The sequence below is a fragment of the Ixodes scapularis genome, unplaced genomic scaffold (genome assembly GCF_016920785.2).
Source record: "Ixodes scapularis isolate PalLabHiFi unplaced genomic scaffold, ASM1692078v2 PGA_scaffold6__148_contigs__length_123643588, whole genome shotgun sequence".
Classification (NCBI taxonomy): Eukaryota; Metazoa; Arthropoda; class Arachnida; order Ixodida; family Ixodidae; genus Ixodes; species Ixodes scapularis.
Window position 1 is genome coordinate 49,993,657 of NW_024609881.1, and position 69,649 is coordinate 50,063,305.

At 45.7% G+C, this 69,649-nt stretch overlaps 4 protein-coding genes, 1 long non-coding RNA gene and 1 other non-coding gene across 11 annotated transcripts; 4 read left to right on the forward strand and 2 right to left on the reverse strand.

The window, feature by feature from the left end:
* Positions 1 to 10,795: 10,795 nt before the first annotated feature.
* LOC8050642 (GTP-binding protein Rhes) lies at positions 10,796 to 15,387 on the forward strand. Its single transcript, XM_029970629.4, has 3 exons — positions 10,796 to 10,984; positions 12,072 to 12,322; positions 13,879 to 15,387. The coding sequence occupies exons 1-3, from the start codon at positions 10,796 to 10,798 to the stop codon at positions 14,129 to 14,131; spliced, it is 693 nt and encodes a 230-aa protein (XP_029826489.1). The 3' UTR covers positions 14,132 to 15,387.
* Positions 15,388 to 31,753: 16,366 nt separating this feature from the next.
* On the forward strand, positions 31,754 to 35,396 carry LOC121832943 (tetra-peptide repeat homeobox protein 1-like). Its single transcript, XM_042294759.1, has 8 exons — positions 31,754 to 31,966; positions 33,082 to 33,182; positions 33,742 to 33,938; positions 34,745 to 34,822; positions 34,879 to 34,956; positions 35,013 to 35,090; positions 35,147 to 35,224; positions 35,281 to 35,396. The coding sequence occupies exons 2-8, from the start codon at positions 33,085 to 33,087 to the stop codon at positions 35,394 to 35,396; spliced, it is 723 nt and encodes a 240-aa protein (XP_042150693.1). The 5' UTR covers positions 31,754 to 31,966; positions 33,082 to 33,084.
* Positions 35,351 to 40,218, forward strand: LOC115311607. 5 transcript variants are annotated; one of them, XM_040500060.2, is made up of 8 exons: positions 35,580 to 35,623; positions 35,680 to 35,757; positions 35,815 to 35,892; positions 35,949 to 36,023; positions 36,080 to 36,157; positions 36,214 to 36,285; positions 36,355 to 36,444; positions 37,317 to 40,218. In XM_040500060.2, exons 2-8 carry the CDS (start codon positions 35,733 to 35,735, stop codon positions 39,470 to 39,472), a joined length of 2,574 nt encoding a protein of 857 aa, XP_040355994.2. In that variant the 5' UTR covers positions 35,580 to 35,623; positions 35,680 to 35,732; the 3' UTR covers positions 39,473 to 40,218. The 5 variants fall into 5 exon arrangements, with proteins under 5 accessions (XP_042150369.1, XP_042150370.1, XP_040355994.2 ...); XM_040500057.2 differs by having other exon boundaries at positions 35,588 to 35,623; positions 35,952 to 36,023; XM_040500058.2 differs by having other exon boundaries at positions 35,588 to 35,623; positions 35,680 to 35,754.
* A 9,598-nt stretch (positions 40,219 to 49,816) lies between these two features.
* Positions 49,817 to 50,831, reverse strand: LOC121046159. Of its 2 annotated transcripts, XM_040500055.1 has the most exons (3): positions 50,802 to 50,831; positions 50,402 to 50,709; positions 49,817 to 50,243 (listed from the first exon to the last, which is right to left on the reverse strand). In XM_040500055.1, the coding sequence occupies exons 2-3, from the start codon at positions 50,686 to 50,688 to the stop codon at positions 49,871 to 49,873; spliced, it is 660 nt and encodes a 219-aa protein (XP_040355989.1). In that variant the 5' UTR covers positions 50,689 to 50,709; positions 50,802 to 50,831; the 3' UTR covers positions 49,817 to 49,870. The 2 variants fall into 2 exon arrangements, with proteins under 2 accessions (XP_040355989.1, XP_040355987.1); XM_040500053.1 differs by lacking the exon at positions 50,802 to 50,831 and having other exon boundaries at positions 50,402 to 50,766.
* A 20-nt stretch (positions 50,832 to 50,851) lies between these two features.
* Positions 50,852 to 53,318, reverse strand: LOC120838081. The gene is made up of 3 exons (XR_005715032.1): positions 53,305 to 53,318; positions 53,092 to 53,221; positions 50,852 to 50,922 (listed from the first exon to the last, which is right to left on the reverse strand). It is a non-coding gene; the product is annotated as an uncharacterized LOC120838081 (long non-coding RNA).
* A 14,507-nt stretch (positions 53,319 to 67,825) lies between these two features.
* LOC115311794 lies at positions 67,826 to 67,932 on the forward strand. Its single transcript, XR_003917101.2, has one exon. It is a non-coding gene; the product is annotated as a small nucleolar RNA U13 (small nucleolar RNA).
* The last annotated feature ends 1,717 nt before the right edge of the window (positions 67,933 to 69,649 follow it).

The following is a 69,649-nucleotide window of genomic DNA, read 5'->3' on the forward strand; positions in this document are numbered from 1 at the left end:
TTGAATCTTGTCAGATTTCGAATAGAGTTCTCATTGTTTGGTAATGGCTCGCCCGCAGTTAGTTTGAGGCTATGCAAATTGGTGTTTTTTTATATTTGCCGGAAATGGGGAATTTCTACTATCCGGCGTATGCTTCGCACTGTTATTATACTCTTATGACTGGTAATGATAGCGATGTCTTATTCATTTTTGCACTTACTTCCCGTACCCGAGTCGGCGTGAAAGTGAATGTATCATACAGCATGTTCTCCGTGGAAAGGTTTTGTTAACTTGGTTCCGCTAAGAATCTATTACGAAGTGTACGAAATGCCGAAGTCCTTCATATTAATTTATTTTTGTGAGTATCGATCTCTTTCGTATAAAACATACAGAGCTTCTAATGTAAATCATGTATACATGAATATGCTCCAATAAAATGTGTTCGAACCACTTACTGTTGTTGACCCCAAAATGCTCCACCAGCCAGGAGTCAATGCGGCGATTGTGTAACTTCAATGCTTTACAATAGAAAAAGAACAAGAAATATATATACTTATGCTTTGTGAAGTAAGTTGAAATATTGTTTGACACATTTTGCACGGACTCTATCGTAAAAAATAAAGCAAAAGTGCGTCAGTATTAAAAAAAAAAAAAAAAAAAAACCGGCTTTGGGAGTCAAGGAGCTCCCGAGAGCCGAGCGAGGCGGGGAGGAAAGAGAGAGAGAAGGGTACCGTAGAAGCGGAGCAGAAACGCCCAAACCGAAACCAAAACTAACTTGACCGGAAACGGAATCAGATTATACTTAATACCGCCCGCTAGGAGCGCTAGCTCTTACTGGTCTATCTGGGCCGCTGGGGCCTATGGCAGTGTCCGCTCTTTACCTTGTGTATATTACTCTATGGAGCGTCCGTGGCGGCCGGCCGCCGATCCCGCCGAGGCAGCCTACGGAGAGGTCGCTCGGCCGGGCTCAGCGCGATTGCGCAGCTTGTACGAATATGCCGCGTATACGAATGCTTTCGCATTCCAACAAGTTAGCAGCCTTAAATGTCTTTTAGTTTTTTTGTTTTTTTTTTTTGGCGCGAAAGTTTTTATAGCCGTACTGCAACAAACTAAGGACATCGGGCGGTAACGCTAAGACTAAGGAGTGCTGGGTGAGACCAGTATTTTTGGTGTAAGTCGTCTACTGTTTTATAGGGAGACCACTCATTCTGATAAATAAAATAACCTAAATCAAAGAAATAAAAAAAACAAAAAACAACGATAGCAACATACTAAGTACGTTTACTACGCCCAGAGAGACACATGCGGAAAACAATTGGTATTGGTGGATCGCTCGTCATCAGGCCTTTGTAAGCCGAAAGCACAATGTTCAAACACCCATTTGAAGCACTTCAGTTTAATTATTGGAGGAGCACGATATTTTTTTTTAAGTATTTATTCCTGAAACGAGCGTAGTACAGATGGGAACGTTTCCCACTGAAAAAAACAAAAAAAAAACAAAAGAAAACAAACAAACAAAAAAACTAAAAACGCGTTTCCTCTAAACGTGTTGAATTGGGTCAGACAGCTGGCGATGTTTAGTGTTCCTTGATGATCTAGTATCTCTACCTTTTTATTGTGCTTTGTCAGGCTAATGTGTGTATTGTGGCCTTGGGTTTTTCTAGCGCGAGGTCTTTTAAGTCTGTCAAATCTGCGAAGGCTCCGTTGCTACTATCTACTTACAAAGGCCATGAACTATCCCCGTGGAGGACATAAAAGAGCGTGACCTTCGTAGGCAGGAAAAGAAAAAAAAAAAAAACACATAAACAACGAAAGGAAATAAAAATGAAAAGAAGAAAATGTTTTATACCGCATCAGCGTAATATATAATATATTTATAACATAACATAATATAAAAGAAAGCTGAGGGATGTGGCGCCCTCCGAGAGAATGATCATTCACCATATATTAAACCTTCTGATATTTTGATATCCGACAAGAGATAGTAAAGCTTGTGCATAGGCTTTTCTCTGCGCCATCTACCTTGACCGAGCGTGCAGTTAACGCTGACGCAGTCCTGTAACCGTAGACTCAGCTACACTATAACTCAGCTACAGCCGCCAGTGAATACCCTTTATAGGGGGCTGTAGACGCTTCCTATATGGAGTTATAAATACTCCCTGTAGGGAGTATTCATTACGACCATTGTTGTGTTCGCGACTGCTAAGTACGTGCTGACTGCGAGCTTCCTTGGATCTTTCGTACTGGGCATTCTACCCCATCCATACTGCCGGCCTCAGCAGCTTATTATTGTGAACTCGTTGAAAGCATGCGCTCTGAACAGCGCGCTCGAATATGGCGTCACTGACGTCACGTCAGCGGCCATTGTGTTGGCTTTTCTGCAGAACGCGTGCCTTCGAAAGCAAACATTTCTCACCCCCCAAAAAAATTTTTTTTTTATCGGCAAGAACAAATAGGAATAGTCACCAACATGATCAGATGACGATACGATTGCGAGCATTGTGGGCAAGCGTCTGTTCGGTAGCTTTTTCAAGGCGACGACACGAGCGGCCGCTAGCGGTGCAAGGATGACAGAAGCGCTAAGCATATAAGCTGCACCTCACAAATATCTTCAGTTAGGACTATAGGAGCACTAAACGAGCCGTGCTTCGGAGTGAGGACGCTTCAGATATTTCGATGCTTGAAATCATTGCTGCCTGCAGTACTTGACGCATTATTTGAAGTCCCAGGAAACGATTTTCCGTCCTCCTGCTGCTTAAAACGGTCCGCGTCAGAATAAAAACGACGTGCCCGAGCTTCCTAGCACCACATCTAGAGCTGAGGATGTCGCATTCTCGAACACACTATATATACTTCTAAAAGTCCCTGCATGGAACACTGCACGCGTTGCTTTACGCTACCTTTTTTGGCCATAGAGAGGACTGGCATGGTTTCAGTTTTGATCGCCCCGTTCACGAAGTATAGTGCGTTTCAGTACCGCATGAAGATATAGTCAGAGCTCGCTCGCAATGCCGCCCCCCCCCCCTCCCCCCCTTTCCTTTTCGTTAGAACACCCGTCCAAACGCTTTTTGCGTGCGGAGTGCTGCATCAGCACTCAGCGCTTATGCTGCATGCGCTGCATCACCGCTGTTTCTACCACTGATTTAGCGGTTATGTGTGAAATGGCGTTTAAACTTTTCTGAAAGCCGACACTCATGAGCGAATAACCAACCGAAATTCAGGCAAAATTTCAAGTGCGAGAAAAAGGTTTAAAGGAACTGTAAAATAATGTTTCAGCTTTTTCTTTCCTAGCTTTCATTTTGAAGTCAAAAGCGAAATGGGAAATCACGTGGTTGTTGTGACGTGCTTTGGCACCGGAGGTGATGACTCCAATCTTGCACCGTGCTTGCTAAGCCAGGGCCCGGTTGGATACGCTCCATCGCTTCTTCTCCTACGGCCTTTTCAGTCACGAAAAAAAAAGCTCCAACACGGGGGCTCTGCAAGCCAACTACAACACTCTCAAGAAAAAAGGGTGTAAAAGGGTGTATCGTTACACCCTTTTGTCCCATATAATACACCTCAAAACTTCAATTCGACGTACAGCGCCCTACAGTCAAACAGACGGCCCGAAATTTTACGAGGGGCTTGATAGCCGTGTGGTGAAACTGATTAAAATATCTAATGTACGTTTTACTGAGTACAAAAAAAAAAAAAAAATCGAAGTTTTCTTAGCCCTACTGTAAAAACTCGGTGTTTTTTTTATGTGGTCTTTGATACGTACTTTAGCTATTGAATAAGTTATATCACACCGTTATCAAGCCCCTCGTATAATTTGGGGCCGTCTGTTCGACGTACGTCGAAATGAAGTTTTGGGGTGTATTATATGGGACAAAGGGTGTAACGATACACCCTTTTACACCCTTTTTCCTTGAGAGTGAGGTTACTTCACGGTGCGTGCTCAGAGGGACTTGTTGCATCCCAGGTGCTTAGCAGCAAAGGGATCAGTTATGGCCGCCACCGAATACCAGCCGTAGTCGCAGTTCCATTTTCTCGCTCAACGGTTGCCTTGGCGATGACCTTCTGTTGTGTTCCGAACTGCCATTCAAACTCGGGGGAAGGCTCTTAGCGGGTCTTTTTTCCAGCTGCCAAGCGATGAATCTCCAAGCACCACGTGAATAAAAGGAGATACTAAGAAAAAACCTTGTTGTCAACAAATACCCATCTACGGTGTGTGCGTAAGGTCCCGTATTCCCTTACGGAAGCATTTAGCAACTTCTTGCTTTAACCGCGATCAAATGACTAAACGAGAAAATGCTCATACCGTGCAGTTTTTGCGCCGTGGCATATTACCTCGGGGAGAGTCAGCACTGAGGTCTTCGATTAGCGCTGTTATTATGCTTCTTCTAGCGATTCTCAGAGTTTCTATTCAGAATTAACGTTCACCGCCAGTCGCGGATAGTTTAGCAGCACTTTACTCGCATGTCGTATTTCCAGAACAACGCAAGAAATGGGGCATAGCAGGCTTCGCGATATAGTTTCCAAACGATTTTCGCGTTCGCTTTTTCTTCGTCGGCCTCTCCAGTTTGCTTTGACCAGAGTCTATACTCGTGAACAACTTTCTTTGGCATTTCCAAAGCGTGCGCAGCTTGGAACAGCGCTCAAGCTCGCGCTCCCACACCTCTGATTGCATGCATAGCTGCAGAAAGTTGTCTCCAAATATAGCACGGTGACACAACCTATGATGGTCGCGCCGTGGCACAGCTCCCGGCCGCCAAGTGAAGACTAGCACGTGTAAACTTTCGTACCAAGGCCGCTTCGCAAACATAGGTGTTGTCTACCGGACACAGCGAGCGCGTATCCAGTCCAACAAGAACGCGAATTCAAATATTTGGCGACGAATTGATTGTTGACGAGCGCATACGTCCGAGTGACGCAGTGCTCGGGTCGAATGCGCGAGCTGGGTTCGGCTGCTTAATTGGACACCGCAGATGCAGCACAGTGAAAAGGCGGTGAACTTCCAAAGGAAAAAAGAAGGTACGGAATGATCCGCTTTATATTCAGAATTTTGTACCGAAAAGCAGGCTTTAGGCTTGTTACGCTCGCCTACTAAAGTCCGTTGCAACCTAAGATCGGAGGGCGAGGGTAAGACTGGCCGGGGAGGAGGTAGCAGACGGAACGCTAAAGAGAGAAGGAGGTTCCCCCCTCTCCTCTCCAGCGTTCCGTCTGCTTCCTCCTCCCCGGCCCGTCTTACCCTCGCCCTCCGTTCTTAGGTGATTAGTAAAGTCCCCAATTTATCCCTACCGAGAATAAATTTCATGGTCCCTTTCGTGTCATTAAAAATCTACGTTGGTGTTTAGTGACACAAATTTCAAATAGGTTTTTGTTAGCGTCATTATTTATGTACGGTAAATGCCCACGCGTAGTTTGTTGCTCGAAGCATAGCGACGCTTTTGACCGCGCATGTCACCAATATAGCCCGCCGTATAGCCTCATTTGCACCCAAAAATTTAACGATCGCATCCATCGCCTGCCGTACGGTCCTGCTTGTATACTGCGATCGACAAAGCCTTCTCGACGCCGCATGCCGAGGTCGTAATCGAGTGCTGGGCATGCAAACGTTCGGGTATAGAAGAGCCCCCGGCGCGGTTCTCTTTCCTCCCAGACCGCGCGGTCGTTAGGGGGTACAGCTGGCGTTCCAACTCGAGTCCTGTACACGCACACCGCTCTCGCGCGCAGACAAAAGTCTGGAGAGCTGTTGTCGGAGCGCCGTATAATCGGGTGTCGGGCAAATGATGGCGGGACGTGCAGCTTTCTCACGCTCTCGCAAACTTCGTTAGGCCTACATTGCGCACTACCACTTTCGCTAATTTCCCGGTCCCCGCAATCGCAAAAACAAGCAAAAAAAAAAAAAAAAAAAAAGGGTTAATGCGTTGACGCGAAGTGGATTTGTCGGGTCACAAATAGACAAACCAACACTTAAAAGTTTTTTGCGCTTTGTCTCTTCTTTTACGGCGTTGTTGTTGACAAGGTATTGCCGCGGCAGTTCCCTCTTGCCCGTCCTGACTGTAAAACTTCTCAGTTAAGTGTAGAGATCACTGCGACGTACAGAGTGACGTCACTTGAGACTGTGACGTCACGTGACGCTATGACGTCACTCGACACTGTGACGTCACGGGTACTGTGCAGTGTGATTGCGGGCTGCGTCTCGGCTCTCGTCGCAGATTATTTTCTGAACATGGCACGGAAGCGAGGTTTTTTTAAAAGTATTTGTTTTAATTCTCAGCGAGGTTGTGGTCTAGGTTGAGGGAAGTTTAGGTCGCGCATGCGGAGCCCCGGGCATTCTGGGTTCAATACTAAACTCCGCCCATTTCGACTCGATGAGCATCGTATGTACCGGCGTGCGGTCGCGTATCACTAGCGCGTCGTGCACATTAAAGGCCTTGGACCATCGGTGGTACCGCGCAGCTGCTGTAAAGTTACATCTTTAATCGCGCTGCTCTGTTGGACATTTTCAAATGGCGCCATCGCATGTTTTTTTTTTCATTCCCCCGAACAAGTAATATGTACTGTGGCTCGGTCAGGTCATACCCACACGCGACGAAAAGTCAGACTGGTCGTGTAGTGTGCTAGAAGCGAGGCCGAACACGATCAGTCAGCGGTCAATCATTGCGTCGTGTGCATTTGCGTAAGGCCGCGATTGACCGGCGTCTGATAGGGTTCGGTTCTCACGCGTCGTACGACCAGGCTGCTGGTATACTTATCAGTTGTGCTATCACAGTGTTAGTTCACTGAATGTGCATACTCACCATTGTACGTGATGTGAGTAGTGACTTTAATATAATGACATTAATAACCATATTAAATATTCAACTAGTAAAGAAAAGGAAAATAGCAATTTGAAAGTGAAGAAACTGCATTGACTCGCTTCTTCCTGAGTGGTGCTATGCAGAGAAGCAATGACATTTCTTCTGGGAGCCGTTTTCGTGGATATTGTTCTAGCGACTGCGGCGAATTATTATTAGTTTTACCCATGCTTTTAGTAAGAGATATCGTCTAAGAACTACAAAAACACTGTTTTCCCTTTGACAGACTCTCGCGGAGAAGATCGAATACTTGAAACCTTAATAAGTGCAAAGGTGGTCACCGGCCAAATGATTACCTTCAATATGAAGGCTATATGAGGCTCTAGAGCAGTCAACAGTACTATAATTCAGGTGTTCAGTGTTTCATGGTGTTTTTGTTTGTGTTCGTTTCTAATGTGTAGTTTTGAGATGGAGGGGGGGGGCATTTAAATTAGTAGTTCTTCAAATACCACAGGGGCACCATTTACTAACAAAATCCAAATTAAAAAAAAATAAAATAATTTGTGTAGCCGGTTTTTAATACACAAACGGCATCTTGAGGGGGAAGGAATTATATTTTTAGTATATCTAAGATCTTTTCTGATTAATATTTATGATAAATTTTGAATACCTCACGCGCGTATTTTGAATGTGGACAGAATAATACAGAATGGATACAAAATGATCATGTTCAATATATTTCAACTTCGTTCCAAGTACGGCCTCTTTTTGCTAATCGACCCCTTCGGTGACGTAAAAAAATCCCGCTAGGACGCCATTGCTCAGTCGTTGAGAGCGCTAAAAGCAGCTTCCAGGCGTTGGTGAGAGGCACTCCCAGAAAGTGGTTGCATAGCTAGGCCTGGTGAGGCGATGACGCAGATTGTGCGAGAGATTTTGCAAGCAAGGGGCGTCTATCGAGAAAATGGACACAGACCAGACCACTAAAGGCCGGTTCTCACATGCAGCGAAGCGCTGATGTAGCGCTCCTCACGTGCCGTCAGCTACTTATCGTCTGCCATGAGCAACAGTTTTGACGGTGCGATACAAAGCTGGTGAATGCTCCCGTCAGCACGCGCTTAGCGCGAGGTAAGCGCTATGCTTGTACCGCTCCGCTGCATGTGTGAACAGGCCTTTAGTGAGCGGTTTCTGAAGCAAAAAACCAAATTGTAAGTCAATAGGGCACGCCCCATTTGCATTAGACACCGCGGCCAGAGTACCGAATCCTCCCCTGGCGGTGAAGATACGCCGCGTCAGAGAGAACGCACGCGCACCGCGCTCTCCTTGCTGAGGGACAGGGCGGCCGCCGGCGCACCGAGATACCGGGCCTGCGAAGACAGCAGAGACGTCTGTTTCGTCTGGCGCTCGAGAGTTTACAACGATAGATGGCGGCAGCTACCTCCCGCAAGTCAGAGGAGGGGGGCGGGGGGGGGGGGGGGGGGGGGATTGTTCCTGCGCAAAGGTTATTGCATTTGCACGGAGTGTGATGATTGCAAAGTACTTGGTATAACGGTCTCTCAGAAGATCTCTGGAGCATGTTGTTAGTTGTTTCGCTATATTTCGTGAACATTGTGCTGGATGATACCCGTTTTTTTTATGCGTTAGCATTAATGCCTTGGTACGTGCGCTGACCTTAGACTAGTTTGGAGCCCACGTATATAAAGTTCGCGACGTCGCCACGGGATGGCGCCGCAGCCTCTCTGGCTGTGGAAACTGGCTAGGAAACACCTTCTGCAAGCGCCGGCAGATGGCGACGGGGTGCATATCTCGAGAGGCTTGGCGATGGGACGCATGGCAACGGAGGCCGCAGCGGATTGGCTGGTTAAAGGAAGCGATGCCGCGACATAACACTTAGCAACGGAAGATCGCCGGCGACGACCCCCTTCGCCCATTTCGGCGCCGAGCAGTGGGAGACAGCGGGTGCATCACTGGGGCGTGCGTTAACCCACCCAGGCTTCCCCCGTACACGCTGCTTCGGGGCGACAGTCTGCGGATGGCACGTTAGAGATTATCAAGGCACCTTGGCCCGCCCCGACCCGCATCCCCACTGCACCTCGGTTGCTAGGTGTTACACCACGCCGTCGCTCTCTTTAACCAGCAAATCCTGTGCGGGCGCCGCCCTTCGTGCACGCGCTAAGTGACCTGACCCGCTTGTACCAGGGAGAAGAAGGATTTCGGGAATGTTCACCTCGTGACGAAAAGTGCTGAAAGACTGCATTCACCATGCTGTGTTTTATGTAACCGCTGTGCGAAATGCTAACGCCTTTCTTCGAGAATCTGCGTAGCGGAAGCAGCGATATCGGCCCATTTTTTTTCTTTTTTTCTGTACACCTGCATGCATACCTGTTGTTTGATGTTCGATACAAAGAAAAGTGACGCCTATTCGGTGTCAAAACGAAACAGCGATGATAATTTGTTTCGGTTGCTATGCGGTTTTTAGAGATATTTCGCGTTTCGGTTTATTACGGTAGATAATAGCATCATATTAGAATATTCGCCAGCGAAATTGTTTACAGATGGTATTTCGAAAATAGATGGACCATTACGGGCAAGTGCCACGGCAATCCGCCGCTTAAATATGTTTTTTTCCCTTTTAAATGCTGGGAAGCATCGCAGAATATCTCATTATGCTTCTCCCCCCCCCCCCCCCCCCAACCACCACCAAAAAAAAAAAAAAAATTTTTTTATGTTCACGTGAAATACTTGCTAGTCGTTTAACACGCGCTGTAGTAATTACACCGTTCTGTTTCGCTTTGGTGTATACCGGGGCAAGAACACGAAACAGGCGGCCGCAATCCAATCCATTATAATTTTGCGTTTTAGTCGGGAGTAATAAATAAGCATATATAGCAAATCATGTTCACAAATTACGATTGCGATGAAATTGGCCATACGAGTGAAATCTTTTGTATGATGAAGCGCTTAGTCAATTATCTGGAAACAATTACAACCAAAAAAATACTAAGTGCCAAATTTACGAAGATATCGAAGTACTAGGAAGCACTTTATTCCCTAGTGTGTACAAAAAATCGCAGCACTTAACGCTCACAACACGAAGCTGTAAACGTAAAATAGGGAAAAAAAAGTTTTCCACAGGCGCAATTAGTCCTTCATAAATGAAGACGCAAACTAGTTGATATATATATATATATATATATATATATATATATATATATATATATATATATATATATATATATATATATATAAACAAGCCTTATGATGGCGAATAACGTTTACGTCTAGCATCTGCAGCTGCCTTTTACTTGTCTAGCCAGGTGTTTTCGCTTGCTGCTTCAGCGGCGTGCGCCGATAATTTTGCGTGAACTGAGATACGTTCATGACACGGTCTCGCTTGTAAACTAGAGCTTCTCGCTGCCACTCCTTTGTAATAAAAAAGAAAGTATAGACACCGCTACCTACTTGGAACTGAGTGGAGCCGTCCTTTGTTGAGAGTTATACCTTGTGTAGCCTGGAAAACGTTCATCGGTTTCACGTATCGCACCTATAAACAGCGTATTGAATAATGCTGACACTTAATGATTAAATGGCTTCACCCTCTAGGGAGGGGAGGGGGAGGGAGAATGAGAACTGCAGTCTTAATCGTGACCCATAGTGGCGTAGCGCTGAATTTCGCAGGACGTTAGCCCGCTAAATTTAGTTAACGGCGGAACGGTATACGGCGGTGGGATCCGAGTCTCAAGTTGGCTTTTCGTGAAAGGCCGAAGACCGGACTCGAGATTCTGAGAGGCAGAAGGTCCTCCTCACCATCGGGGAGGAGGAAACAGGCAACGGTGGGCGGGGTAGAAGGGGGGAGTGGAGGAAGCGTGGGGAAACGTGGAAAGCGCGAACTGGTCGTCGGTCTTTAAAACAAATTCTCTTAACAAAAGAAAAAAATAGGCGCGTCATGCCGTCTCAGAAAATTACAGGCGTCCTCTTTGATTTCGTCCCCGCAGTGCCTCCCCGTTGCCCGTGAGCGGGGTCCCGCCCGCAGCGCCATGCCCAGCACGGGGGGCCAGGTGGCGCCGCTGTCGGCCATCGGTCCCCAGGAGGACCAGGCGGGCCAGACGGTCAAGGACCAGTACAAGCTGGTTGTGCTGGGCGGAGCACGCGTCGGCAAGACGGCCATCGTGCACCAGTTTCTGTACGACGAGTTCCCCGTGGACTACTTCGCCACCGTCGAGGAGGTGAGAACTCCAGAGATCCCGTGACGTCGATTTGCCCCGCTAAATTTAGCGCGGAAACTGGATTTGTGCCTGGTTTACGAGACGTGAATTTTCCCGTTAAACTTAGCGGGTATGTAAATAGGTGCCTATGTCACGTGAAGTCCATTTACCGCTAAATTTAGCGGCAAAACTGAATTGATGTTTTGGCCACGAGACGTGAATTTTCTTTAGAAAATTTGACCTGGCGTCAATTTTTCCAAGGTGTATAGGTCACGTGACGTTACGTGACTCCACTCTTTGCGCTAAACTTAGCAGAAAATGCACGTACAGACGAACGAACGGACGGACGAAAAACTTTTGTAATTAAGGGGTAACGTTAAAAAGTATTTCATGCTTTAAAAATATTTTTGGGGAATAATTAATTTTTGCGGGACAGGTTCGATATAAAGGGGATCTGAAACGGTTCTACGTTTGAATAAAAACACTTAAATTGTCTTCATTTTGCCTTAAAAATCACGAAAATCGAAATTATTATTATTATTTTTTTTTCATTTGGGGAACGGAGGCTGGAGAAAATCATTTTGAAAGTACATATGAAGCCGCTTCTTCCCGGAGCATTACGTAATAAAAGGAGTTTTCGGAATCTCCCCTCTTGCGTATCTTCAGCGCCAATCAAAGCTGTCCACTCTCGCTATTTTCAGAAAAGAACAGAAAAAGTCGTCCCCATCTGGTGCCGGAGCTTTCAATTACACGCGCTGCCCACACGCGCTATTTTCAAAAGGTCAGAAAAGATCTATTTTCAAAAGGCCAGAAAAAGAGAAAAAACCTCGGACTGGACGGAGGTTTTTCGTCTTTTCTCGCTTTCATCTTCGATGAAAACGAAAGTGATTTTTCAAATGCAAGGAATAAAACTACTCTAGAATTCGCATCCAACTAGTTTTTTTTTCTTCTTAAGACCCTCTTCAGCTTCCATTTAAATGATCGTAGTAAAACTGGTGTGATTTAAATCCCGGGTTAAATGATCTATACCTCTATTCTCCACCCCGGCACATAGGGGAGCGCGATTTCACGGTCCCTCTAATGGCGGCCCCTTCTGGCCCGTGCGCAGTTCCACACGGGCGAGTACGAGTTGAACGGGGCCTCGCTGACGCTGGACATCGTGGACACGAGCGGGAGCTACCCTTTTCCCGCCATGCGGAGGCTGGCCATCTCGACGGCCGACGCCTTCGTGCTCGTGTACGCCATCGACGACTCGGACTCGTTCGAGGAGGCGAGGTGCATCCACGACCAGATCGTCGAGCTCCGCTCCGCCCAGGCTCCGGTTGTCGTGGTCGGCAACAAGTGTGACCTTTCGGCCAGGTATGTGTCCGGCGTCATCGACGGATACGCCACACAAAAGACGCCCTGTTCTCCTGCGGTCATTATGACTGAGCTTAGCTGAGGGCACGTCTCGACTGTATGTTTGTGGCATGTTTTCTCCTGGTGTCAACGAAAAGCTTTTTTTTTTGTTGTTTGTATAACCAATGTGACAATTAAGGCCATCGTAAAAGGACAAAACAAGCCTCAAGACGGTGTCTGAAGACTGTTTTTTGTATGATGTATCTGTAGTGTGGCTGCGACTTAAGATATGAAAAGGCCGTGTTGGCTGGTTTTGAACGTCACCAAACATGAGCCCCAGCCTAACGATGACACAGCAGGTGTCCGATTTATGGCCCCTCGGTGTCCTTCGGTAGGTGACGTGGAGACTCCAGCACCACGGCCTAACTGGTATCCAGGAGGCGAGTCTGCGGTTGTGTAAAACTAAACATAATTTTTTTTTTTTTTAGCGCAGTATCTGAGTTTGTTTTGGACTTTCGCCGTGTTACGTTCGTCGTGAAGAAGCGCAAACTGCTAGAAGTTGGCGCGGAAGGCTTTGAGCTGCGTTTAGCGGGAAAAAAGACGGTATATTGTTCCGCCCTTATACATGTGTGTATGTGAGTTTCTGTGCGCACAACCCTAAAGCCGGGGTCACATTTCTTATACATCAGACAAAAAACAGTGTGCGACACATCAGTCACCGCGATATCCGCGCAGTTCGAATGCCGCGTGCCAAGCTTCTCCTCGAACTCGTTACCATGTGGCATTTGAAGCACGGATCTCGCGATGACTCGCGTTCGAATCTGTTTGCAGACTGTCTTTTGTAAGATGTATAAGCAGTTTGACCCCGGCTTTAAAGAAAACTAACGAGCATTAACACGCCTACTCACAAATCTACGGACTGAGCAAAAACACATTCTGCGTTATTATGACTTTGTGCGTGTAGCGCTAAGACGTTTATTACTACGGACCTGTGGGTTTCGCTGAAAACATTGAGTAAGGAATTAGCAATCGTGGAACACGACGTAAAATATGTCAAGATGCCGCAAAGGAATGCATTATTTTATTATTTCTACTTGGTACTTTCGCTTTGGAATCCTGGAAGCCGGTATCAGAAGATGACGAACCGGAGAGCGCAACTACGGCGGTGGCCTCGTGGTTCCCAGAAAACTCTGACGCGGCGGCGTTTTCAAGCTTTTATATCGGCGCTTGGAACGCACGTGTACCGCGCCACAGGTTTATGTGCGCACGTGTGCTGCTGTACACCAGCATTCTCTCTATGATCAAGTCTGCGTTTGCCCACACGGGGTGAGGCACTCTGATTGAGTAGAAACCAAACTGGAATGGAGTGAAGCGTCTTGCGCATGCGCCACACCGACATCAGTGCCATCGCAGTGGCATCACGTCAGAGCCGTGCGTTTGTGCATAGGCACTGTTATTTTCAGTTTGTGTTCAAAAATCTCATTTAGAAATAGCGTACTTGGACAAGCAACGTGAAAAGGGCAGGCACAGATTTTGTTTTTATAACATGTCCATAATACACGTTTTTGTTCTCGCAGGAGACGGGTTCGTCGTGAAGTTGCCGAAACCATGATCTCCATAGACTGGGAGCATGGCTTCGTGGAGGCGTCTGCCAAGGACAACGTGAACATCTTGTCTATATTCAAGGAGCTCTTGGTGCAAGCCAAGATCCCTTACGAACTGAACACGGCCGCAGTGAACAAGAGGAGGCGTTCCTTGCCCGTCTACCCAACCAGTCCTAGCATCAAGGACAAGACACTGCTCAAGAGAAACAGTTGCGCCGTGTCCTAGGCCTCGGCTCCGCCCTGAAAGCCAAGGCCAAGTATTCGTTCGAGAGCTTCGTCTTGCTGGCAACTCAGGGTGCTGCTCATTCGCCGTAGCATCAACAAGGACTACAAGAAGAGCTTCGAAACTGTGGACTCTAGGCGCGGGTCCACTGCGTTCGTACCCGCAATACGCCTGCTACCGAAGCTACAAGAGACAGATTATTCAACAGATGGGTTCGTGGTGTGCTGCACGTCACCTACATACAGTCTTCAAGGTTAGGCTTCATCAATGACTTGTCACACCATAAAAATCACTCCGATGCGGAAAATCTGCCTCTTTTGTCATCTTAGTTTCTACCGTAACTTTGAAACGAAGGTTCTTTGATGGAGTCATCGGAGAGAGCTTGGCGTCCGCAACAATTCCCCGAGAGTGAGAGATACAACTCGCACCAGGAATTCGACATGCACCAAGAAGACGTGATCAGACTTTCCGTATGCTTGCCAAGTAGACACTAAATTCTCAAGTGATCCGATCTCTGATGGAGTGGTCCAAAATATATTCGAGCTACCGTGACCGGCGACCTTAGGGCCAACCTTCATCAGTGCCCAAAATCAGGCTCCAACGCCATCTGGTCGTGAAGAGGGAAAACAGGAAGTCCCGAAGCCATCACCCTGCCAAGGTTTCCACAATGCTCTCACAAATGTGCCTCTTGCATGGCATCGCTAGATACGGTGTGTATGAATCCATGCTGTGTGCTACTTCATGCGTGCTTCCGTGGAACTTTGCGTCCGGCAGAGCGACTGCACGACCGATCGCAGGTTGGTCCGTCCAAGAGCGGCCCAAGTCTCAATGTCTCCCCGGTGTGCAAGGCGAATGTTCCCGCGACGGCTTCCAATCTGTCATCTACCTATGTCCGTCTCAACGAATACTACAACGATCTTGCGCAGAGCGGACTCCGTGGACTCGGTGAATAACAAATCTTGACTGATGTGCCAAGGTGACATCGCCTACACCGCTCGATTTAGAGCATTAATCTTTAGCGTCACCGGTGTGGGGCTTGGGCACTCCAAAAAAATCCGTTGGAAAAAGCTTTTTGGTGCTTTATATTTCGAGTCTCCTTACAAATCAAACATAGAGACTCCTTTGTTATTCCGGACAGGTCTTTCTAGGTTTCACAGAAGAACATTTTCGAGCCTATTGAATCTGCATCTCCCGCATGACTACGTTAATTTATTTCCACAATAAAACCAATGTGTCGTAAGACTTTATACACTCCAAAACTGGCCTGTAATCTAAGTAAACTGCAACACCAAAATTCTACGGGGAACACAAATACCGTTTTTCTAAAGAATCGCTCTCGAATTGTGGCAAGTCCGGAAAAGCAGCGAACATCGAAACAGGAGAGCCAAATACCTTCACCAATAGTGTTTGCCTGCGCAAAAGGAAAACGCTGACAGAGACAATTTCGTGCACATAAGCTTCGTGTCACTTGTCGTCTGGTTTTTCACGTGACACTTAATTGATGTAGATTGTTTTCAGTTTTTCGGCGTTCATTTTGTTTTACACCGATCGGCGTCATAAATAGGCGGACATTTAACTACGAGGAACAAAACTAGTAGAAAAAACTGTGATAAGAAACGAGCAGTGGTGTGCGAAATTTAGAGAAATAGCAGCACTACATTACACACTAAAATAACTACCTCCTACGTTGATTCGCCAGGAGTAAAATCAAAATAAACGCCGAACACTCCAGTCAAACTTTCGGTGCCTATTTGGTTCTACGTCTACACCAAGAAATAATAGAACGTCTTAGCATAGCTCTATCGTAGTACGGTCATCTGGATCTCTCTGCCGGAGCCAGATGTAAACGTCTTAGTCCAACGTCAACTTATACTTTGCTGCTGAAACAGAAATAGGATAGGGAAGGTGGCAGTTATGAGGGAGTCTTAGGGAACCGTTTCTTTCCCATTCGATACAGAGCGACGGGCCCTCCGGTACGGACTGCGCCTACTGCAGAAGTCTCGCACATGTGCAGTTTGTACGATTGCCCATCGTACTGCATCGGATGTGGAACAAGGGTTTCCTAAAACTCTCTATTGGTGTCACATTTCGTTTACGATTCAACACCGGTCCGAGTACGGTGGTAACGGTAGCGGTACTACGTCAACGCCAAGCTAAAACGTTCTATTCGGTGTACGTTTAGCGCTACACCTTTTAAGCGTGCACATTCAACTGGAAACTCCGTTTATATGTACATGATAAAGAGCTTCGTCTTTGCGGACCGCTTCAGCTGTCCACTTCCCTCTTATGCAAACCACGAACCAAACAATGTACAGTTACTCATATATGTGTAAATAAGGTGTAGAGCGATGCGATGTCGTTATAAACTCGATGTGCTTTACACGTGGCGTGGCTAATACACGTGTGCAGAATGGACAATAATGACGCGTAGGTAGCAGTCCTCACGCGCCTCGTATGAGAATGGCATGTAGTGTTCTGCAAAAAGGGACGCAATGCAAATAACCTTTCGGGTGAACACCGAGTGTGATTTGTTTCTGCACGTAATTATTTATAAGTCAATCCTGTTGATTTCTGTCGTACTTGTATTCTGGTATGTGTTCGATTTGTACGTGTATTTTGCTATGGCACGCGAAGAGGGAGAGGGGTTGTCAAAATGATTTGCTGCTGGTTTTATGCTTCGTGTTCTTGCCTTTCCGAGCAGGGTGCACACTAAATACCATAGACTGGGATGAAAGCAACGGATATGATGACACGTTCTTGTGTGTGTGGACACCATCAGGGCCGGTTTACTTTGGATTGTAGGCAAGAAGGGTTCTGTAATCACGTCGCCTGCTTCTTGGAGAGGAAGTACCTGGCGTTCCAGCCGATTCCGTTTAGCAGACGCAACCGTGCCTGTCGTTTTCTTTAATTTTCGCTAAAACCAATTTTTCCACAAAGAAAAAAAACAAACAAAAAAACTCTTCATACCGGTTTTAAAGTACACAAATACGATTACCAGAGTACCTTTGGTTTTCTAGTCCCCGCAGAGCCGGTCACGTGACTTCTAAATTCTACTTGCGGCTTTTAAAACCAGCGGAAACGATACACCTATTTACCAGCAAACCGGCCCAGACCTCGAGAAAACGACTGGGTATTTCTATATCAATCTTACAGGCGTCTGCAGTGAAGGCAGAGGCATGGGCACGAGCGCGTGGCTTTAGAAAGTGCCTCTTATGCACGAGCCCTCTTACAAACAAAAGCACACTGCTGAGCTAGGCTCACGTAGGGTAGGCTCACGCATATATGATTTTGCCTTTACTGCGGCAGTCTGTGGGGCGGAGAAAGTCTGTTTACCAGACGTGATCCTATGGAGACGAGGCCACCAGAAGAGAACTCGCAGTGGTCGTAGAGTTTTGTAGAGTTGCTCTACTGGGGCTGGGTATCGTTTGGGTGACTCTAGAAGTCACCGTGTCACAGAACTGCGGCCCAGAGTTTCGGTGCAATCTCCTTAGTCTATGGTATTCGTGTGTATAGGTGCCACGTCCTGGCCTCCATGGCTGGGTCCGCTGCTGCTAAGTGCGTGCTGGAGTCACTCAGCAAAATACGTTTCTGAGTGACGTCACTCGCGCCATCTTGGTGCTTAAAATTATTGTTGCCAGCTTTAGTAACCTTTTATTGAAAATCGCAAGGAAGTCTTTTTGTCTTCCAAAAATATTAGAAGAGTCCGCGGCGGAGCGAAGCAATATTTCCCGAGCTTTCTGGTACAGTGTGCGAATACCAAAATAGCGTCGCGCAGAACAAGATCAGAGAATAAAGCGCCGATCCTGTAAGCGTCCGTTAGTGGTTCTAGTGCGTGCCGAAAATGACGTGCCACAGCACTTTGCTGTGTACATTCCGAAACCGCCAAGATTGGCAGACGATAACTTGGAGCACGTTCTGAGCAAGCGCTGGTCAAAATTCGCTCCAGGATGGAGTCCAGTGAGTACCACCTGTACTGCCTGAGGGAGGCTCTTTCTTCCATCGTTGTCCACGTTTGTGTTCATTTAATTGTTTTTGTTTTGATTTCACCGAAGCACGTTTATCGTCTCCACAAGTAAGCGGAGCAAGTGAGTGTGTCGCAGAAGTTGGTCGAGGGGGGAGGGGATTCCCCGGCCATGTTCGCGAGGCCTCCGCCAAGGAGGCAGGTCTTCGCTCGTGCCATGCAACCTCTCTCCACACCCGCAAGTTTCTCTTGCCCCGTTATAACGATGTTCTTCTCGTCCATACGCTGTGATTTTCGACTGTCTTTATGGGCCTGTTTTCTTTTTTTAAATGTGAATAAAGCCACTTTTTGGTGCCAAGAGGCAACTGACCGGATTCACTCGTTCAACGAAGGACGCACCACACTGGCCTCTGCGGTCATGGGGAGGGTAAGGACAGCAAAGCGTTGCTTATGGCACATGGCTTGCACCTTACGACATTGCAACATGGTCGTGGCAACTTTGACTTAATTCTTGAAGGGAAACGCCATGACCCAAAAAGTACGTTGCAGAAGGTAAGCGCTCAGCACCAAGGCCATCACAATTAAAGCTGATGTGGCGCCAATGCAAGCCAGGTGTGGTGACGGTGTACGTTAACTCGTCTACAGAGAAAATAATAAACTTATAGGAAGTAGCTCAGAACACGACATTTTTCAACTAGCAACGAACAAGAATGAAACAGAACCGCCCGCTCAAAGACGTCCGCAAATCTTGGAAGGAGAGAAAAAGTTATTGAAGAAAAGGGAAATGTCAGAAAGGAAGAGAGATGCAAATAAGGTATGTAAAATTCATGTTTGGAAAATACGATTAAAGGCTAATTTTCAAACATACAATTAATGCATTTCCAAACATATAATTTGTGCATTTCATTTCCCTCTCTTTTCTCTTCGGAGATTTTCATTTCCTTCAACCATTTTCCTTCTCCTTCAAATATTCTTTTACGGCTTTCTTTTTTCGAGAGGGGGGTTCCATTCTTGCTCGTTTTTAACACTTGGTTTTTTCTTGATTTTTAATTTGTTATTATCGAGTTAGACTGCGTTATGAACGTAGGGTGCGTAATAATCATGGGAAAATGCGTTCGACCTGTCTTCAGCTGCCAGTGATTACCGACTTCCTTCTGTTGACACAAATGAAAACATCAAAGCACGACCTTTCCTCGTCGCAGCGGCTGCTTTGCATTTTACACACAATGAGGATGGTAAAAAAGGCGACAACCCCCCCCCCCCCCCCCCCCCACCCCCCCATGTAAAGAGTTTGGCCATTCGTTGGGAAGTATTGGTGACGTGCGCGATCGAAAACGTCGCTGTGATCGGTCTTCCACGATTGGCCGAATGCTGACTTTGACGTCAGCAAAGGATTTCTCTTGGACGGAAATAAGAGTAATGAAAGAACTTCAATTTTGGCGGTGTTCGCAACGTTGGTTTCAGAGTGCAATGATTTCAAGCTTCCAACATGCTAACTAGAAACACCACCGAACGTCATGTTCATAAGGTGATGACGTCACGAGAGGGAACCGTAAGAGTGCGCCACCAGAACATCTCACCGCTAATAGGAGACAAATGAGGAGGCGCCATTGGTCAAAAGCGGGCTGGGCGTGTTCCAGGGCGTCTTCACAAATTCGAATGTGGCCAACCTGATGCCGGAAATAATACCCTGGCGGTGGTCGCGAGAAACAAACCTGATAAGTGCGTCGGAGTAACTCTCGGTGACTGAAAATAGTGTGCACGTGATGTTTCAATCATGGTCATCCAAAATCATGGTGCAAGAGTGTGACTAGCGAAACGATCGATATAATCCGTATGCCAAGCGCCGAGGGCCGGGAACCTGCCGTCCGAGCGGTCACACTCTGCCCGAGCAAAACAGAGTTGAGCGGCCCGTTCGTTTCTCACGTCTTTCTGCGTGATCATGATCTAAACATCACGTGCACCTTGTTTTCAACCATAAAGGGTTACTACACTTCACTCTTACGCGCTAATTAAAACCATATTCCAACATATACCTTGGACCAAAAACGTTACTTGCTACCGCCGCTAGATATTCTTTTAGGCTTCTGGTTAGCCAAGGGTGCATGTCTAGCCCACTTTCTGCGTCTGGTGCGCGCCTTGGCTCTGCCCGCGCCTCCTATTGACCAAACCCTCTGTATACACGGCTCTGGTAGTATGGCGAAAGGTATATTCGGTCTAATTCGGTCGGCGCTCCGGTGTTATCTGTGTGACATCACTTCAATGAACAAGTTTTCGTGACATCGACCTCTTTGCACCCCGTCCCAAGCGCGCAGAAAGGCGTAATTCTACGCCAAAAGGATTCGGTGTCCAAGTGTGATAACACCAACGTTACGAGATTAGTTCAGTTACGGAACTGTTCATAGACTCTCCTTGAATGAGCAGTATACCCCACTTTCCTCTCATACCTCGCCTCCCGCTGGATCGCGGCCATCCGTCGTTCGACGCGCCACCGCTCCTGGGCGACGGCTGCTATGGCCACTGTGGTGTATTCTGTAGAACACGTATAAGAGTTCTACAACTCAGGAAGTCTGGTAACGTTGGGTAATGCCCTAGTTACACTAGCGTTCTTAACTGTCATTAAGCAAATGACAATTGACTCAAACGCGATCGGCCGGAGTTACAAGGGGGCGTCAACTGTCATTGAGGCGCTAACGATCATTGAGTTCAACTGAGCTGGCCAACTTCAGTTATGCTCTATTTCACCATTTGATGATACCGCAGGAAAGGCTACAAGCACGAGCTCCTTGCTCTAGGGCGGATCTCGGCGGCACAAGCTCTCGTGCGTTAAAGGGATGCTGAATGGAAATCTGGATTCTACAAAACACGCGGCAAAAGCGTGCGATGGCATGCTATAAACACCAAAACATCCCTCATACAGCAATATCTCAAACGGATGACCGTATTTTTTTTTTTTTTTTTTTTAAAGGAGGCGTTTTTGACAGAAATATTTACGTCATCTTTTTCCGAGAAGGAGAGAGAACGGCCTCGCGTCTTCTTCGCCTCGCCGCCTTGAGGAGGCGAAGCGAAGAGAGGAGGAAACGAGATATCTTCACGTCACGCGCCTCGTCGGCCTGGTTCAATCTAGACCTCATTTTCCGAAAATTAGGCCGTCCATTCGAGATATCGCCTTACGAGTAGTGTTGTAGGAATTGTAGCGTCCCGCCCACATCTACTGCATTGTTTTTTTTTTTGTTTTTTTTTTTAAATCCGAATTTTGGTTTACCGTTCTTTTAAGGGCACTGGCCAAAGCTACGAGCTCGCGCTTCTAGACTTCGCTGCGGTACAACATAAGGTGAAAAAGAGTATAACTGAGGGGACTTTTAGTGAGGGGAAGTTCGCCCCAATAGAGCTAAAGATGGCGGCGTCCGCCGCATGACTTGAGCGCAAGCGAAGCACTTACAGTTGCGGAAGATTGCGGGAGGTATCTAGAAAGTATACCGTAGGTAGCAAATATTGTCAGAAGAGGTATGATTCGAGGTCTCAGCAGCCGCTAGAACGATCACGGTACTATGGTGCCTGGGGCGAGTCTTCGACTGGTGCGTTTAGCGTCCTATGCTGCCCATACATCAAAAGTGTTGCCAAAGTGGCAACAAATGACGTCACAGAAGCCGGAGTGTCATAATGTTGCATGTCACGATCCTGGCGGTTGGTCGTAGAAATGCTAACAAGAAGCTCCGAGCAGCACAACCGAACGCGAGTGTCGCTGTCGTCATGGCGTTCCAACTTCCGGCAACTCAAACTTCCGTAGACTGCCACTCTGGAGAGCCACCTGCAGCAGGACAGGCGTCTGCCACGTACACCACAGCTGTTGGGACGCCGCCAGGATCGCGGCTGGTGACGGCATGACATTTCTGTGACGTCATCAGGCGGAAATCGAGGGACCGCTTTTCTGGACGTGGTAAACACACCAGTCGGAGACGCGTTCCAGGCACCATGATGGCACGTCGCGAAAGTTAAAGCTCGGCGAAAGCGGCCATCGTAATGTCGGTGCTGATAAGACTTTCGTTGTACCCATCTTGCTTGAATTCGCGTGAAAAGTTCTGATTGTCGTTTGTTTACTCTAAAAACAAAAAGAAAGTTTATTTTGTTTTGTTTTAGGCGTTTTGAATAAATGAAAAGTGTGCATTTAATTAATTTGGATCGCTATTTAAAACAAGAATGAAGTTGTATCAGTTTTTATTTCGTTTCGGGTTCATCAATGTCCCTTAACGCGCTTCTTAGCTGGGGTTCTTAGGCTTATGTACCGTGCAACAACGGAAAACTTACTTGACCTTAACGACAGCTGGGAGATGTCCACGATCGTTGGCGTAAGGATAGTTAAGAGTAATAGTTAACTAGGTTATAGCTAGGGCCGGGATGTTTAGGCAGTAAAAAAGTTCAAAATAGGCAGGCATTTATACTAAAAAAACCAAAAATAGTCGCCATTCCATAAAACAGACAGAATGAAGATGGTACCGCTTTTATCGATTTCAGTGCAACATAAAAGCTTCATATATAACCACTTTTTTATTTCCTTGTTTACGTATTTTATACTACAAAAGGAAAAAGCTTTCCCTATTTTAAAAATAAAAGAATACTACAAACAAGCCAAACCGAGTTTGTAGAAAAACATCTTACTGCAATTATAATGAAAATCTGGTTTGCACCAATCCAACGTCAATGTTTCGATACAAAACTATTTCCTGTCGTGAAGGCAAGCTACAATAAACGACATTGTCATGTTCTCAAACTTAAAGCTTTTCCTGTTCTCTATAAAGGACGAAACTCCTGATATCTTATCTTCAGCAAAGTTGCAAGTCTTCGATTTGTGTTTATCAGTTCCTCCATCTCCTTGATAGCAGTCGTGCCCTTGCCTGCCAGATGCTAAAGTGATTCTTAGATATGCTGGACAGTCTTCAATGATTAATTTATTTTCCAATTGTCTCCAATTTCGTCATGCTATGCGTCAACGTACAGAAATTCGCGTTCATGCATGCAATATCTCTTTCTACGTCCGCCCTACTGAACATCTCTTTGGCTACAGTAACGGACACAGCGTCGCCTGGGATTTGCTCAAGCATAGATTTCGGTAAGCGGAAGTGCCGACAATTGTATGTCATTGCAGTTATCCGTGCCCCACCGAGTTAAAATGTCCTGGAGTGGCAAATGAAGATCAGGTGCAGCCCTTCGAAAAGCAGCAATTCCCGACGAAGCCTTCGAAAATACTTTCCTTGTATTAGATAACAGCAAATTCCCTTGAGGGAAGGCCACACGGATCCTTTGGGCAGCGCGGTGCATGGTGTGCACAAGACGAGTCAAGTGAACCATCTTGGGAAAAAAAAAAAAAAACTTTTAAGTTCTTTACCAGCTTTGCAGATGTAGGATGCCCCATCCACGACAAACAGCAGAGAACCTTCTGATACTCAGTATTTCCGGGCGACAAAAGCTCCAGATAACCGGTAAAGGAACGTGCAACAGTTGAGTGGTTCTCTGTTCAGTAAGATTGGAGTTACGGCTTCTTCAGCTTTCATTGTTCCAATGATGGAGTTGGCCACGTAATGGCCGCTGGCATTCGTGGTTTCACCGACTGACACCCAGATGTTATCCCCGATCTCTTTGATTTCGGTGTAAGTCGTCTCGTTTCACTCCTTCGCATATAGTTTCCGGAGAGTTGACTTGTCGGGAACATGTTGCTTGGTGTACTTTCTAAATATGTACGGATACCATCGTGTGTTAGCTTTATATCTGCAGACAAAATGCCTTGCAGACTGTCTGCGGAATTTGGGTCGGCTTGCTTAGGCTTGCTAGAGCAGCGTCTCAGCTGAAACTCGGTCAAAAAAGCACTGCAAAGGATGGGGTGCGCAAGCGTCTTGAGACGCGCTTTGAGTCTCGTCGCTCACCTCATGCGCTGACTCTGGCAGTGCTTTCTTTCCTCCAGCCTCAGCTGAGACGCTGTTTCTGGCAAGTTGGACCTGGGATCCCTTTCCGTCGGAGCGTGCACTAAACGCTTCTGCCAGAAGTTACGGCGTTCCCTTCGTCTTCTGTTTCGTACTTGCGATGTGCTTCTTGGTTGCTAGGTGGTGAGCGCCGTGGCATCGTTTCTTACCAAAAACTGACGTTTCGCATACTTTGGACAAAAAAAAAACAAACAAAAAAACAGTGCTGTTCGTTGTAAATACGCCTCCAAACTCCGCAATCTATCTCCTACTCCGACCGGCTGGTGAAGCTTTTTTTTTTTCTGCGTCTTGGAAAACGAGCGAATGAACCGCAAGCGTATGACAATGCCGACTGTCGCCAGGACAGGCAAAGAAGGGGAAAAGCTCGTCTGGCTTCGTGGTTGCGCTTCTTCTAGATGGACGAGAAGAAAAAGAGAAAAAGGCGCAAAGGAAAAGAAAAAGGAGGAGGAGAGGCTGCTCCCAAGCGCTCTGCGTATTATCCAAGCATATCCCACAAGGCCCTTGGCGACAGCCGACGACACAGAGCGGGAAAGAAAACTTACGGCGGCGAAACTAATGAAAGCTGTGGTCATTCAGAGCCATAGATAAGGATTCAAAGCGAAGCCATATACGGCGCTCACAATATCAAACTAAAAAGCCCGAAAAGAGTATAACGAGAAACAGTGCCCTGCGTTGGAACGCGTTAACCTAGGCCCCGGGCCCCCCCCCCCCCCCCCCCCCCCCCCCCCCCCCCTTCTCCTGTTGAATCGGGACGTGATGGCGGTGCGCCCAAGACACCGGAGCCGTGAGTGCTAGTTCTGGAAAGACAAGGGCGGTCGTCTTTTGAGGACGCCGTCGTCTTCCCTGTCATCCAACGGGAGAAGGAAGAAGGTCGGCTTTCTAACGCGTGTCAGAATTGCACGCTGAACGGTTTTAGTTTGGCCGCGGAAGCATTGCCTATCCCACGCATCCAGAGCTCTTCGCGCATCGAAGCAAACGAGCGCCGCCGTGTGCTGGTCGTCCTAATGTCAGACAAGCAAGTGGCCAGGAACAGAGACAGCAGGCGCTGAGGGCTTTCTTCCTCGGGAAAATGAACAAGGACAAAATAATTCAAAGCTGCTGGATTGTCATAACAGGAAATATGAGCCTATAAATGGGCGCAGTCTGTGTGAAAATGCAAATAAAAAGGTACTTTTTAGACACACACAAAAAATAAAAGCCAGCAAACTTTAAAAGGTCTTATGTAGGCATATATAAGAATTTATAGGCAAATGTCTTAACATCCGGGCCCTAGTTATAACATATAGTAGCTGGGAGCACCTGGAGCGAATGTTAGCGCTTCAAAAGCCTGAGATGCTCGGTTCAATTTCCTCCCCTGCCCATCTGGATGAGGGCCGTAACGACGTCACTACTAGAATTCCGTGTTTCCGGGGTGTTTCTCTTCTCTACGAATTGGGGGGTATTGTTTTTACAAGTTATTTTTTTTTCTGCATATTCGGTGTTTTTTTGTATAAATTGGTTATGACTTAAACCAATTTACACAAAAACACCACATCTGTGGGAAAAATTAAACCTCGAAGAAACAAACCCCCAAATTCGATAAAAAAGAATAAACACCGAAAACACGGAACCCTAGACTCACTACATATAGATTTCTCATCCACAGTGAAGACACCAACGCACCTTGGGGCTAACTTTATACGCCATAAAAAGATACACACAACTCACTTACTCCAGGCAAACACCAACCAAGACACAGCAGCGTGCTTCAATCTAATTAGGTCACACTAGTGTCAATACTACTGCGTAGGATGAGGGATATTCCGACCCAATATTGCTACAAGTTAAGGATGAACGAAGTCCACAAGATTCCGTCTGCCAGTCTCTGCTAACTTCACCGCGCCCACGATCTGCTAGCGGCCGCTGGAGTCCCATATCATTGCGTAGACGCGGAACAGGTTAACGCGAAACATAAAGGTCTGCCACGTGCCGGTGTTCGACGTCTGTTGCCGTGCTCGACGTCGACCCACACGAAAGTAAGCGAACCAGGCCGGCGCTGTCTCAACCGAAGAGCCCCTCGAGGATTCGGTACCGGAGCGGGACACTGAGAACAAGAAGGGACGCGAGCGGGACGGCACTCTGCCTAACGAGCTAAGGAGACAGGGGTCTGTCTCGACTCGTTTACTGGCGCGGTCCTTGAGGAATTGGCCAACACCGGGGCTGGGATCGGACCACGGGCACAGGGAAGCGAAAACCCCAGCAAAAAGACGAAGTGTTCACAAGGGATAACGAGTCAAGACAGGTTTCCTTCCACTCAACGGTCTCCATTTCTTTGTTCGCACCTGTTTGTAGGGGGATTTTTAAATAAGAAAAGAAAATCTACTAAGCTCGTGGACAACTTTTTGGGGGAATTTTCGATGAGAAAATGGGTGCGCGTGTGGAGCTTTAGTCAGCGTTCGAGCAGACACCTCTGACCGCTTAGCAAAAAGTTGCCCGCGACCACAAGACGTGGAAGTTCGTCTGCTCCGTGCACATCTCCTGACTCCGTTGCGTGCGAGTATCCTTGAGTCCCACTAGTGCCAGTAGTAAGCTCGTATAAAGTGAAAAACATTCCAATTGAACATCATTCCTCCCCCGCTGGCCACTTAGAGGTTACTTTTCCATTCAATTCATCTTTATTGACTCCAGTTTGGAGAAGGAGACGGGAAAAAAAGCTACATTGCGTAGCTTGACAGATACCTGCCTCCCATACAGACTTAAACAAATTAGTCAACACTTGCGAAAAAAGAAAAAAAAAAAGAACAGACACAACATGATACAGCTTTTGATACCATGAACAAAATATAAATTCTAAGATATTATCTCTTGTTAAGATACAATTGTCTAATTTGGTTATTTGACATATTTTTATGTGAATATCGTTTTTAATTAGTTCATTAATGGTAGATGGTACAGTGTACTGGAGCATTTAAAATCCGTAATTGGTCCTGGGATGCGGCACTCTCCATTGCTCTGGAGTCTGGACTACGCGTATGATGAAACGATGTTCAATGACTTGACGATCCTGGCGCGTAACAAAAATAAGAGCGCCAGAGAGAATGAAGAGGTCACTTTTTTATTTTATCAAAAGGGGAAGGGAAATGTGTTAGCGTACCGTCGGTGCACTTGGGGGCTGACGAGGTCCTTTTGATCAAGTACATTGGCAAGCCCATGCGAAAGAGATACGACGTAGTAGAAGTCTTGTTTATCGGGACGTATTTTTGTGTCTTGATTGGTATACGTTTTTGTCTGCTTCCGGTGTTTATTTTCTGGTTCGCTTGAAAATTAATCTTTCAGTTGATAGTCAGCGCTGTGTCCGTGCACTTCTTTGGCTCATCCTTTGTCAATTTTTTTTCTGCGGGGTTCCCACTTTTAAAGACCACCAATATTGCTCTAAATTTTTTTGTTTTGAGCGAAATTAGTTTTTTGAGAAGCGTGTCCCAACCAGACTGTTTAAATTTTTTTCTTTTCGGAGTTTATTTAACGTCAAGAAATTTGTTCTCGGCGGTGCAAAGTTAAAAAAAAAGAAAAAATACGTTGCGATGCTTTTTTATGAAACCTTATAGACCAACTCAACTCTGACGTGACTCCACTGTCCATGCGCAGACGTCTTTTCCTTCTCCCTTGGCTTGAGGCTTTTTACACTCGCGTACTAGTTTTATTTTGGCGCACTAAACGATATGCAATTGGTGAAATCCCGAATGTATCGCAGCCGAAGCACCTACAGAAGTGCAGCATCACAGCATTCGAAACCTTTCTCTCTGTAACATCGCTCGCCTAAACAAATCGACCGCAGTGAATCCACCATCGCCTTGCGTTTTTTTTTGTGTGTGTGTGTGTGCGTGCGTGCGAGCGCGTGCGTGTGTGTGTGTGTGAATGGGTGTGTTTATGTGTGTGTGTGTGTGTGTGTGGTCTGCGAGCATGTGTTTGGGCGCGCGTCCGTGTGTGTGTGTGTACGTGTATACCTGCGTGAGTATGTGTGGGTGTTGAATCTGTATGTATGTATGTGTATATGTATGTATGTATGTATGTATTATGTATTTATGTGTGTGTGTGTGTGTGTGTGTGTGAGCCTTCGGGTGCTCAATCCTTGCCTGTGGTCGGATATCTTGTGGAACGCCGTGTTATCGATTATCACGCCACCAATATTTCTCGTAGTCTCAGATTTGACGACTGATAAATCAATCCTGCACTTTTTTTAACAGCGCTTGATTAATTGCAAATGGAGCTTTTATCAAAAGCCCACGCATGCAGCTTTTGGTTTGGTATTTCACACGCTTATGCTTCAGCACGCACACACTCACAAACACTACCCCCCCCCCCCCCCCCCCGTTTCTTTGTGACGTATGTGCATTGCACATGACTTGACCTTGAAGAAGGTTAGACTGCGAGGCTAAAACTACCGTTGCGACAAGGGCTGGTATGATTCTCTAAAGTCAAATGGAGTTCCGATGCATCTGAAATTTATTGAAATTTTCCTAATCAAGCTTATGCAACGATTGACCTGGAGGCCGTGGTGTTGTGAAACGCAGTCGATCGGTTCCGATCTCAAGTGCTTCCAGTACATGCAAACGTACGCAACGTTTTGCACACGAAGGCAATAGGTAATACTTCGCATGCTTTATTTAACTATTCATGAATAGTCCAATCCACTCGCGACCCTTGTATTTCATAATGAAAAATAAGTCTCAAGGTCGCCGATGAGGTATAAAAGAATTGGTTTCTTTCTGAACGAAAGCAGAGTTAATGCACAATCGAGCTGGTGGAATTTTGCCATGGTGATATTAACTCGAGACTGGGGCAGGAGAAAAATACTTTCAGTTTTAGAAAAAAATAGAGGGACAGACGTCATCTGAAGCCGTTTGAGACGTTGTTTGAGACGTTCTTTTTTTTTTTTCTGGATTTGTACACTTTTATTTCTTCTGCCTCAGTCACGGGTTAAGATCACCCCGGTTCCTATGTTAACGACACAACCAAAGCGATTTTTATGACCCGTGTAAAGCATTCTATGACGAAATTTCTACAATTCAAAATAACTTTCACAAACTTTTTTTTTATCATTGAAACCCTCCTAAATAAAAAAAAGAAATAAATAAAAAATAAATAAAACAAAGACCGAAAACAACTAACAGTGCAGGTAGGACAGGTGCTTTTGACCCTCAGATGTAAGAATAATTTCACTGATAACGGGAAGAGTTGGAAAACACGTCTGCGCGATCAGATTTTAACTCAAAACATTTTCCTTATATTTTATAACAATACTCTCGTGACAACACTAATTTACTCGATTTTCTTAGGGGCATCTCGTGGAAGATATTTGATTACCAAGATATTTTGAAGCAATCAATTAACAGCCTGTTATGCCTAAGGCCATGCTCCCTTTGACCTTACGAATGACCGCGTCGGATACGAGCCTACAAAGCCAATCTAATGTTGTGCAGCCTTGTGCACGCTACTCGAAAAAAGTATAATCGATTACAATTACAATTACTCTCGCTTAAAAAGAAGCTAAAGAGGTTCTTGGAAAAAAAAAAGGAAAAAGAAAACGAGTTATACTTTTCTCACCCTACGATGGACCAAAGGCGAAAGCTGCGGACCACCAGATCCAATCACGAGCCACTTAGAAATTGCCTGGTATTTGGCTGTAATGCACGTGTCGCTGCCTGCGTCTAATGGGGATGGGCGCACAGTGCTTCGAATTGGATAGCACTGAGTGACTCACCAGTTTAGCATCGCAAAGAAAGCCACAACACACAGACTATTTGCAGTGTCGAAGTTGCAGAAATGATGCAGCACTTTTCGTTTCGAAGCATTATTCGTCCATCTCTGATAAATGTCAAGCATGCCATAGTTAACGAAAGTGATCCCTGGAGAAGGGGAACAAGAGGGACAAAAGACAAACATAAATCTCCAAACACAGCTATAGGTGACTGGTGCGCGCCGGATTGGTCGGGGTGGCTCGCGGCGTCCGCTCCAGTAAGTCTTAAGGTAAAGCAAAATAGAGATATATTAATTTTTATTTAAAGAAATTGAGGCCATATTTGTATAGTCAAGCGTTGTTCAAAGGATTGGAGAATCGAAGTTGGAAGAGAAATTGACACTTTTCGAGTGACGAGCGCCATCTGGAGAGGTTATCTGCAAACTTCAAGTGGAGGGCAGGCCAACGTGTCTCCCTCCCCTCAGTAAACATTAGCATCGTGTCATTGCACTGGTTTTCATTGCACTTTATATCCCATATACCAATCAAGATAAAAAAAAGACGAAATCGTCCTTAACGATTATGCTGGTCGTGAAGTGGTCATTTCAGTATGCTTCTGCGCATGCGTACATCCTCTTCCCTGGCCTTCCTTCCCGCTGTGGCCGAAAATGGCCAAAGCGGGAAGGAAGGCCAGAGAAGGGGATGTACTCATGCGCAGAAACCTATTGAAAAAAAAGGTCAATTCGAAAAGGCGGGAGACGTTTCCATTGAGAGCAGGGATCTCGAAACATTTTGACCGGGCGGCCGAACTGGTAATCTGATGCAATATCGTGGCTGGGAAAGAAAGAAGATAATGTAAATAAAGTAGAAATATTAAAACAAATAAGGTGGATAAACGCATACACTTGATTAACCATCCAATGAAGCAAACCGACGTCATCAGTTTTTGAAAGCCGCGCCATGCGTCACCTTCCCTTGTCCCAGTGGAGCGAAGCCTGTCGTCTGCAGCAGCGATCTGATCGATAGGCTCCCGTTGGCTGGCGCGCGTCATAATTTCAAGGAACGAGTCTCTCATTGACTCTCACGACTCGTACTTCCAAAGAACGCCACCAGAGAAGCCCTCTCCATGGCGGCGCAGCGCACGCAGCGGCCCGGCCTAAAGCGCGATCCAAACCAACGCTTCTTTTTGCACCTGTAGGTCGTGCGGCTGCGGATGTGACGCATTTCGTGGCGTTTTTGCTGTTTCCGGGCGCGCTTTCTGAGTCAGAACCGTGCGCTTTGGTTTGGACGGGCGAAACTTCGGGCGAGCGCGCACGCGCGCACGCAGGCACGAGCGCACAAGCAAAGTGCAACTGCGACAGACTGGCCGGCCAGACGGCGAGAGAAAGAGAGAGAGAGAGAGATCGCGTTGTCATGTTTGAAGAGAATAAAAGAGAGGGAGGAGAGGGCAGCCGGACGGCGAGAAACGCGGAGCCGGAACTAGCTTGCCCTCCACCGATTGGCCGGGACACAGGAGCGCCCTACTACGTCACCGCGCGTTTTTGTGCGCGTTGAGAAGAAGTTGAAATCAACCAACTTTCTTGTGCGCGCCCGGAAGGAGCGAAGAAGTGGCGCGACGTCACGAAAATACGTCACATCCGCAGCCGCACGACCTACACGCATAGAGTAATATAGTAAACGTAAAGAGAGGACACTGAAGCCGATTCGCGGCCCAGATAGTAGGATTCATACCCTCCGCTACGTGGCGCTTTTCCGTAATTTGGTTAATATTAATTACAGCTTTCTCTCTGAAAAGTATTTATTTTCTAAATTTTTATGCTTTAGAGTTTTTTAAAGTACTTAAAACGACTAAATAGTGTTAATCAAATACGTCACAAAAACCACGTGATGAATGGCGCCTGCCATGGCCTGTCTGCTTGCACGCCGTCACCTCTGCTCGTCCGTGCGGTCCGTGCTTCGTTCGTCCGTGCCGTACCGTCCGTGCCGTACCGTCCGTGCCGTCCGTGCCGTTCTTCTCCGTTTTATGCTACAGCGTGTTCGGTCGACTTTGCTTGAAACAAAGTGACGAATGACCGCCGCGTGCTCTCATGCTCGGCGTGAGTTTGTAGAGCTGAGCGGCTTGATATGGCTTGAGCTTCTCGTGTTTCCGTCGGGCTGCCTGGACCTAGATTTTTAAACAAAAGGTAAGTCGTTTTGCTCATTTGTCTCTCGACTGTGTTGTAAAGCTGGCTTTTGAATTTGCTGAGTCTGGGTTGCCGTCCGACGCCCCTCGGGCAGAGCTTTGTTCATGCGTGTTCAAGTGCCATCAGACATCTGTGGATGGCTGTTGAGAGGACTTATGCCGTCATAGATTGAAGTTAATTCACTGACTAAAGCTGGGTCGCCAGTCGTTCGCAGTGCGACGAATTCGGGGCAAGGTGTCCATTGAGTCATATTGATATTTTGACATGCATTCTTTCAATGGCGCGTCGCTGCTTTGATTTATCACATAAAGTACGTGCAAAAGAAGCGAACCAGCGAACGTCGCTCAAGCGAGCTACATAACTTGTGTGTACCGCCATACGAGCTGCAGTATGCTGCAGTTACGACGACAAACACATGCATAGAATTTCGGGGGAAAAAACTGCGAGACGCAGTATCAAATTTAGATATTTAATAAAGTTCCCAAGCAGCATATATATCCTATGGACGTCCACGGGACATCCAGGATAGGACATCCATGGAACTTTCGGACACTCTGAGAATGTACGGAGGACTATTCAAACATGGTTCCCACTACATCGCTACATCACCAAATGGAGCTCGAAATTTAGGTCTATGGTTCGCTGACATTATTTTCTATGTAAGAAAGCAAAATTCAAAATATTGACGGCCAATTTACCAGAAACAGTAGAGGTAGATTAGTCTTACTTATTTTGGCCGTACCGCTGTACCCTGCTTAAATTCCTGTTTTACTCTTAAGGATGACATTCGAACGTTGGGTAAAACCAGTCAGACGTCACTTGAACACTTGGTTGGAGTGCTGTGGCATGGCACTCTAGACACTGCGTTCGATTATGATGCATGAAGATTGCGTAAACTTCACAAACTTCACAATATTTCTTTCACCCGTCTGTGTTAATACGTGTCATGGGTTTATTGTAACATTGCGTCATGGTAATATCTTGTGACATTGTTTAAATCTCCATCAGTTTATTTTTTCACCAGCCGCTATTGTGCTACCTTCCGTTGAACTAAAGGAACGCGCCATTGGCTAGGCTTCAGTAGATGTTAAACTCTCCCTCCCCCGCTGGCCCAGATTATGTCCTACGGAAGTTACTGCTGCGTGGTCTGGTGTGCCAACAATGGGAAAACAAAGAAGCCACATGTCAAGTTTTTTCGAATTCCACGTGACCCAAGGTACGTATAGATTCTAAGGCAGTCCTTACAACATTTGATCGAAGCATAACATTTTGAAATGAGAACTATGGTCCGTTGCAACCTAAGAACGAAGGGCGAGGGTAAGACGGGCCGGGGAGGAGGAAGCAGACGGAACACGAAACGCTAAGGAGAGAAGGAGGTCTCCCCTTTCTTCTCCAGCGTTCCGTCTGCTCCCTCCTCCGCGGCCCGTCTTACCCTCGCCCTTCGGTCTTAGGTTGCAACAAACTATAGCAAAAACGATTTCTTCCATGTCACTTTGGTTTATGGACACCAATATCTTTCAGCATTTTAAGGTTATCTTGCCTCGGGCCTAAATTGATTGCATACCCTGGTGGGTATGCAATCTGTTTGTTTAGCTGTATTGCACTGTACAGTAGCATGAAGAAGAAAAACAAACTCTTCAGAACGTGAACACTTTGCTGAGAGGTGCCATACCAAACGGCAGTGAAACATTAAAAACAATTGAGGCTCATATATTTGGAGTTTATTTGACCCTTACAGTATGTGTAACCTTGGTGGTATATACAATGTTCTGCAGGTCAAAAGCATGGCTACAGTACGCCAGACGTCCTGAGCTCCTAGGAAAGACAGCCAAGGAGCTCTATGAGGGGTATCGCCTGTGTAGTGAGCATTTCACAGCCAAGGACTTTTTGGATCCTGGGAAGACAAGGCTGACCAAAACGGCTATCCCTACGGTTCGGCCGCAAATGCTTAGGCCATCTGTAACAGCCCAAGGTAACATAATCTTTATTTGCAGTCTGTACGGAGTTCTGTTATATTTTGCTTTTAGGCAGCACCAACTCTACGTCACTGATGCCAGCTGCCAGCATGCTGTCAACGATGCTTGACAGTCTCAAAAGTTTTAATCTGATTTAATTAGTTTTTATTATTAGTTTGTGCTTAAATATTTTATCTAATTCATTTAGCATTTTTGTACATTATCCCTGTAATGTCCCTGCGCATACTGTTGCCCATAACCAATATCCGTCCCAGTTTGTTGGAAAATTGTTTTAAAGCACAAGGTCAGCTGCATTGAAATACAGTAATTTGTGTCCTGCAATCAAGAAGGGCAGTTCTGCCAGTGCAGTATGACTTCTTACAGGGCATCCTAGGTTTGTAGCATACAATAGTGATATAAATGAAAGATAAGGCAGGTCAACGTTCCCCTGTTCATATCCAATTCGACAAGAGGACTCATGCCGTCTGAGTCATCTTCCTGACACTCATGTTTACAAGGTTAGCTTTAGTTGCCCATGCTGTTATGTTCTCATAAATTAGCATACCGGGCCATTAAAATTTAAGATATTCCGAGATTCCTAAGTGCCTTTTCAAGACCCGCCGGATCCTGTGTTTCGCCATTGATTAATATTGCTCAACATTAATTTTCATCACTAAGGGATTTCAATGCCCTTTCAGAGTGCTGAATATTTTCTGTTCCTTTGAAAGGTAACACTACTAACCTATCATTCGCCTGTAGCAGGAATTCTCCATCAGAAGCTTTATAAGCAGGTATTCATATCTGAGAAGCCAAAATTTTTCAGAAGAACCGGTGGCAACAACATGCCCCTGTGACGTTCCATTGGAGGGAAACAGAATGTCGCATCCCACAGCAGCTTATGGTGAGATTATTTATTTTTAATTGGCGGCTCATATCTGACAAGGAAGCCCTTTTCAGAAAAGCCAATAGCGGAACCAAGCCCCGGGGATGTTCGATTGGAGGGCAGCAGAACGTCGCCTTCAACAGCTGCTCATGGTGAGATCATTTATTTTAAAACAGGGGCTCATACCTGACAAGCAAACATCTTTCAGAAGGACCGATGGTGGCACCAAGCCCCGGGAATGTTCCATTGGAGGGTAGTGGAACGTCACCTTTGGCAGCTGCTCATAGTGAGATCATTTCTTTTAAAACTGCTGCTCATATCTGACAAGCAACCGTTTTTCAGAACAACCGCTGGCGGCACCAAGCCCCGGTAATGTTCCCTTGGAGGGCAGTGGAATGTCACCTTCAACAGCTGCTCGTGGTGAGATCATTTATTTTAAAACAGGGGCTCATACCTGACAAGCAAATGTCGTTCAGAAGGGCCGATGGCGGCACCAAGCCCAGGGAATGTTCCAATGGAAAGTAGCGGAACGTCACCCTTGGCAGCTGTTCATGGTGAGATCATTTCTTTTAAAACAGCTGCTCATAGCTGACAACCAAACATTTGTCAGAAGAACCGGCGGCGACATGTCCCTGTAACGTTCCATTGGAGGGAAGCAGAACGTCGCATCCCACAGCAGCTTCTGGTGAGATTATTTATTTTAAATGAGCGGCTCATATCTGACAAGGAAGCCCTTTTCAGAAAAGCCGATGGCGGAACCAAGCCCCAGGGATGTTCGATTGGAGGGCAGTGGAACGTCAACTTTGGCAGCTGCTCATGGTGAGATCATTTCTTTTAAAACAGCTGCTCATATCTGACAAGCAACCGTTTTTCAGAACAACCGCTGGCGGCACCAAGCCCCGGTAATGTTCCCTTGGAGGGCAGTGGAATGTCACCTTCAACAGCTGCTCGTGGTGAGATCATTTATTTTTAAAACAGGGGCTCATACCTGACAAGCAAATGTCGTTCAGAAGGGCCGATGGCGGCACCAAGCCCAGGGAATGTTCCAATGGAAAGCAGTGGAACGTCACCTTTGGCAGCTGTTCATGGTGAGATCATTTCTTTTAAAACAGCTGCTCATAGCTGACAACCAAACATTTGTCAGAAGAACCGGTGGCGACATGTCCCTGTGACGTTCCATTGGAGGGAAGCAGAACGTCGCAACCCACAGCAGCTTCTGGTGAGATTATTTATTTTAAATGAGCGGCTCATATCTGACAAGGAAGCCCTTTTTAGAAAAGCCGATGGCGGAACCAAGCCCCGGGGATGTTCGAATGGAAGGCAGTGGAACGTCACCTTCGGCAGCTGCTCATGGTGAGATCATTTCTTTTAAAACAGCTGCTCATATCTGACAAGCAACCGTTTTTCAGAACCGATGGCGACAAGCCCCTGTGGTATTTCACTGGAGGGTACCAGCGCGTCACATTCCATAGCGGCCTGTGGTAAAATAAATCTCCTACACAAATTGGGTTTATGCAAACATTCGTATTTAACAGTGACACATTTTCCAGAGCAAATGGGGATGGCCAGCTCTCCTGGCCAGCTTTTGGACCACAGCACTCCATCTTCGTCTGTTGGCTATTCTGAATCATCTGGAACCTGTGAGTATAAATTGACTTCTCTACAGATTTAAGCACTGCAAAATTGTGTTAAGCACCTCTGCATTTAGTATGCACATTGCTTCAAATTAGGTGACATTATTTGTCACTTCATTTTTGTGCTGGCCTTAATAACTTGGAACATCACTACAGGGCTCTAGGTGACGGGGAACATAAGCTTTGAAGTGTGGCACCGTGAAATGCTCTGAAAAGGGGTGGTTTCCTAGTAATCTGTGCTTACTGTAGTAATTTGCCAATCCTGTTACATACAGTTCTCATTTTGGATGACCCTGTTGAATGTAGTGATTGACTACGCGATTATTCAATATTTGAAAGATTCATCAATTTATGTTAATACAGTTTTTGTGGTGAAATTATTGCAGCTGAAAGACTAAAAGCTAGTTTAATTTTTTTTTTTCTGATAGCAGCCATTTGTGTATAGACAGTGGTAACAGAACATGCGGAGCAAATGCCCACTCACAATTTGGAGATAATCATGAAAAACGCAGAGATGTATGCTTCTTATGCCCGAAAGCAAAATTGCAGAACAGCCAAAGGTTGGGGGGAAGGGGGGTCACCACTTTGGAGGCCCGTGCACGTGTCGAGCTTCACCTTTTACATTGGTGTGCTTGGAGAAGCAGCTGAAGCGGATGAGCATTTATGTTAGGTGGGTGGGTTTTTAAGTCTGGAGTTGGACATTGATACGTGCTTTGTTTATTTCGCAAACGTTTCGAAAGTGGCGGGGGGGGGGGGGAAGGGGGCACATATTGCAGCATGGGTAAGTGGTCGGTATTTGGCGGTATCGTTTCTGTCGGGTTCTACTTTTATCATTTTTGTGTAGCCTGACTTATGTGCTTTCGGTATTGTTTTGGCAGGTTCTGGTCGTTCAACACCTGCTTCCGCCAAGCTCTCAAGGAGGCCCAGGGACGTCATAAAACGCCTACAAGCAAAGGTTTCCAGTTACAGAAAGACAATATCAAGACTGCGCAAGCAACAGAAGCAAATGCCTCAAACAGCTGCCGAAGCACTTGAAATGGTGCGTCCGTTTGTGACAGACGAGGTTTTCGGACTTATCTCGTCACATGTAAAATTAGGGCGCAAGGGACGAGGAAAACGGTTTCCACTGTGGCTCAAGAAGTTTGCTTTGCATCTGAACTTTCATGGCCCACAGGCATACCGTTTTCTATCGTTACATTTAACGCTTCCCACTCAGCGTTCACTGCGTAGGTGGCTGTCGAACGTAAAAATGACTCCTGGTATTATACCTGGTGTCATGTCCTCCATCGAATCTCAAACGCGGTCTTGGAATGCACGTGATCGTGTCTGCACCTTGATTTTTGATGAGATTGTTTTGAAGAAGAACTTGACATACGACCCTGCACACGACATTATCCATGGATTTACAGATGACGGTGTTGAACGAACCTCGACTATTGCAGATAGAGCCCTGGTTGTTGTGCTCTCTGGAATTTCCAGGAGGTGGGTTCAGCCCCTCGCATACACTGTTGGGCACACTTCAACACCGTCTTCTGTTATCCGGAGCCTCCTGATTTCTCTCATTCGAGAGCTTAAGACTGTTGACTTCACTGTGAAGGCCGTGGTCTGTGATCAGGGGGCTTCAAACGTAAGCTTAGCCAACCAACTTGGTGTATCTGCTGATAAGCCATTTTTTGAAGTCGACAACGAACGTGTTTACTTTATCTTTGATGTTCCGCACCTCATCAAAACAACAAGAAACAATCTCCAAGCCCACAAACTTTGCATTGGGGATGAGGTCATTGAATGGTCCCATATTGTTGAACTTTATCGTTCTACTCATGAGATGAGGTTGCGATTGGCTCCAAAACTTACTGAGAGGCACATTTTTCAAAAACCTTTCAGTAACATGAAAGTAAAGCGTGCCACACAGGTCCTGAGTGCCTCAGTCTGTCTTGCCATTCTATCCCTTGTTTATGCCAAGGAGCTTCCTGAGGCAGCCATGGCTACAGCCTATTTTTGTGATAGAATGGACAGACTTTTTGATTGTTTAAATAGCTCGCAATTCAAGAAGACGGGGCAGAAGTTGCGTCATGCAATTTTGAAAGGAGAATCTGAGATACTCGATTTCCTTCACCAACAACTCGCATGGATTTCAACATGGAAGTTCCAAAGTAGGAGGCAGCCACAAACCACCATAGGGTGGCAAGTTACAATAAGGAGTGTCCTCATGCTCTGGGATGAGCTTTCAAACAGCTATGACTTTAAATTCTTACTTACTCGACGCCTGCAGCAAGACCCACTGGAGAACATTTTTGGGGCAATAAGACAAATGCTGGGCTGCAATACAAACCCAAATGTGAATCAGTTCACCTCGGGACTGAAACACATCGGGATAAAAAAACTGTTCAGACTCTCTAACAATGGAAATGTAGAGGATGAAAAGGCTGACCTCCTCAAGGAGTTGCCAATATTTTCGCACCATGAAAGTTCCATTGCAGACAATGTGGAATGTTTTCCAGTTGATAACTTCCCGCCACTAGAAGATATTTCTGAGCTGGCATCAGACATCAGGTCTAATATAATTGACGACTCGTGCACTTACTACGTTGGAGGCTATTTGATCAAACTTTTCCTTGAACAGACAACCCGCAGCTGTGGCTGTTCTAAGCTGCTAAAGGATGAGTCTGACAACTTGACCAGGCCTCACCAGTATTTTCTTATGCTTAAAGCATACCACGTGCCTGGGAAACTCTTCGGAAACCTAGTAGTACCATCACAGGCTGCCTTTAACTTTATTCAGAAACTAGAAAATCACTTTCTTGCCGTAATAGAGAGTGTAGCGCATGTTCGAGGAGTGTGTGCTGCCTTGTATCACACACTCTCAGAGCTGGGTGGTTTCAGCCTTTGCTCAGAGGAGTGTCACAAAAGGTTTTTAAAAATGTTTTGCCGAATACGCTTGTGTTGGCATGTTCGGTTCCTTAACCGGAACTTGGACAAAGTTCGGTTACACTCTTCGGTTGCTAGTAAGCAACTTGATAAGTTTAACTGTTAATAGCTTAATAGCGTATTAACAGAGGTGGTTGCCAAATCAAAAACAGAAATTGCTTATTAATTGGGCAGTGTAGCTTGCACTCCAAACATGTGTTTTCTTTATTTCCAGGAAATGTGTATCACGGCCCCCTTACACAAATATTTATCCACTTTCTGCAGAATTTCTATAGAAAATAGTTTATAGAGGCATAGATGTTTGGAAGAAAATGTGTCCACTTCTGTACCCGTCTATATTTTTTGGACGTTTTTTTTTTCTGAAGTAATACTCCTGTCCTGAACAAATGTATTTCGGGGAATGTTTAGGGACGTTGAATCATGGTTGAATATCTATGGTTGAATCTTGTCAGATTCCAAATAGAGTTCTCATTGTTTTTTTGTTTTTTTTTGTAATGGCTCACCCGCAGCGAGTTTCAGGCTATGCCATTTCGTGTGTTTTATATTAGCCGGTAATTTGGAATTTGTACTATCCGGTGTGTGCTTCGCCTGGTAATGATAGCGATGTCTTGTTTATTTCTGCACTTACTTACCGTGCCCGAGTCGGCGTGAAGGTGAATGGATCATTCAGCATGTTCCCTGTGGAAAGCTTTTGTAAACTTGACTCCGCTAAAAATCTATTACGAAGTGTACGATATGCCGAACTCCTTCATACTCATTTATTTTTGTGATTATCTATTTCTTATAAAACATACAGAGCTTCTGAAGTAAATAATGCACATATGAATGTGGTCCAATAAAATGTTTTCAAACCACTTACTGTTGTTGACCCCAAAACCTCCCAAAATGCTCCACCAGCCAGGAGTCAATGTGGCGATTATGTACTTCAATGTGTTCAATAAGTTGAACTTTTATTCGACACATTACACATTTTGCAAAACTTATATCGTATATTGCAAAACTTATAACATAAAAACAACAACAAAAAAAAAGAATCATCGGCTCCGGAGCCAAGGAGCTCCCGAGAGCCTAGCGAGGAGGGAGGCGAGAAGGAAAGAAAGAGAGAAAAAGAGAAGGAGAAGGGTACCAAAAAACCGAAACAAAAATGCCCAAACCGAAACCGAAACTAACTTGACCGGAACCGGAACCAGATTGTGTTTCATACCGTCCGCTAAGAGCGCTAGTTGTCACTGCTCTATCTGGGCCGCTGGGGCCTATGGCAGTGTCCGCTCTTTACCTTGTGTATATTACTCTATGCTACACGCGCAAAAAGAAGCGCAGAGCCCGGACGGACAAACTCCGGAGAGGCTGCACGGCCGAGCTCAGCGCGGCGCTGCCAATTCACGAGAGCGCGTGCTCGGCCGTCAGCCGTTACCTCGGCAGTAGCGAAACGCGGCCATCCACGCCAGTGCGCCGCAAACTAAGGAAGCGGAAGAGCGACATTCATGCTTTCGCATTCACAACTCATAAGGAGTGCTTATAGGCGTCCTCGGAATATTATTTAAATTAAAGAAGTAGCTCATTATGACATTACAAACTAATTGTATACCACAAATTTCATCGGGCACATATCAAAGCGGATAGAAACATCAGGCTATTACCACAGAGCGCAAGACTAATGAGAGTGGTAGATCTGAAGATGGGACAATATGGAATATTTACGACACGGGACAATATAAGCACGAAATACACGAGAAGGCGAAGGAATTTTAACAGAGGTACATTTATACAGACATGAAGCAGGAGACTACGAATAGTACCGGTTATGACAATAAAAAATAAATAATGTGGCAAAACAATTACGTAATTTGGATGCGTTTTTTTCTTCTTTTTTATATATATATTTGTATATATATCACGCGCTTTTGATGCGCGTCGCGTAGCCGGTTCTCTTCTTTTTTTCTTTTCTTCTTTATGAGTGCTTATTTCTGCGTTGATAGCAGCGGTCGCGGGCCGGTTGGGACACCTCCGCGGGCCGAATCTGGCCTGCGGGCTGCGGTTTGGAGACCGCTTGCTTAGAGACTAGGTCGCTGCATACGAAACGAGGGCTCACACTTTGGGGCTTCCAGAAGGCTTGTTTTCGTATACAAGTGCGTTCAACATGGCTGCAGTTAAGCTCGGCTAAAAAAAAAACAAAAAAAAAAAAACAAGAACATATTGCTAGATTTTTTCTTTTAAAGGGGGATCGATTGGGAACCTATAAGTGTATGCATTTAACCTTACTTCTGTACCGCACTCTCAAAACCCCTCGTCTGTAAGGTAAGACTTCTTACCTTATATTGGCAAAGGGGGGGCTCACTTTTGTGTGGACATTTCACCGGGTTCGATCGAGGAAATAAAGCACGCATTTCGGCCCGCACAAATTAAACTACGAATCGCGGGACGCTGAAACTTTGTCAGGACGTGAGGTTAGAGGTGGGTGATAGAATTTGAATGCTTGAGGACAAACGTACCTGGATCAAGAGACGAAATTTTTATATAAACCGGCACCCACCTAAGCCTCACCTCGCCAAAACATGAAATGACAATATGGGCACCTGTATAGCATTCATGTCAGTAAAATAAACAAACTGCCATCATGAAAGACAATGTTGGTTTCTGTCTCGGTGACCTTCTTGTTGGTAACAAATCCCACGTGCTACGGCGCGCTGAAATATACAGAATTCCAAATGTATCACTTTTCATCATAGCTACCAATAGGTAAAACTGCGCTTTTTTTTTTTTTTTTTTTGTTTGCGCATTTAGAAACACGGCATAGACTGTGAACCCGGAGAAAGAGTCGAGCACAGCTTTCCGTGGCAATGTTGATGATACCGGAGAACGTATACTCAAGCTCCGAGCAAGGCATGGTCACGCGCAATCATCCTCGTTTTGAAAACAGCACAGGTGATGCCAAATTTAAGAGTCTCAAACAGTCACAGACCGTGAAGAAAAATTAACGGAACGCCAGTTTGTATCAATATTGTGCATATTGAGCAGACTTTCTGGGGACTTGGTTTGGCGGATGATTTTAACCCTATACGATACATTATTAAAATATCGTGTGATTTACTGCGCAAAAAAAAAAAAAAAATACGCTTAAAAAACTTGATAACTTTGTGAGTAGTTTCAAAGTGAGTAGTTTAAAGGGAGTAGTTTTAAAGAAGGACAATCTTAAAGGTTTGGGGGGGGGGGGGGGGCGGGAAGGGGGGAGGCGTTTTTAATTGGAGAGCTCCAGTTCTACGTTTTGCGTGTGTAATCACCGCTGAATTATCTTGCGGCTGCTTTGGTGCGACTAAATATTACTTTATGTTGTAAAAGCTGCTCCGTCCATATATATTTCATACTAAATAAGCTCAATTATTATGTGGGCCTCGCCATTGTAGTGCCATGTGCAGAGCGAACGCAATTGCCGATAATTACGATTCGAGAGTGACACACTTTGAATTTTAAAAAGAATATCACAAATCTCATGCGAAGTCTTTTACCTCCGTCGCCGACTGTTTCAATACTTTTGGAGGACGGAAAAGCGTTTTCTCGCGACTTTACCTAACGCTTCAGATAACTGAAAACGATGATTTCAAGCAACAAGATATCCGAAGTGTCATTACTGTGAAACATAGCCCTTTTAGTTGCCATACTTTAGAAGAGGCATTTGATGAATTTGGGCGTGCGGAAATTCCTGATCTGCATGATATAGCACGGCAATGCGCTCCCCTATTTTTGGCGAGTAATTCCATGGTGATTTTTTTTAATGTCTTCTGTAGCGTGTCGAAATTTTAGCAGTGTTTCCTTTACGAGGGTGATGAAAACATTATCCCCAATTCGTCTACCTTAGAACTTCTGTTCTCTGAAATGTCTTAACAATGCGTCTCGTGCGATGTCGATGTCTCTCCAGACACTGCAGTGCACGTCGGAACACGTTGCGTCCATTCAATTGTGATTGCGGTGCAAAACGAAAACAAAAAAACAATGACTTCCCCACGTAGTCTTGAACACATGACTCGCCAAAATGTACTCCATGTTTTACAATCACTCTTACGTCAAAAGTATTAAATTTTATTACTAGATTACTCGAGAAGAAAAGTAATTGGACGTTATTTAAAAAAAAATTAGCGTTACTTTTCCGATTCCTTCAGATTTTCAAAATGGCGGAGTTTGCTTGCGGTTTGAAGGCGGATCTTTTGTATTGTTTTCTATTTTACTAGAATCACAAATTTTTTACATAAATACTTATCTTCTTCATCCACCTATTACAATTTATCGTAAACCGTCCTTCGGCTGGAGACTTCATTTGAAGATTCATTGGTACAAAACTTCTTCGATTGAAGGGCGCTGTGAGAGGAGAGTGGAAAACATAGTAACGATTACAAGTGTTTTTAGTACTTCCAAGATTAATGTGTTTGCTCTTGTAACTGCTTTCCAAAAAAACGTAAAAAAATTATTAAAAAAAAGTAGTCAATTAATAATACCTACCGTATAGATCTGCCCACGCGTGACTTGATAAAAACAAAAGCCTGCAGTGATTTGTTTTTGTACTCTTGTGCCGATATGTTTTGCACAATATGCTGGAGGTGTTCGTGTCGCGAAGAAGTATGTTTCAATGGATACAGAAGTTAAAAAGTTCATGAAGAAGGAACCGGTCGCGCGTCAGGCGACTGATGAACAGATCGAGCTTGGATGTGAATTGACTTTGTCGGGTGCACAAGTAACATCGAACACTCTAAAAAAAAGGGGATGTAGGCGTTACACCCCTTGTCACATACACGACACCCCAAAACTTTAGTTTGATGTACAGCGCACTGACGTTGTACCGTCGCTACCAAATTTCACGAGCGGCTTGATAGCCGAGTTGTACAACTCATTAAGACAGTTAATGTAAGTGTGACTGATTGCAAAAAAAAAAAGTTACCGAGGTTTTCTAGGCTCAACAGCAAAACCTGTGTTTTTTTCCCTGTAGACTTTAATACGTACTTTACCTGTTTAATATGTTAGATTGCCCCGTCATCAACCCTCTTGCAAAATTTGGGGCAGTCAGTTCGACGTCAGCGCGCTGTACGTCCAACTGAAGTTTTGGGGTGTCGTACATGTGACAAGGGGTGTAACGTCTACACCCCCTTTTTTAGAGTGAATGACGCAGGAAACATGAGCTGCAAATCAGCCAAGGTTCCGCCTATGCAATGATCCAGGACAGACTCGGGCTTGGAAAAGTTTGTGCGAGATGGGGCTCTGAAACGCTTGGGCGGCAAATGCTCGAAACATCCTCGTAAATAGCGTTAATTGTGTGGGATCACATGCAACAATACCAGCGTGCATTAGACGTAAGTGATTCAAATTTGTCGGTCGTCTCTACTGTGGCGTATTCTGGCGCTCGATCTAGCAACGAAAGCTGGAAAATGTCTGTTTCGAACGTGCATACGACGACGCCGTGATGTCGTCTTTCTACAGTTTTCTCTACGCCCTATTACAACCTTTCTTGCCTACTTTGAATTACCCCATCGCAGTTGAAAGAAGCCAACGTCCCAATCCTCGACGATATTCTTTACTGAAGGGACCGTATACATCGGTTTCTTAACGTATCGAGCTAAGAGTTTGTACAATGGTCGGAGAAAATAGTGTCTTTTGTGTATCAAAAGTAAAAAAAAAAAGAATTTACCTGAGTGGAGACTAACAATTTAAGAACTTGGATTCATTCTTGGCGACCGTGTGCTAACAAAAGACGTCTGAGCGGCGCAATAGCTGGTGGAGGCAACGTTAGAGCGTAGTACGCAGATACTGATCTCCGATAGCAGAAAAAGTGGAGTGCATGGTTTCAATATTTTTGCTAATAATAGAGATCAAATGGACACAAACCAACAAGAAGAATTATTTATTAGGCTATTTTGACGCTAGCTTTTGACGTTACAACTTTTTATGCAAGCCTCTAGCATCACGTAGTTGTTTATGCAAATGAACGCTACTATTATTATATTACTATTACTATATCTCAACAGCTGTCGCCATCTGTCGGCTATTGCGCCAATGAAACGCTTTTTTTAAGCAGACAGCAGTCATAACTAGTGAATTTACTCTTTTTACATCTTACCACAGGTAAGCTAATTCTTCGATACTTCGGTACACAATATGCACCATCGTCGGGCACCTCTGTACAAAAGCTTAGCTTGATATGTTAAGAAACCGAGTCGTGCGGTTCCTTCAGGAGGCCAACGGTTCATCTGATTCACGGGGTATGTCTGCAAATTGAGTTGCTCTTCCGTTGCACCTCTAGCTCAACAAGGACACTCTCTCCATGAGCTACTTTCAAAAACCCGGTAATCTATGCATGTTTTTTGTTTTCTTCTTCTTTTGTGTCTTTGTTGATTTACCGTCACGTGGGGAAACGACAGCTGTGATATGACTGGGGTTCGTGTCGCGCAACAGCTGTCGGCCTAGTTTTTCTAAAGCCAACTTTCCAGCTGCGGAATGGTGCGAACCTGCCAAGGTTCCAGTTTGACCGGATTCGTCCCTTTTCGAACTTCCGAAAGCGAAGTTCGGCGAAAAAAAGTCGACTAAAGATCAACTTTTCTGCGGAAACGCAAAAAAAAAAAAAAGAAAAAAAAAGTGAGTTGTTGTTATTTGGCGGAGGAAAAGTTCAACGTTTATTAAAGCATGAAATGCTTTTTAACCCTACCCCCCAATTCCAAAATTTGCCCGTCCATCCGTCCGTGCATTTCCCGCTAAATTTAACGGGGAAAGTTATATCTCGAGACGTACACACTAATACAATTTCTAAGCTAAATTTAGCGGGAAAATTGATGTCAAGTGACCTGACGTCACGCAACATATGTACAAGTTCAGTTTCCCCGCTAAATTTAGGGGAAAAATTGACGTTCCATGACCTATACACCAATTCAGTTTCCCCGCTAAATTTGGCGGGAAAGTGGCGTCACGTGACCCATACACCTTGGGAAAATTGACGGCACGTCACCTATACGTCAACTCAGTTTTCCCGCTAAATTCAGCGAAGGAAATCGTCGCCACGTGACCTGACATCACGCGACCAATACAACCATCCAGTTTACCCGCTAAATTTAGCGGGGAAAATGTACGTCCGACCCTTTTCCGGCTTTGCGGTTCGAGAGCTCAAAACACACGTGTTGCCAGGCCGGATTAGGCTGGGTGGAAAAACAAGGCTGCCATTTTACTTCACGCGCGGTAGTTGTGTAGGTGTGGCACGAGGGCGCGCGAATATTCCTTAAGCGGGTTTCACATGCAGCGATTTTGGCCCTAGAGCGGCGCGATTTCTGCCGTCGCGGCGCTCTGGCCAGCCGCAGCGGTTGAGCGGCGCGGTTCCACCAGGTTGGAAATTTTTCGCCGCGGCAGAGCGGCAGCTTCTGGCCACTCACAGCGCGGCGGGAAATCACGTGACAGGAGGAGAAGCATTGCGGGAAAGCTGGCAGATAGGACGGCGGCAGTTTCACCTTCACGACTGACAAGGAAACAGCGCACCCTCAAAACAAGCACTCTAAAGCTTTCATGCACACGAAAGAAAGAGCCACTGTTTCACGTTCTTGAAGCAGAGGACAAGCAGAGAAAGCACGCCGCGACTGGTTTGCGGTTTGTTTTTTCCGGGTGGGTCGAGCTTCTTTGCCTCAGCAGTCGCGTCGGAACTGTTCAGGAGATTATGGAGGAGGGGGATGGCTGTGCCCTTCCTCGGAATTTGTTTTCTCAATGAATTACGCGGCTCTTTTTGCTTTCCTCACCTGAGTACCGACTGTAGCGAGCGCAAGAGACGCTAATCGGAAGGGGCTCGTGCGAGCGCTAGTGGGAAAAATAAAAGAAGAAGAACTGAGCGACATTTCGTGTCTTCTCGAACACAGATCGCCCAACAAGTAGGAAAATGTATCGCGCCCAGTTCAATGAACTCCTGATAAATGAAGTGTCCAAGCGTCGGATTCTTTGGGACGCGCAGCTCAAAGCATTTAGGAATAGTGGGACGAAAGAGACACTCTGGGAAGAGGTGACTGAAGCCGTGAAAGTGATCGACAAGACCGGTATGAAACCACTGCACTACTACGGGTTTCAACGTTTTTACACTGTTTAACCATGTGAATTATTCAGCAAACGTCAAAGGCAGTGGTATCGGAACAGAGGGAGGCGATCGCCCCCCCCCCCCCCCCCTTCCTCGCGCCCCCCTAGATATTTCTAAATTTTAATGTAAGGAATACGTACTAAGACGGGGCAAAAAATAACTCTGTTTGCCCCCCCCCCCCCCCCCCCTGCCCCCCAATATTCGAGTAATTCGGACGTATCTGGTGAGGGGTCTTGATTTTTAAAATAAATATTGCAAAGTGGCTTATAGTGATATCTGAACAGGGTGTTCCCAGCAATCGCAGTAGACCAAGAACAGCAATGCCCATGGCTTGTGACCAAGCACTTGACATTACCTAAGAAATGTGACATAACCAGCTTGCCTTCGTACTTTCACTCGTTGTAACTCGATGTTTCTCTGCTTTCCTATACTTGTAGACAAGATTCCAACGCTATGAAATCAAATGTGTGGGTGCGCGTGAATCTCGGAACATTGAGCACCGGCGAAATCTATGGAAGCGCGCTCTTCGAAATGGCACAGAAAGTTGACCCCAAATTTAGAAGCGTTCAATGCTGCGCTTCCCGCCCCCGCTCGTTGCCTGTCGCAGGGCTCTGGTGGCGCGTACGACATTAGAGAGTTTTAGCAGATCGTAAACGATAGCCCGGTACAGCGGAGCTTGCGCTACTACTTTGTAGCATGCTTTTAAGCGCGCCCGGACTGTACCGGCATCGTATCGGTATCGTGTCAAGCGTTTGATAAAACTCTCTACTGTTATCAAAGCCAAAAAGCTTGTGTTCGATGCGGATCACCGACTGTAGGACAGTCATTTATCCCTTTTGAGTCGACTGTATTACGAGCGCTCTCGAAGACGGCAACATGCGCAATGCGCGCTATGTTAATCTAAATGTCCAGCATCATCATCCTTTTAATCAACATGCATCAAGCTGTATACGACTTGACATTTCAGTGACAGTGGATGAGGTCCACTCCCGATGGAAGAACCTGAGGGACACTTTCCGGAAAAAAATGAATGACGAGAAGGGGACAAAAAAGAGTGGGGCTGCAGCTTCCTCAAAATCTAAGGTTTGGCCCTACATGGACCAAATGCAGTTCCTGAGCGACACATTAGGTTCTCTCTAGTAAGTGTTGGAAAATATCAATATTAATTGATAGGTGTGAGCACAAGTGCTTAAAGGAGCGGTGCAACGATATTCAATTGGAATGTTTTTCACTTTGCACGAGCTTACTGGCAGTAGTGGGACTCAAGTATACTCGCAACGCCACTGGCTAAGAAACTCTTTTGTTGCGGTGTAATTTCAGGGGCAAAAGCGATCATTTTCATTCAATCTTTCCTTTGCGAATTTTGATGACGTACCGTGGGGATCGCAGTACACCCCAAACGACGATATTTGAATGCGGTTCATAGATTGGACCCGAGTATTGCGTGGGCCCTCGATTTGGGCTTGTGATAATTACTAGCTCGAGAAGCATTCGGGTATAGTGGCCCGTGACCAATCGCTGCGACGACGACAATAGCCGAGCCATAGCAATGTCTGGAACTCAGCGCGTGTCCTATGCTTTGCCAACCCCAGCGCGTGGCTATGATCAACATTGGTGGCATATAATCGGCTCCAGATCACATGGCCGCTTGTTCTGGCTGCGAGTTGAGGGGGTGAACGCTGCTCGTTTTTTTTAAATGTTTTTCTGGAACTTCTATTACGTGGGTTGAAAGACGAACGCGTGTTTCATATATGTCAGTAACGTCAGTGTTCCGTTCTGAGCGGTATTTGCGCGAAGTAGAAAAATTGTTGCACCGCCCATTTAATAATTTACATTCTTTTTAGAAGCTTCAGCAACATGGAGGCCACCGATTTAACGGTGGCACACATGAGTCAACCGGCAGCAGACAGTCCGACGCCTCAAGGGAGCCCAAGGGGGCCGGACGCCTCAAGCTGTCTGAATCTGATTTTTGCGTCACCGGGCTACGCCGAGACCTCTGCTGCTGGTCCTTCCCAAGCAGCCGAGCCGGGAAGCTGCCCAAGAGAAAGCGTAGCGACTAGGACACACGCAAAAAGCCAAAAACGGAAGCAGGACTTGGAAGCAGTGGAAGACGAACTCAACGTTGTGAGAGGGGCCCTGGCAGCACACAAGCCTATGGATGCTACTGTCCACTTCCTGCTCTCCCTAGATCCATACTTAAAGGCGACACCCGAGTCTATGCAGACTCACCTTAAGATGGAACTTCTACATATTCTATCTCAGTATGCTCAAGGCCGATACCCTGATGCACTTCTTGTAAAGAGCGAGTAAAGACAAATGAGTCACACCTTTTGCTTGTTTATTCGTCTGGATCGTGTCTACCATGCAATGTATGCAAAAGTTTGCAAGTGCTCGCAGCACAAGGTGCGCTTCCGTTCAAGGACGTAGCCCAGCAGAGGTCCGCTGCCAAGGTACGGCCCCTTGCCTGCTCATAAAGTAGGAGCAGAAGAGGTCCCTCGCTTCACGTGCGGAACCGCTGTAATTGTGCCCCACCGGAGGCTCCAGGTCCGTCATAACTGTTTCGTCATCTTTGAATGTCGATCGCCAGTTGCCGTTCGTGATGTTGCCATAGGCATCCTCTTTGTCAACGTAGCTAGGAGGAATGTAGACGGAGTCGTCCCGCAAGTAGTTGTGTAGTGCGCAAGTTGCCATGACGACGTAGTCTGCGTGTTCTGCTAGCAGGTTGATGGTTCTTCGGAATATCCGAAACCTTGATGCCAACACGCCAAAAGCGTTTTCGGCGCACCTCCTGCACAAGTGGAGACAGGTTCACGGAAATGATTCTTTACAATTATCCCGCAACAAAACAGACAAAAAACAACAACAATTAAACTATTTGCTACCCTGCTAGAAACTACCCGCCCACCCCCTCCAATTCACTACATGGTTATTGCGCTTTTAAGTCACCTTGCACGGCTGAGCCGATAGTTGAATATTCGTTTGTCATCGTCCTGGTGCTTTCCCGGGCATGGTCTTAAAAAGTCGGGGCGTAGGTGGAACGCTTCGTCCCCCAAGAACACATATGGTGCGATTACTGTCGAGTTTGGAAGCCGCTTTGGTGGTGGCAGGCCGAGGAGGCCATTTTCGAGACATTTACCGAACCGAGAGGCACTTAGGGTACCTCCATCGCTCTGTCGTCCGTAGGCACCGACGTCTACAGCAACGAACTTCAAGTCACTGTCCACAACAGCCATTAGTACGATAGAGTATGTACCCTGTAATGACAACAAATCATAAATGCAGTGAGAAATACAGCTCATAAAAAGTACTGACGCAAACTGCACCTTATAGTTGTAGTACAAGCTACCAGAATTCGGTGGTGCCTGAATCTCGATGTGTTTGCCATCCACAGCACCGACACAGTGGGGGAAATTCCACTTGTTCTGGAAGCCCTCAGCAACTTCCTGCCATCTCTCAGTAGTTGGCACCTGTGATGACATTGTGTCATAGCAGCAGACATGTAATAGAGCCTTCTAAATATTTCAAACGCGACTGCATGGAAGTTCTGAAATCAGTTTCATAAACTACAATTTTCGATGGTATATAATATATGTAAGCACACACAGATACCTTTACAATCTGTTTTATAACAACATAATTAAACATTGGTTAATCCCTTCACCGGTTGAAGGTTTTCATGATCTGTATACTACATTACAATACTCAACTCCAGAACTTCATAATAAGTGCTCAACTTTGTGCAAGATGGCCTTCATTGATATAGCACCATTAATCTACGCGGGTTTCACATGAAGGGATTTCGTGGCCGAAATCGTTGCCGCTAGCGGCGTGGCGGCACGGATCGCGAGGTTTCACTTCACATGAGCGTTTCCTGCGGTTGCGATGGCCAATGTTGCTTGCAGCAAGCAGATGCTCACAGTAGGTTACAGCGGCTTCCAATAATTTTAATGCCTTAGTTTTCATTTTACCCTTTAATTTCACCTTAATAAAATAAAAAAGCGTTTAAAATATTAAATAAACCTTGATCCTATTTGTTTATGGTTCTTGTTTTCTTTCGAACTTCGTTCTCGCGGAGGATCAAACGTCGAATCATCCTCGGCAGCGTCACGGGCAGCGCCTTCCTCGGATGTAGACTTCAACTATGGTGCCTGGAGCGCGTCTTCGACTGGTGTGTTTAGCGTCCTATCCCGCCCATACATCAAAAGTGGTCCCGATGTGGCAACAAATGACGCGAGTGTCATGCTGTTGCCTGTCGCGATCCTGGCGGTTGGCCGTAGAAATGCTGGCGAAAAGCAGGAGCGAACGCGAGTGTCGCTGTCGTCACGGCGTCCCGTTAGGCGTCCCAACTTCCGGCTGCACTAGCTTCCGTGAACTGTCACAGTGGAAAGCGACCTGCAGCAGAACAGGCATCTGCTACATACACCATAACTGTTGGGACGCCACCAGGGTCGCGACCGGCGACAGCAGAACACTTTTATGACGTCATCAGGCGGAAATCGAGGGACCACTTTTTTGGCCGCGGTAAACACACCAGTCAAAGACGCGATCCAGGCACCATACTTCAACTGATATGACCGACCCGAACCTCGCGAACCGGTAGTAGTGCAGTCGTTTCATACCGGTCTTGTCGATCACTTTCGAGGCCTCAGCCACCTCTTCCCCGAGTTTCCCTTTGATCCCATTGTTCCTAAATTCTTTGAGCTGCGCGTCCTAAGGAACCCGACGCTTGGACAGTTCACTGATAAGCAGTTCATTGAACTGGGCGCAACATGTTTCGTCTTACTTGGTGCAACGATCTGTGTTGGAAAAAAACATGTCAATGTCGCTCAGTTCTTCTTCTTTTGTTTTTCTCACTAGCGCACGTACAATCCGCTACCAAGTAGCGTCTCTTGCGCTCGCTACAGTCGGTACTCGGGCGAGGAAAGCAAAAAAGAGTCGCGTAATTCATTGAGAAAACAAATTCCGAGGAAGGGGACAGCAATCCCTCTCCTCAATGATCTACTGAACAGTTCCGACGCGACTGCTGAAGCAAAGAAGCGCGACCCGCCGTAAAAGAGATATCGCAAACCAGTCGCTTGCGTACTTTCTCTGCTTGTCGTCTGGTTCAAGAACGTGAAAACGCCACCGTCCTGTGTGCCAGCTTTCCCGCAATGTTTCTCCTCCTGTCACGTGACTTAACGCCTCGCTGTGAGTGGCCAAGGCGAGAGCTGCCGCTCTGCCGCGGCGAAGAATTTCCAACCAGGTGGAACCGTGCCGCTCAGCCGCTGCGGCTGGCCAGAGCGCCGCGACGGCAGAAATCGCGCCGCTCTAGAGCCAAAATCGCTGCATGTGAAACCCGCTGACGAACTGTGACTGCTTGTATACCCAGGTATTGTCAGGCAAAAAGAAGCGGGGCTCGGACGGCAGTGTGCGAGCTGAGCTCTCGGATCTGCATTGAACGGTCACCGTGGACGCACCATCTTAATCAGTATGCTTATTTCCCGATTTAAAACGTATTCAATACTAGAATCCCCAGCAGTGTCAGTATTTCTCTAAAAGCACCTCACAAATTACTGGTAATAGAAGAGGTGCGCAAAATTTAATCTTAAGCAAAGCATTTTCTATCACTAATTTGACCAGCCAGCCTTTCAACATACCTTTAGACAAAGGGGTTGGAGAGCTGTCCAGAGAATCTTGCAGGTGGAGTGAATGACACCCGCCGCTGTCGAGATTCCGACTCTAAAGGCCAGAGCAATGTCCTGTATCTGCATTCCAGACGATAAGTACCTTAAAGAAAGCGGGTGGAATAGTAAATCATATGTCTGTGCATAAATCAGAGCTAATTAGAAAAGCAGGAAAGTTCCCAGTACCTGAGTGTCATGGCGAGTCTATAGCCCGCGATAATAGCGGCTGCCGCGTGAGGTAAGCTCTTGTGAGTGGTGTTTCGACCAGGGAATGGAGCTCTTCAAATATTTCAGGTCTCATCTTATAGTACTTATGGAAGTACTCCGTGTCCCAACTTATAAGCAAAGGCATCTGCACGAATATATTACATTGTGAGAAAACAAATACCACTAGAAAATCCTTGGTATCAAAATACGAGGTCACAACTCACCGCTGTGTGGACCTCCGACTCTCTCCTGCGGCTTTGCCAGATGGGCCTTACCCACCAGCGCCTTGGGCTCCGGAGAGTAAGCAGGATCTGCTTCTTTCTTAAGAGAAGATACTCTTCAAGTCTTCGTAGACGGACATACTCCGGATCATGAGCACATACCCAAATTTCGGAAATACCAACTATATCCGCTATATCCAGGAGGTTCGGGCCGGCCATATCAGTTGGAGTGTTTACATCCGAGGAAGGCGCTGCCCGTGACGCTGCTGAGGATGATCCGAGGTTACATCCTCCGCAAAAACGAAGTTTGAAAAAAGAACCATAAACAAATAAGACCAACGTTTATTTAGTATTTTCGACGCTTTTCTTTCATTTATTAAGGTTAAATTAAAGGGGAAACTGAAAACTAAGGCATAAAAATTGTTGTTAGAAGCCGCTGTAACCGACTCTGCGCATCTGCTTGCTGCAAGCAACATTGGCCATCGCAACGGCAGAAAACGCTCATGTGAAATGAAACCTCGCGATTCGTGCCGCCGCGCCGCTAGCGGCAGCGATTTGGGCGGCGGAATCGCTGCATGTGAAACCCGCTTTAGAACGAGGACTCTATAAATACTTTTACGTCCCGGGGTATTCGCTCGAAGAACAACTCCGCGGACAGATGTCGTGACGTCAAAAGCCCGCGAGACACCGTCCGTAGCTCTAGCAGTCACACGGACGGCGGTGAGTGGCGGGGTGCCGTGAGGAATACCAGTGTTATCAGGCGAATTTAGCGGTCGCACTCTGGACAACAACGCGGTGGCGTCCTTTTATAGCAGCAGCGCTGCTATGAAATAAACGACGACGACATTCTGCCTGCTAAAAAAAGCTATTGAGTGAAAGGTTAGATGCAAAACAAAGAACTCAGGATACATAACTACTTGTATACGAAGAGCTTCTTCAAAGCGACACCCCCGAGTATCGATGAGCCTACACGGGTGCCTCATGACGTCTTCGTCAAACGGCCGCGTCCATCCGCGCAAACATAAGCAGACAACAAACATGGGGCGTCCTGGCGGGTTCTGATATTGTTTTTAATGTCAGCAGCCGCGGAGCGCATATGCATGCTTTGAACAAAGACATCACTAACGCACTGTGTATGGCGCAAATGTATTCTGAGTTAAATTGTAGGCTCTCGGTGCGTGGGGCTAGCAAGTGATCCTACTTGCTTCACGTGCGAGATAATCGTTCTTTACGATTTACTTTGCCTTTTCAACGTCATCGTGCTGCACGCTCGTCTGCCGACACTCTGTGCAGCCACGCAGCGTCTCGCTGCCACTACGAAGGTTCTCAAGAGTCTTCGGAGTGCCGTCCTCGGGCACGCTCGCTGAGTTGAGCACACCCTACAGAAAATTTGGTCGTAAAGGAACTCTTCGTGATTCTTCGGCTTGCCCATATTTCGCAACCTAAAAAGGTTTTTTTTAAGTACCCCATAAAAGGGATCTTCCCGAAAAAGATCGAAGGGGTTCTTTTTTAGCTCTTATGCAAATTTTTTTTGTGAAAAATTTTTGCAAGGTTATATAGAGCTCTTTTTGATAAACCTTTCTTTATGGACATCCATTCAAGAGTTCTTTTAAGCACGTTGTTAACGAACGGTTCATCAGCAAGAAAGTCTGAGAAGTTCATAAGTTCGGTTTTTAATGAATCAGTTAGCCATAAAGAACCCTTATGAGTTTGTCGAAGATCTTTTTAGGGAAAAAATGTTCGTTATAAACTACCCTTGAGGATTTTTTAAAGTTCTTTTTCCTATAAGTCTTTGTGAGGCACACTTGAATGTATTTCAAACAGGATAAAAGGGGCATTACACAACCCGTCTAAATTAGAGGCGTATTGTGGGTTATCCCATTTTTATGTTGTCCCTTGTTCCACATGTCTGTAAAGGTTCCTCATAAAAATTCAATTACTAGTAAAAGGGATTAAATTGGACCCTTTCTCAAAATACCCTTCATGGTTTGACGCTTCAAAAAGCCAATAAAAAGCCTGACATTTTTAATATCTCACATAAGGCCAATACAGGCTTGGAACAATAGGACTACTCTTCTGAGGCTTTACCCCTATTGAAAGATTGGTGGGTTCAATGGTGCTTCAAGAGCACATTTATAATTGCTGCTTACGTCAAGATTTAGGATAGAACTATCTATAGGGCAGTATATTTAAGGAAGACAAGAGGTGCCCTAAAATAACCAACTTGTCACTGGCCATAGGTAAAATCAACAAAGAGGATACAGTTGCTGAAAAGTATAGTGACGCTTATTGGATATTATTAGAATAAAATTGAGTAGACAACTAAAATGTTTATCTGCCTCATATATAAAAATTCTGGTTTTCTAAAATGTCATACTTCAAAGACTCATAGCGTTGACCTTTGTCCATGCAACTTTTACATATTTCCATGCATCATCAGGGACTTAGTTGGAACAGATATCTAGAGTCCCTAAAAGTGTAGTGTCAACAAAAATGTTCCCGGCGAAAAAAATTATATTTTTGAGCAGAGGGTGGAACGGTAATAAAAATCCAGGGACACGTCGAAAGGCTGAAGCTGGATATTCAATTTCTGCAAGAAGCTCAAAATTAAATGTGCATACGCAGCTTTACTAAGCAAATAATTTCATCTGTTATTATTTTAGTCAAAACATGATAGTCTTAACACATCACATGCTAGATTCGAGGGAAGTTAAACGCTCTTTAAAGTAAAAATCGTACACATCTTCAACAGTAGCATCGCAAATATTTGGGCAGGACGGGGATTTCCTAATCGTTCGCTATGAATATCTAGAAATGTCTGGGGGGGAGGGGGGGGGGCGAGAGGTGCAATTTATCTCATTCCTTGACGTCAACGCGTGTCATAAAATTAAATATTGAATTGCCTACTCCAACAATATCGCTAAAATGTAACCTTTTTGTGTAGAGTCCTCACAATAATGAAAAGGTGTTAGCAAATAGCCACTTGTCAGTATTCTTGTATATTAACAAAATAAAGATAAAAACCCGAACTTTTAAGATGACGACCGTGAAACCCCCCCCCCCCCCCCCCCCCCCCCCCCAGCAACAACAACAAGAAAACTGACCTAAATGTTAAGCATGGAAAGCAGCTTCACGGGCAGTTCAATAGACTTTAAAAATAGTTTGTATCCAAGAAAATATATGTCTTATCTGCTCCTTGTCAGGATGCGATGCCCAGCACATAGTGGCGGGACAAAAGACAGGCAGCAGCACCTGTGATGTGGCGAATACCTTTTGCAAGCACTAATCCGTCCATAAGAATTTCGAATAAAGGAGGGTAAACAATGTTTCGTCCTGCCGTGATAGGGCTACATAAAAAATCAATTGGTAGAGGTAGATGTGGATCCTAGAAAAAACAAAAACAAATTACTTCTTAGTTACAAGTATCTGAATGATAGAAACATCACCAATAAAGAGCTGAGAACAAAGTAATACATTGTTTTAGGGGCTATTAACTACAGCTATGGTACCATTATCTTTTCTGAAGTCGTAAAAATGTAAACAGACTATTCATCTCATAGCCCCATTTCTCACTGCTAAACAACGAGATATCTTTCCTCATTAGGTTTTTTGGATTGAAGTTGTTGGCTGACATAGGTCTATGTAGCGTCAAACTGCCATGGTAATCAAATCCTGGCAGCTCTGGTTTACCGTGTACACAATAGAAAATGCTGACTGTTATTCGTTGGACAGAGGAAAAAGGAAAGAGCCTGTTGACTTGACATCTGAAAGGAACACAAAATAAAACAAAACCACAACTTCATTCGCTCCTTTTAATTCCAAAATCACATACATTGTGGCTCAGTGTGAATGAGAACAAAGAGAATTAAGAAGTAAAATGTTGCGAGCGGGTTATTGAAGTTATTGTAAATACTGCTCTACCCCTTGTGCATTAGGAATGTAAGAGGCACAATACCGAACCACACAACAAAAAATTGCTCCAACCGCACATCTATGTATCGCCGAGTCAGTAAACACCCAAGTCAAAGTCGATGTTTACTCGAGTGGCTTCTCCTTTTTAAGGCCTTCTCACAGGCCCTGAAGGGGCAAACTTTTAGCAAAGTATGGGCTGACATTCTAATGCTTATCGAGAACTTTTTCCCCGAGTACAAATTTCAGGCCACTGTTTTGCAACCCTTTCTTGATAAATAATTATAAAAAAAGTAGTCATTGTTCTTGACCAAATTTTAAATTCTCGTGCTCAAAGCAAGGCTTTCATCTCCCTCTTTCAAATATATTTATCCGGCTACAAAACCATTTAATCTTGTTAAACAACATTTAGTTGGTTCAAACAGGACAACTGACTATGACCTGCTAAAGTATTAGGTACAGTGAAAAATACTAAACAGGCATTTCTGCACTTGGCCTGTTTTAGCCGCAATAGAAAAATTCGAACCTTGCTGCTTGTCACTCGGTGCAAGTTTCTTCGAATCCCTTCAGCTGTTAAGTGCACAGAGCCAAATGGGTGATACTTCGCTATCGGTTCAAGCAGGTCAGCCGTTGTCTTTCTTTCTCCAATAAGGTGCTTGGCATTTGGGACAATCCACACAAAGAGCCAACACCACAAAAGCACTTGCTAGATCCTTAAAGACAACACACACGGACTTCTGCTTACAGAAGATGACCTTCATTGTTAGTGAACAGCGCAGTGTTATAGTGTTCAAACTTTGTTGTTTTTACGATTTTTATTTTATCTTTCTGTTCTTTCTTCTCTTCGTTAATCCCCTCACCCCTCTCCCTCAAAACAAAGTAGCAAACCGGAACAAAATACCCCAGGTTAACTTCTTTGTCTTCCTTCCTGCCTCTTCCTTCCTTCTTTCTCCAATAAAAATGGAACTGATCCCTTTTATGAGATTGAGATCTTTGCTACAGCTAGAAGGTAAATTATTCCTGGTTTGATTATCACTACACTGCAATATTATTATGTTTAGAGTGACCAGTAATGAAATTATACTGAACATGATTGTAAACCTGAGACTGAGGCAGAAAAGAGAACACAACAGAAGGTAGTAAAAGAGGAGGCAACGTCTCAAACTCAGCTGCAAAGTTTATTTCGAATCTCTGTTACGTCACGGCGCGGTGGTGGCGCGTCGGTCGCACTTCCGGTCTGGGGCTGTGGGCGGAAGTCCCCATGCCAGACGTGTATTTTTGCGTTGTTTTGAAAGGAACCAGAAAAAAAAAACGTGCCTCTCGTCAAAACGCCGCGACTGGGGCCGTACCGGAAGTGGCGAGAAAGGTTTGAAGGTCAGTTTTCACGTGCTCGGTTCGTCCGAGAATTTGAATATGTGCCGTGAAAAGGGAAAAACAGACGCCGTCGGACAACGAATGCTTGGGCGGGAAGCTCTTTGGGTTGAATTCACGGATACTTGTGGCCATCAGATTTACTTGTTGTGTTCCAACATGAACGCCAGAAAACCGTCAGGTTGTGCGGACCACCTGCGGACTACGTTCAGTGCACCTTCAAGTTCAAACAGCCGCCTGATCGTTCGAACTGTCGTCTGCTCTTTGAAACGTTTCTGCTTGTCGTCTGCTCTCTTAGACGACGCCGGTCCGTAGACCAAATATTGGTCCGGTACTTGTGATAAGAAGTAAGTGCAGGCCTCAAAAGACTTAAGTTTGAAGGTTGGTAAGCAGGCTCGATGTAAACAGTAGATACAAAAATATGTTGATCATTGTTACCAGAGACCACCACCGACTTGTTATCCCTAATTCACTTGGTCCGATTCTGCTTGCGATTTTCAGTATCGACGTCGACTATCTCGGCTACGGTTCACGCTTTTGCAGCCCGAGTGGCGTCGCGACTGCAAATTGCGAGTGAAATCTCACCATGTGAATCAGGCTTTAGCGTACATACTGCGGCGTCCACGTGGAATGAAGCGCCACATGTCACATTATTCACGCGAAGTTTTGCGGTGTAACGAGCCTTGGTAATTTCGCTGACGCCGCTCGAGTAGTCAGACATCGTCAGGAAGACGTAGAATCAATAATTCGAATGCGAAAAAGGGCAGGGGGACTCACAACGACGCCGACAACATCGCATTGCAATGGTTTGTTTATGGGCGACGGCGAGCTTCTTGCCCACACCCCCATCACGCATGCGCGGCGCCGGTGGCGTCCGCTAGGGGCGCTCCGGTTTAACGCCGTCTCTACAAAAAAAAAAAAAAAAAGTACACACATTACACACTTGGGTAAACCTAGGGTGCCTTCATGTGCGCTTCGCATAGAGTGATGCCAACTGCCTGTTTCCCTTTCCCCCGCCGCCATTTTGTTCCTCATTGTTTCCCGTGCGCCGGAAAGTTGCCTTTGCGTCCATCGGTCCCCCCATCCGAGGGGGGAAATGCTAATCTTCCCTACGTGGGTTCCACAACGCTGCTCCGAACTTGTGAGATAAGGTGCTTGTTTCCGGGAGGGTTATAAGCCCCACGGATTATCGCCGAGACCAAAATGGCTGCTGGTTTGTCGGCGAGTGGTATAACAAAGGGTGGCACCACCCTAGCAAAGCGCACATGAAGGCTCCCTAGGTAAACCTTCTCTTATCTCCCTTGGCCTCGGCTGTGGGACACTCACACACAGGGTCACATTCTAGCATAGCCACCGCCACCCGGCGAAAGTAGGTGAAATCACTACTGAACACAAAGAGAGGGTTTGCCCAAGTGTCATTGTCCTCTTGTCATGTGTGTATTTTTTTTGTAGAGACGGCGTTGGAGATGGGGTATATAAAGCGTGTTCGAAATAAACTTTGCAGCTGAGTTTGAGACGTTGCCTCCTCTTTTACTACCTTCTGTTGTGTTCTCTTTTCTGTCGAGTCTCAGGTTTACAATCATCTTCAACTTACACCTGCTCGCCTGCACTCTGACTATTTTTTTCGAAATTATACTGTACTGTAAACAAACCAAACATTTTCAAATTGAAAGCAAGCCATTAAGTTATAGCTTCGATGACCTCAGTGATATACAACTGCTTATAAGCCCCTTACATGAGTATTTTGAGACTCTTTGAAACATTGGCCAATTCAAATTCGAAAAAAATAGTGCCAAATTTTTTTTTAATGTTTAATAAAAAATGTGGCACATCACCAAGCATGTTTTAATTGTGTGACCATTCTTCAACTACACCTAACGGAAGAACACAAAAAAAAAAATCATTTTGGAAAACTTCTGAGTGCTTTCTTGTTAAAATATGCTTTACAGTCCACAGTTTTAACTTGGAGGTAAGGTAGGTAAAGACAAATACCCAGGTGTGGGAGCAGAAAAATAGGGAGGCCAGCTGAACGGAATACTTTCTGCCTGCTCCCCCCGGGCGGTGGAGAAAAGCTCACCGGAGAAAAGCTCACCGGAGGAAAGCTCACCGGAGGAAAGCTCACCCAAGATAAGCTCACCGGAGAAAAGCTCACCACGAAACCGGCGGATGCGGAGAAAAGCTCACCGGCCTTTGAATGGATGCGGAGAAAAACTCACCGACTTTTTTTATAAAATAGCGGATTCTGCGTGAAACCTGGTAATTTATCACAATTCGCATACGTCACTTCATTAAAAATATGTCCTATTTATTTTGTGATATTCTTGATGTTATTTGGGCATATTTACTAAATCTTCAGAAATTAGTTATCAGCCATTTTATGTATTATGAAGCCGCAAGTATAAAATCAGAACATCGTACACCGGTAAAAAAACAACAAAAAAAACAACAACAACAACAAAAAACAATTTATTGACAACTGACAGTGCGCCGTCGGTAGCTCTACCAAACAAAGAAGTTTGTCCTTTGCGAGCTAATACGAATAGCGATGTGTGAACCGTTTCAGCTCCGAATATTGCGTAGTGCCTAATAGATAAGTAGGTGTTGATGTAATCAATGTCGGCTACGCTATTTTCTTTCTGTTAATTTCACTAACAAAACTTCAGTTGCGAGAACAGCTTCGTCCTATCGTGTTTGTTGTATTCTCGCCGTCGTCGTCGTGTGAGCGGTTTTCATAATGTATAACATTTACCAACTCGCCCTATTCGCTACCTTACAGAAGACAAGTTCTTGTATAGGTCACGAGTAACAACGGTGACAGTGTGCAGCCTGAAGGTCATGGGTGGCTCGCCGTAGAAGGGCAGTATCACACAAAGGCAACGTGTGGGAAAACCAGCACGAACGGCTAGAAAACGTGCATGTCTGTGGAAGAAAGAAACCTCGATATCCTACTGACTGTTTTATCCTCTTTTCAAAGGTTAAGAAAACCTTCAAAGAGAAATTCAGGTACCGCGTTGTTGCGCATGGACATTTCGTTGAACGCCATTTCATCGAACGGCGTTTCATCGAATGAACGGACATTTCATCGAACGCCGTTTCATCGAATCGCTAAGGCCGTTTCATCGAATTTCTCTGTTATGGCTCTGTGCCGAGTTTTGGGGCATAAGAGTGCTTTATAGATATTTCACTTTGCATTAGGTAAGACTAAGGTAGTCACTTGTGAAATTGTCTTGAAGGTGGTGTCAAATTACTAAAAATAAAAACAATTGGCATAAAAAGAAATAAAAACAATTGGGTATGCGACAAACTGAAAAGCTTTACTCATGTACATGACTGAAACCACGACACTGCAAATAAAGGACAGACACTTAAACACTTTTAAGTGTCTGTGCTTTCTGTTTTTTGTCTAATTTTTAATTTTTTCATATGACATGGAGAGGGGTCATTGTTTCATGGAAGCTTTCTTCTCGAAGCAGGATATGTTTACGATGAAACTTATCTCGTCACTGCCACCCAGTGATATAAAAATAGAAACAAAAAAAACAGGACAAATTAGATAAAGTTGTGTATAAAAATTAAATTCCAAGATATTACAGACTGTAACGTTATTCGATGAAAAGGCGTTCCAGGAAACGGCGTTCGATGAAACGGTGTTCGATGAAACGGCTTCGATGAAACGGCATTTGATAAAACGGCGTTCGATGAAATGTCCGGACCCAGTTGCGCATGCACTTTCGGATTTCCGGCATTTACAGTTTTGATTTTTAGGTTTTAGGCAGACATTATTAAGTTTTCAAACTTTTCCTATTCTTCAAGTTCATAAAGATTTCAGTTAGGCTTTCGTTGCCTAGAGAGTAAGCCATAATAGGAAACACTCGCCCGCAATTATTAATTTGGGAGAAATATATCCATAAGCTTGACAAATAACACAAAAAAGGACATTTTCTTTTTATAAAGCTCAGGAAGTTTAATGATAATATGTTGATATATCTGTTACGCATGATTCAACAGCCTCCAATAAAAAGAAGGGAAAAAAAATCGGTGAGCTTTTCTCCGCATACGCTTAATGGCCGGTGAGCTTTTCTCCGCATCCGCCGGTTTTGCGGTGAGCTTTTTTCCGGTGAGCTTATGTCCAGTGAGCTTTTCTCCGGGAATCGTTCCCCCTCCCTATGACGCACTCTCCGACCTCGTCTGCATATGTTCCTGGCATAAACAGATGTCAAACCTAGGCAACGGGCAACAGTTTCAAACACAGCGAACCTGCGTGTTCGCTGAAATTAGGCAGCGTGATTAGTCCCGTTAGTACCCTCGCTGGTTTTTGCCATGTACAATTAAATTGAATCACCTGTAAGCCCCCCCCCCCCCCCCTCCCTTCTTTTTCTCTTATGTTCAGTGTTTCTCAGGCAAAAAAAAAAGAAAAGCACAGTAAAACAACAACAACAACAACACCATTGTAGGCAAGAAATTGAATTGTTAGACATGGTGCACGTCAAGAGTGGCAGATGGAAATGCGCCTCCGCACGATTCCGCATCGAAGCGCACAGTCCACGTTGCACTCGGCAATGGCGGATACCAGGTTCTTTCTGAATCGTGAAGTCATGGGAGTACATCCATACAGGACTTTATGTGGCCGATTTCGTCGCGGCGTTCGCCGTGCCTTTTGTGCTCACCGTGAAGATGACCGCGGTCTAGTCAACCTCGACCCACTTTTTTATTTTTTATTTTTTTCGGCATCCCGCTTTCTACTTTTCTCAGTAAGGCCGGCAGACTCGTATCCATCATTCTGATAAGGACGTTTCAAACAACAATCCATTGTGTGCATGTGTGTGTGTGCATACAGGACGGGTGTGTGATCAGTTGTGCAATCATTCCGGTTGCCGTATTAACAGCTTTGTTTTGGTGTTCTTTTTTTCTTTCTTCAGAGGAACGTGTAAATGTGGGTTCACGTGTATGCACCCTTAAAATAGTTAAACATGAGTACACACTCGGTAGTGAAGCAAGTTTTCTTTATTTAATCACGAAAATCCTTTAAATAAATTAGATAAGACTTTCCGAATGACCCCCGAGATGTCTCGGTGACGCCCTATTATGATCCCCCCTGCTACGTCACTGCTGGTCGAAGCGCTTTCCTTTGATGTATATGGGGGGACCTCAATACCCGCTTTCTTAAATGTCTAACTTATATGTAAAAAAAAAAATAAAGAAAGAAAAAGTTCCCGGCATCAAAATCCTTGTTTTATTGGGCGCGTTAAGGTAACGCGCTCGAGCGCGCTCCAGCGGTCAGAGTGCACTCGAGCTAAACTACCGGGTGAAACAAGGAGACGGTAGGCTCTTTAAATCGACCGGAAAATTCGGTTTCTTAACCTATCGCGCTACGACTTTGTGCAGCGTCGCCCACAGATGGTGCATTTTTTTTGTAAAATTTGCAAAGAGCGAACTTACCTGAGGAAAAAGTAAAGAAAGAAAAAGGCTTAGCTCCTATGGAAACGCAGCGACGCCACCGGTCTGCAATCAACACGGCGCCGTTTCGCACGGTAGACAAGAGATGGCGCAACGAACGCCGCCAACGAATGAGCATACGGCGCCGAGAGCCAGCGTTTTTAGCAGACGATCTTTTCGAATCAAAAGCGGCGCGCGTTCCGGAAACGGCGACAGTTGCAGAAATAAAAACAGGCGCGGTAACAACAAGCAACTGCAGTTCCTTGTCTGCTAAAAACGCCGGTTCTCGGCGTCGTCTGCTCGTTCGTTGGCGGCAGTTGGCGTCGCGACCGCTTGCGCCATCTCTTGTCTACCGTGCGAAACGGCGCCGTGTTGATTGCAGACCGGTGGCGTCGCTGCGTTTCCATAGGAGCTAAGCCTTTTTCTTTCTTTACTTTTTCCTCAGGTAAGTTCGCTCTTTGCAAATTTTACAAAAAAAATGCACCATCTGTGGGCGACGCTGCACAAAGTCGTAGCGCGATAGGTTAAGAAACCGAATTTTCCGGTCGATTTAAAGAGCCTACCGTCTCCTTGTTTCACCCGGTATATCCGTTTTCAACTCAAGAAAAAAGGAAGTTTTGCTCCATGTTCGTACGCCGCGCGAGGTAGTTCTCACAATATTTGGTCGCCGAACGCAGGAGTGGTGCTTTTGGCGTTTGAAACGTGTGCGTCTTGATAAGAGAACAGATATATAATCTAAAATACAGCTGCATATATCTCAATTCTCAGCATAAAGAGGGAAATTAGTAATGCTCCGCGATGAGCCGGACTTTTTTTACTACGGTTCTTGAGGTGAAAACGGGTATAAACGACGTCGTCTCACTTCCGGTGCACGGTGGCGGAGTGCGCTCCGCGAGCTCCGTCGTCGGAGATGGTGCCCGAGAGCTCGTACAGGTCGGTTTCCGGTGTGATGACGGCGTTTCCGCTCTCGCGGCTAGTCTCGCGGTGGTTTCACATGGTGGTCGCGGTGGTCTTGCACGAGACGGAGGAAACATCAAAACCCAAGCGTTTGGGGCTCCGGGCCGGGCCGCCGGGCCACTCTGGACCAGAGGCGTCGGGTGTGCGCAATCCCTGGCGAGCGAGCTGGCTTTAAATGCTGCTACCGGATGCCACCGCGCCAGTGTTGCCAACTCAATATATGAAAACCCGCAGTCGGAATCCCGAAAACCGCTAAAAAAACCGCTAAACTCAAAACACAGCGCAAAACGACTTTTTAATTTTTTTTTTTGCTTTAATTCTTGACAAAGGTATAATAACAGTATAGATCATATCAATGCCATCTGAAAGGAAGCTTTCCTTTTGTTTTGACTAGAAATTGGTCACGCCACGCCACAGTTCACCCAGGTGATCCGAAGCCAAAATTGCAGAGTGAGCGCATACGAACATGGCAAGGGACCCTTCAGCAGTGCGTGTGACTGGTCATACCCGTTCGACTTGTAGAGTCGTCTGCTACCAGAGGAGAAAGGTGCAGCAGCGGCCGAAACATGCTTCTTCGTTGCAGCGTGCATGACCAAATCCACATTCTTCGCAGATAGTTCCGTTTTGAAATAGCGGCACCTGGCTCGTCTGCTATCACCAGGAACCTCCAGTAGCTGCAGTCTTTAAGTTTGGGGTCTTATAACCAGCTTTTCTAAACTTTTGTGCGTACTTCACTGCGACCCTTTCACGAAACAGTGACAAAAACGTCAAAGGAAAATTAGGATATTTATGCTGTTCAAGCGTGCGCGCACAAAACGGGGAGGCTTGTTCCGATATTCGACGTCTTAATGTTTTGATTTCGTCGCAGGCGTTACTCTCACAAACCAGAACATTACTGAGAGTTAGCGAAGACGATAGTCGACAGTAAATCGATATAAAACTTCTATGTCTCTAAAAAAACGCCAAGATTACATAAAACCCGCTAAAAATCTTGCCGCCCGCAAAACAATAATTTATCCCGCTAAACAGAACCAAAAACCGCTAAGTTTAGCGGGAAAACCGCTACATTGGCAACACTGCACCGCGCTCGCCTCGCCAAACCTCGCCGACCACGACCGCACCAACCGAACCCCGCGGCCGAAAGGCTCCGGCCTAGCCAGGAACGGCACCAAGGTGGGTAGGGGCTGCTCGTTCAGCGCTACCATGCAGTGCTCGGAGCTCTCGGCGTCGTTCGTGCTTCCGCCGAAGCCCTTAGGGACTCCCTCGGACGCGCAAGTCGTGCCTGCTTGGATACTTCGACGGCGATCGCTTGGCAGCTCGTGCAACCTTTCCGTCATCGTGGAGAATAAAAAAGCATGGGGCTGGTGTAGAAAGGTATGCATACATCCTTCAAATGCTTGTCAAAGTTGTTCGTGTACCTTACCCGCAATTTCAGCATCGGGCGAGCCAACAAATTCGGCTCTATTCAGCTGTCATTCTTTAAGGCTTTTGGGAATTCAGAAGGCGTTCGGCGTACCTTTAATCGCCGCACCAACAGCGTGCAGCACAAATACAAGCTCTTGCTGTCGCTGCCGTCTCCGCGGACTTATCTCATCGAAGTCGTCGTCGAACAAACACTTTTTCGACGTTTCGACGAGAAGGGAGCCATGTTTAAGCGCGCGCCGGAAAACCGGAACCGGAAACGTTAAAAAAATAGGCGTAAGCCGCGCGCTCGAGCGCAGTTGTCCGGAGTCTGGAGCTCACTAACTTAACGCGCCCATTGATGCAGCTGTGAATCCACGGCCGGGCAACACACCTCGCAAAAAAAAAAAAAAAAAAAAAAAGGAAAGAAAGACAGGCGTTACGCTTTTTGTAGAAACTACGGCGCCGTCGAAACGCTTTGTTGCGTAACCCGCCAACAGTTCTGGTTTTTCCGCCGTTTGTTTTATGCGCGTTCAGACAGCTAACGAACGGAGCGTACCGATAAGTTGGCGGCAATTTGGTGAGCGAGCGAGAGCCCTAGCCACCCGCGCAAGCCGCTTCACTGCGGTGCGTGGCAAGCGAGAGCAACGCAGGCGGTTCACGGAGACTGCAAAAAAAAAAAAAAAAAGGCAAGAGGCGGCGAGCGGCCGCTGCTGGTGTGACGCAATCCGGAATCAGCCGGAGATAGCCTCATAGCGGCATAGCGGCGCAGCAACGCGCTTCCCCCCCCCCCCCCCCCCCCTTTTTTTTTTTTCAGCTCGCCCTCTTTTTTTGAGAGAGAGAAATAAGAATAGAGTGGAGGAGGGATGGACCTTCTCCTTAACCAGTCGGAGAATGGAGAGGAGAAAAACGGAGGAAGAAAGTTCTGCCCTTTCCACAAGAGAGGCGCCCGTCGCCGTGCGACCTTCAGAAGCAATCGGTGCGACGGAGTCGCATAACGCAAATTATTCTCACTTAGGATTAGACACCTTGCGTAAAGAGGATAAGAGATATAAACCTAATTAATATGTAAAATTAATAATTTAAAAAATTGTTTTATAAAGAAATTGTCTCAGGCAGTAATCGTTAGAAATATGTAAAGAACCACCCGGTAACTGAGACGTCATGTTCAGTGGTGGGTGAAAACTTCGAACATTTCTGCGTTGATTCTTCCGAGATTCAATGGGGAGTGATGAGTCGTGGGTGTTCATGCCAATGCGTGATACGTGCGACGCCCTGATTGTTACGACGATTGCACGTGACCCCTCTGACCCCATTGCCGGATCTTCAGGTGGAATTAGAATAACGTTTACATTAATTACGGTTGAATTATCGGGTTATGCTGGCGCATTATTAGAGAGTTTTAGGGAACCGTTTTTGCACATCCGATACGGTACGATGGGCCCTCCGGTATGAACTGCGCATGCGCCTGTTTTCTGCGATTTTACCGTAACGCGCTGGCCGAACCGTAAGGCACGACCGGCACGGCCAATGGCCGACATGGACAGTCTCGCTTGGTGAGCAAAACGGGTCTTTCGCTGGCGGAGGGAGCGTGCCGTGGCTCCAAACATGAAGAAAATAACTCGTGGCAGTGCCTGGCAGGAGCGCCATGTGTGACAGCAAATCAATAAAGTTTGAGTCAGCAAATAAGAAGAAGAATAAAGACAAAAACACAGTTCGACTTCTTTAATTGAAATAAATTAGTGTTTAGTGTGGCCAAAAGTCGTCTGCTCGGTAGCTCAGTGGATTGGAGCGCCGATTTGTTGAACTCGTAGTGGAGCGACAGTGGAGAGTTCGAATCCCACTGGCCCAAACAGCTTTTTTTTTTTTTTTTTTTTTTTTTTTTTTTTTTTTTTTTTACATATATATATATTTTTTTTACAAACATTGGATGTGCATTTCGAGCACTTATCACCCGTTTTTTACAGCTGCTGTTATGACTGAGGATTTTCTGTAGTGGCAAGAGTGAGCAACAGCCTTCTGCATCATGGCTCTGGATACCTTTTAGTTTAAACATGCTGCATGAATTAAAAATTTCTGTACAAATGCTAATCACATATATCCTATAAAACGAGCCCTTTGAATATTGGGTGATAGTTTTAATAGGTGCACAGCAGTAAAGTTACAGGTTTTGCTTTATATTTTCTTCGTGGTCGTACCGTACACGGCGCAACGATCGGTACGCGGGCGTACGACCGTGATCGTTTGCTATCTGTACCGTAAGAGAGCAACATGAGCGCCGCATCTATCTCCGTCTTCCGCCTCCTCCTCGCAGGCGGTTTACAGCAGAATACATCTTTCTACTTCGGGAGCTGCTAGGCGCTACTCCTTTTTCACTCCAGCCCTTTGGAATGACGCAGCGTTGAAAAAGAACTTCTCGTTGCGAGGAGCGAAGGAACGAATTGACCTCCTCGTAAATAAAAATAGAGATTTGAGACGTACTGTAAGATACGTCATTCCAAAAATATACACACTGTATGGAAAGAAAAACAGAAATCATTACATTCCTTCCTTAGTTAACGAACTCCCAGAGTACCTCATGAATATGGAATCCACTAGGGTACTGAAAAAGGAAACTAAGGAATTGGTGTCAACCATTTAAGCTGTAGATATCGTAGCCTAGCCGTTGGATATGTTTCGTACTTTTATTTCATGGTTGCGTGAATAGACTTGGCTATAAACACCTATATTTATGCCCTAAAGTTTTCCTTTTTGTATTTATTTGTGCTGCTAATTTTAGGTTTCTTTCCTTTCTTTTTTTGGGCTGCAGAGTGTTTTCTTTTTTTTTTTTTTTGTAACAACATGTATTCTAGCTGGTCGCCTGGCCCACATAAAAGCAAAATGCTGCTTTTGTGGGCCAGCTCTTTATTTTGTATGACTTGATCTGAAAATAAAAATTGAATTAACTTGAAAATTGAATTGAATTATTTTTGTACAAGAAGACTGACCGCATCAACTTGCGAAAGTGTGTATATTTTGGTTATTTTTGT

What these genes read in the sequence shown, in the direction of transcription:
- LOC8050642 (XM_029970629.4), top strand. Translation starts at nt 10,796, where the DNA reads ATGCCCAGCACGGGGGGCCAGGTGGCGCCGCTGTCGGCCATCGGTCCC. An exon ending in ACTTCGCCACCGTCGAGGAG is followed by an intron (nt 10,985 to 12,071) that starts GTGAGAACTCCA and finishes GCCCGTGCGCAG; the next exon opens with TTCCACACGGGCGAGTACGA. An exon ending in AAGTGTGACCTTTCGGCCAG is followed by an intron (nt 12,323 to 13,878) that starts GTATGTGTCCGG and finishes TTGTTCTCGCAG; the next exon opens with GAGACGGGTTCGTCGTGAAG.
- LOC121832943 (XM_042294759.1), top strand. Translation starts at nt 33,085, where the DNA reads ATGTCCTACGGAAGTTACTGCTGCGTGGTCTGGTGTGCCAACAATGGG. An exon ending in GCCTTCAACAGCTGCTCATG is followed by an intron (nt 34,957 to 35,012) that starts GTGAGATCATTT and finishes AACATCTTTCAG; the next exon opens with AAGGACCGATGGTGGCACCA. An exon ending in ACCTTTGGCAGCTGCTCATA is followed by an intron (nt 35,091 to 35,146) that starts GTGAGATCATTT and finishes ACCGTTTTTCAG; the next exon opens with AACAACCGCTGGCGGCACCA.
- LOC115311607 (XM_040500060.2), top strand. Translation starts at nt 35,733, where the DNA reads ATGTCACCTTCAACAGCTGCTCGTG. An exon ending in ACCTTTGGCAGCTGTTCATG is followed by an intron (nt 35,893 to 35,948) that starts GTGAGATCATTT and finishes AACATTTGTCAG; the next exon opens with AAGAACCGGTGGCGACATGT. An exon ending in ACCTTCGGCAGCTGCTCATG is followed by an intron (nt 36,158 to 36,213) that starts GTGAGATCATTT and finishes ACCGTTTTTCAG; the next exon opens with AACCGATGGCGACAAGCCCC.
- LOC121046159 (XM_040500053.1), bottom strand. Translation starts at nt 50,754, where the DNA reads ATGAGCTGTATTTCTCACTGCATTTATGATTTGTTGTCATTACAGGGT. An exon ending in TATCGGCTCAGCCGTGCAAG is followed by an intron (nt 50,244 to 50,401) that starts GTGACTTAAAAG and finishes CCACTTGTGCAG; the next exon opens with GAGGTGCGCCGAAAACGCTT.